Raw genomic sequence first — 62,311 nt, forward strand, 5'->3', positions numbered from 1 at the left:
CATTTACAACTGTAGTTCAACAAGCATGGCTTGAAAATGTATATTTGCTACCTGCCATTAATAATTTTACTACTACAGTACAAGAGTGGAATAAATCTGCTTTTGGTAATTTATGTCACCGTAAAAAGAATTTAATGGCTTGTTTGAACGGTATTCAATCCTCTATACATTACCCAACTAGTATTTTTCTTCATAATCTGGAATATACTTTAAATATGGAATTTAATAAAATCCTTAGACTTGAGGAGGATTTTTGGAAATTAAAATTACGTATTGATTGGTTAAATGATGGAGACGCAAATACAAAGTTTTTTCACCTTAGTACTTTAAATCGTAAAAGACATAATCGTATTACTGCCCTTCAAGACCAAGGGGGAAATTGGATTACAAATCCTTATTATATTAGGGATCATATTACTTATTATTATCAACATCTTTTTACTACACAACAAATTAGTTTTACCACTAGTAATCATTTACAACCTTGCAATATTTTAACAATCACTAATCAAGCAGCTTTAACTAATCCTTTGCAAGACTGTGAAATTATCAATGCTATTAAGTTCTTTAAACCTCTAAAAGCACCAGGATCAGATGGACTTCATCCACTATTTTATCAAAAATATTGGCACATAATTGGTAACTCTGTTAAACACTTTTGTCACAAAGTTTTTTACGAATACAAGATTGATCCTGCTATCAACACAACCTTCATTTGTCTAATACCTAAGCATAAAACAGCATCTATAATATCACATTTCCGGCCTATTAGCCTTTGTAATACGATCTATAAAATTATTACAAAGATTATTGTAAACAAACTAAAACTTATTTTGGAGAATATTATTCATCCAACTCAATCTAGTTTCCAGAAAAATAAAAGAGCAGCTGATAATGCTATCATTGTACAAGAATTGATTACCAATTTTAAAAAGAAGAAGGGTAATAATCTAAACATGCTCTTGAAACTGGACCTGGAAAAAGCTTCTGATAAATTAGAGTGGTCGTTTATTTATAATACCTTACTCACCCTTAATTTCCCACCCTCTGTTATCCAACTCATTATGTCTTGTATAACAACTAGTACAAACTCTATTTTACTAAATGGCAACCCTACTGAATACTTCACACAAACGAGAGATATCCGATAAGGAGTTCCTTTATCACCTTACTTATTTATTCTATGCTTGGAAATGCTCTCAAGAAAAATAAATGCATCAGTGGATTATCATAATTGCATTCCAATCTCAATGGGGAATAAGGGGCCTCAGTTATCTCATTTATTCTTTGTCGATGATATTATTTTCACTTCTAAAATAACTGATAAGTCATGTCAATCCATTGTTAATACTATTGCTCACTTTACATACCACTTAGGACAAACTATAAATTTTGAAAAATCTAAAATTTCTTCTCCAATAATTGTTCTCCTAATATAAGAGATATTGTTCTACAACTTTTCAAGATGAATGAAGGGAAAAGCTTTGGAAAATACTTAGGCTTTCCCATTTTTACTAAGAAGCCTACTAAGCAAGATTATCAATTTCTTCTTGATAATTTTAAGAATAAATTAGCAGGACGGAAAACCAGTTTCTTATCAAAAGCAGACAGGACTACTCTAATTCGTTCCACTTTAAACCATCTTCCTAATCATCTTATGTAATACATTAAAATTCATTCGTACATAATTTCTTATCTCAACCGTTATCAACGTAATTTCCTTTGGGGAACAACTCCACAAAAGAAAAAACTCCATTTAATAAAGTGGGCTACCATTACACAACCTCTAGCTCAAGGAGGACTAGGCATACAGAACTCTCTATCAAAAATCAGGCTTTACATGCAAGCCTTGCTTGACGGCTATTTCAGAACCCTAATCAACTATGGGCACAGGTTTTACTGCATAACTACATAAGACCTTCCCATTCCATTAAAAAAAAGTTTCAATGACTTGGCGTAATATTCTACGAGGCTGGTCATACTGTGGTTTAGGATATAAATGGAACCTAACCTCGGGACATCATGTCAAATTCTGGAATGATCCTTGGAATAGTCAGAATACTTTAATTCGTAATTGCATATATGAACCCCTTCCACAATATGAGGATACCAAAACAGTATCACATTACTATTACAATCATGAATGGCATTTCAATATGTTACCTATTTGTTTACCTCCTCACTTACAAAATGTCACCACTGATATTTATATGCCATTTGCCTCTATAGCCTGTGATCAAATATTTTGGGCTCTCACACATAATGGCATATTTTCAGTCAAATCAATGTATAATGCTATCATCAATAATAAAACTCCTACAACTACTAATCCTACTTATGATTTTAAATGGATCTGGCACGTGCATGTTCCTCCAAATATTTCTTTCTTTTTATGGTTACTTTGTCATGATCGCCTTCCAACAAATGCATATCTCACACGACTAGGTATTCTTAATTCCTCCATTTGTTCACAGTGCCATATGGCTCCTGAAACATTACAGCATCTCTTCCTAGAATGCCCTGTTGTTGTACAACTGTGGGCTAAGCTTAAGAGCTCAACCATTAATGCAAACTCGCTTCTATTTCACAATGCTACTATAACTTGGTTACATCATTTTATACATCAGCAATCAACATACAAACATCATACACTCCCCAACATCACCATTATACCTTTTGCTTTATGGGAGCTTTGGCTTATTCGTAATAAAAATACATTAGATCATAAGAAAACTCTTTTAAATACAGCTATTATTCTAAAAAAAATGCTGCGGATTTTTATTACCTCACAAACCCAACATCAAAAACTCACACTCTAATACCTCTTTATATCAAATGGCACCCCCCAAACAAATCCTTTTACAAGCTTAACATTGATGGTTCTTGCTCATTCCAACAGAATACCTATGGTATTGGTGGTATTTTCCATAATCACCTAGGAGATTGGATCGTAGGATTTGCAGGGAAAGCAATACATGGGACACCTATCCAGACAGAACTTCTTGCTTTGCTCATGGGCTTGAAAATTATTGTGCAAAAGAAACTCACACCACTCGTCATTGAGACAGATGCACAAGCCTTACTAGGTATGTTTACTAGCACTACAATACAATACACTAATATCCCTAATGATTGCAGGTTATTACTCCTACAGCTGGATAGCCCCCCTCTCCACAATATCTACAGGGAGCAAAATAGTGTGGCAGACTGTTTGGCCAACTATGGAGCTCTACATGCAAAGGAGATCTGTCTCGTTTTTGAAAGTCTACCACCTTTTGCTTCAACTTTACATGAACAAGATCAAGCAGGGATACTTAGACGAAGGATAATTCAACGTCAGTCAGTTTTGTGTAATATTAACTCTTCTACTAGTACTGTACTAGGTAACTATAGTAATGTATGCCCTGGTTCTAGTTTAGCTTCTAGTATTGGTTCCTATACAGGGACCTTAGTACCAACTACTATTAATGTAAATATGATGTCTTTGATGCATCTTGTAAATGGCTCTCTTCTATGAGGTCAGCTATAATATATATAACTATCTTTTTCACCCAAAAAAAAAAAATATGTAGGTGCGGTTTGATATTTCACATAAAGATAAGTAGCAGTTGAAATTATAACTACCAGTTTATCCTCGAAGAGCTCCTGAGCTTGCGACTTTTGTTAGTTTTGAGGTCCGAATGCGTTTGACAATGTCCTCCTCAGCTCTTCCTCTTCCTCTTCCTTTCTCTTCCTCAACTTTCTCCCAATCTCCAGCTTCTTTAACCTTGACCCATCACCCAAATTTCTCTTCTCTACTCCACAGCAACACTCTCACCGACGAACAACAATGCACTGTGAAAAACGAGTCCAAACCCAGAACAATTCGTTACCGTTTAGGCGAACTGTGCAGACAAGGCCTACCCCATCTCGCACGCCAACTGTTCGACACAATTCCTCAACCGAGTACTGTCCTGTGGAACACAATTATCATTGGTTTTATCTGTAACAACTTGTCCCATGAAGCCATTTCATTCTATTCCCGATTGAAACATGTGGGTTCATCGACATGTGATCAGTATACTTATTCTTCTGTTCTCAAAGCTTGCGCTGAGACGAAACGGATTCTTGTAGGTAAAGCCGTGCACTGCCACATTCTTCGCTCGGGTATTCACCCTAGTAGGATTGTGTGTAATTCTTTGTTGAATATGTACTCCACTTGTCTCGAATTCGAAAATGGTTCTCGTTGTGATTTAGTTGAAAGAGTGTTTAGAACTATGCGTAAAAGAAATGCTGTTGCTTGGAATACCATATTTTCGTGGTATGTTAAAAGGAAGAGGTTTTCGGAAGCAGTTAGGTGTTTTGTCATGATGATGAGAATAGGCATTAAGCCGACTGTTGTGAGTTTTGTTAATATCTTTCCTGCTGTCTCTGAAATAGGGGATGTTAGAGTCGCTGATGTTCTTTATGGTTCGCTTGTGAAATTGGGTAATGAATATGTAAATGACTTGTTTGTTGTTAGTGCTGCGATTGTTATGTATGCTGATCTTGGTTGCATTGATTTGGCGAGCAGAATATTTGAGAATAGTTGTGAAAGAAATACAGAGATTTGGAACTCTATGATTAGTGGGTACATTCAGAACAATTTTCCTTTTAAAGCACTTGATCTCTTTCTTGGAGCTGTAGAAGCAGAGGACGGTGTTCCTATTGATGATGTGACATTTGTATCCGCTCTTACGGCAACTTCACAGTTGCAGCATTTGGAGTTTGCTCAACAGCTACATGCATGTCTGATAAAGAAAAGCATGGATTCACAGGTTATTTTGCTAAATGCTATGGTTGCCACATATTCTAGGTGTAACCGTGTTGGTGATTCCTTTAAAGTTTTTAGTGGAATGGAGGAAAGAGATATAGTGTCGTGGAACACCATGGTGTCTGCTTTGGTACAAAATGGACTTGATGATGAGGCTTTGATGCTAGTACATGAGATGCAAAAGCTGGGGGTTGTAATCGATGCTATAACAATTACTATTCTGCTTTCTGCGGCATCAAATCTCAGGGACAGGAAAATCGGTAAACAGACCCATGCTTATCTTCTGAGGCACAATATTCAATTTGAAGGGATGGAGAGTTACTTGATAGACATGTATGCCAAATCTAGCATGATTAGAGAAGCACAAGCAATATTTCAGTCAAACTGCACAAATGATAAAGATCAGGCGACATGGAATTCTATGATTGCTGGAAACACTCAAAATGGATTAATTGAACAATCCTTTGTTGTCTTCAAGGAGATGCTGGAGCAGAATGTGAAACCGAATGCTGTTACCTTAGCATCACTTCTCCCAGCATGCAGTCAGTCAGGAAGTATAGCAATAGGCAAGCAGCTACATTGTTTTGCAATTCGCAATTTGTTTGAGAACAATGTTTATGTTGTCTCGGCTTTGGTAGACATGTATTCAAAATCTGGCAGCATTCATTACGCTGAAAGCATTTTTCTAAAATCCCCTGAGAAAAACTCTGTGACATACACAAATATGATTTTGGGATATGGCCAGCATGGGATGGGTAAAAAAGCTCTTGCGCTGTTCTACTCTTTGCGGGAGAATGGTTTAAAACCAGATGCTGTTACCTTTGTAGCAATCTTGTCTGCTTGCAGCTACACTGGATTGGTTGATGAAGGTCTTCAAATATTTGAGCTGATGGACGAAGAATACGGGATTCAGCCCTCAGCAGAGCACTATGCTTGTGTGGTTGACATGTTAGGAAGAGTTGGACGGTTGGATGAAGCTCATAATTTTGCTAAACAGTTGGGCGAAGAGGGTAATGTCTTGGGAATATGGGGATCACTCCTTGCTGCCTGCAGAGTCCATAGAAATTTTGAATTGGGGAAAATTGTTTCCAGTAAGCTGATTGAATTAGAGGGGAGTGACAGAATATCCGGTTATCATGTTCTGCTTTCAAATATATATGCAGAGGAAGGAAACTGGCAGTCTGTTGATAACGTAAGAAGAGGAATGCGCAAAATGGGATTGTCAAAGGAGGTCGGATGTAGTTGGATTGGTACTTCTGGGTATCCAAGCTGTTTTGTGTCTAGAGATAGGAAGCATCCTCAGAGCGACATGATATATGATATGTTGGGTCATTTAACCATCAATATGAAGGATGTTGGTTATAAGCCTAACCTTGAACCAATAGAAGAGTGGATGTATGGGCTACAAGAATAAAAAGGTATTTTGGTTCATCCACTATGTACCTCTGTATTGATGACCTTTGTGGACAGGATACTGTAGTTTATCAGCGACCAGCTTGGCCTTTGAGATTTGAGGTAATGAATTTTTCTTTAGTTCTTTGTTTAGTTTTTTCTTTTGAATGATGGCTTTTACATTACTGTACAAATTGTCAAAACTGGGAAATTCAGTTAGTGAAACGTATATATGTTGCTTTATTAAGACAGATCAGTCAAGAAAATCCAATTACCATTTTGGTAGCAAAGAAGGAGTCCGTAATAGCAAAGAAAGGATCCAATCCAAGATTACAACTTCTTTCAAGCTATCAATTTGACTGAAGCACATTTAAATTAGGTGCCCGGTTACTTTCTTTTGCATAACCTATGCTTGTTTTGCAGTTGTGCTTTAGAATATTGTTAAGGTGGATAGTTTTTGATATAGAATGCTCTGAGTAGTGGATTAAAGGATCAAAAAAGAGTTGTAATGTTGGAATCTGATCATCTTTGCAAGTTCATGGGTGTTATTACTACGGATCCAAATGGCTGTAATAACCGCTTGATAAGGTTGGTCCAGATAACGATACTTAGTGAATATCAATGGAGTTGGCATAAATGGAGCTTTTCATTTGTGAAGCTGCAATAAACTCTATAGATAAGATAAATCTCTGAAAATATCTTTATTTGACGGTTGACTTAAGACATTGGCAGACAAAAGATTTCTATATTAGGTCCAGTTCTAGAATTAGTAAGGGGTTTTGTTGACCAAATATGCTTATAGACTATCTCAATCAATGAGGTTACGAGTCCATATTATTTTTATTTGCCTTATTAGGTTCAACATCGTTGCCTACGAGCTGCTTGTGGCAACTTAAAGTTAATTATTCTTCTTCAGTTGCCAGAAGTGACAAAGGGCATCATCTCTTGAAGTCTTCTCCTTCCACAAAAGATAAATTATGTGGAGATCAGTTGTACAGCAATGTGATTCACTAAAGCAAATGCATGAGTTTGTTCTGCATATGTTGATCTTACCTGCTCATTTACAAGTTGAGGAAGGTCTTACTAACTTCATTTTTGCTGCATGTCTGATTAGATATTGTTAATCAGACTAGCTAAATAGGATACAATGGAAGTAAAAGATCCATATAGGTGATATCTACTAGTTGGGAATAGGTTTTGGACTTGCTAGAGATCTTCAACTATTATTGTTATTATTAATACTGTTTTATACACAAACACACACACACACACACATTTATATATATATAACTTATTTTTCTCTTTTATTTTATTTGGTATGATGATGACATGAGTTGAGCTTAAATGGAGAAGTGATGATTCATATAGCCGACCCCAACTTGTTTGGTACTGAGGCGTAGTTGTTGTTGTCTAATCATTTTTTTTTAAATCTAGGGTGCTCTTGAGAGTTTGCTGGAAGATAATACAGATGCTCGACTTGCAGATTGATCAACTGTTCCTTTGATGTGCTTTTCAGTTTAATTGTTGAGACATTCGAAGATGAGTTCTAATGGCATGCTGTGCTTAAGCTTCACATTATAAGATGATTGGAAGTGCTTTCAGGGTACCATGTTGAGTCTTATCCTGCGCATACGAAGATTGTTGATCCATCTTGCTACTGTGCATCTGACGCTAATCTGGTGATGTAGGTATGTTGGTTTATGGATGGTATGTTTGATGTTTCCAGTTATAGGGACACTGGCGATTCATCAAGAGGAAAATTTTCATTTCTTACTAGATTTTCAGAAGAATGAAATGACGGGATCGTCCTGGTGAGGAATCTCGCTAGGCAATTAATGACTGAAGAAGAGCCGATCAAATTGGTGGTTATAATTTTAAGCAGTAAATTTATTGTAAGGCCATTTGCTGGCATATTCAGTTATTTTCTGATGAATAAGCTTGGAAGAAGAAATTTACAGAAAAAGAATTCTTTGTAGAATCCTATGCACAACAATTTGAAATATTGTCAAAACCTAGAGGCAATGTCTTCTCTTGAGCTGACGCCAGGCGCAAACAAGGGATTGTCAGCTGATGATAGAAGTTGTTCCCGTAAAGGGCAGCTGTCAATGATATATTTGCTCTGTAACTTGCTGACGGTGGAGTAGCCATGATATTACTAGGACTGAGAAGGTGTCATACAAACCTTTTCCTCAATATTCTTTTATGTCAACCATTGAGTTGTTGCAAGCATGAGTCCTACAATTGGACCTTTCACCTCCTGTTTGCTATGGTACCAATAAGGTTTATTCATATTTTTCAAGTCCATGAATTTATTCTTTTGCTGATCAAGGGATCTTTTATTTAGGTTGCAAGAGAACATGACATGTGGATTTGGAAGATGACATGTAGCGGAGTGTTGTTCAATCTATGACAACGTGAACATGAAGGCCTTCGTCGGGTTAGTCTTTTCATGTTGGTAGTATACTTTTCATAGTTTAATGTCTAACTCATGTTTCGTCACTTCTTTTTTTTGTTAGTCTTTGATGAGATTGATGATACTGTAAGCTTATGTGAGCTTGTATCTATCTGCTTACTGCTGGGCAATGCATTCATAGTTTTTACTTTCAAGTCTTTCAGGTTCCTTTTGTATCTCGGGTTTGGTACTTGAATCGCAGCTCAGTGAGGATGATCCTATGGCTGTGGCAGTGGGGTCACTAGCACTGGTCAAGAGCAAGAGTTTGATGCTGTTTGGAGGGGAGAGCCGGTTCACGAATTTTTTGGCGGAAGCAGATCTCCTGATGGACTTTCTGAGGAACAAAAAGATATCTGTTGGCGTACATTCATCTTGGTTCTTTTGAATGCTCGATACCACCTGATCGGTCTAATTGTCACCTTTGATCTTCACCCTTGCATTGTCTTGTTGTGCAATGCAACAACCTGTATTAACAAGAAACCACCAGATATCCCAGAAGTTCACCTTCCAGAAGAGCCAAAGCCTGCCTTGAGATCCCTTCTGCTCTGCGGATTGAATTAACCATGCTCTTACAGTGTTACGTGAAATTGCATCTGGGAGAGATCTGAAGAAGTTCCTCGCCGTCATTGCTGATCTATGGGTCTTCTCAGTTGTGAGCAATTGCTGCAACTTCTTGACACTGTTTTACATATGTCAGTGCAATTTTTCTGTGATTTTATGTTCCTTTTGTATTTGCTATATCTTCTTAACTGATACACTTTTTCATGGTCTTCCTCCCAGTGAAGCCGCATATGTAGTCATTCATACAGTTCCTTTTTCCAGAGGTATGACGATAAAGTGGATCCATTCGCTGAGAAAGCAGTGCAGGAAATCAAGAAAATATATGTTGTCTTTGATGCCAAGGTTTTGAGCAAAATTCCAAAGGACCAGTACAAGATAAGAAGAGGGCGTAGATGTGTTCAGCGGGAGATTTAGGTAGGTGTGTTTTGCGCATGAACCTGTGGTATCTTGTCTGTTTTTGCAACTTTGTTGTCTTTTCAAGGGTCAACTTTGGGTTAGAATTAAAGTTATCAAGATTAGTCTATAGGCCTTGTACCATTGCATTGTTAGCTGAAGTTTCTCAACATATTAAGATAACAGAAGACTCTATCTGCTTATGCTTGCCTGGGATACCAGAATGGTAAGATACCTTTCTGGGTAAATTTTGTTGGTCCACCTGCTAGAGTTCTTGGTTTTAACTCTGCATATATCAGTATAATGCAGAGCAGTAATGCCCTCATAAACTCTGTAGCTTTCTTCTGCTTCACGGTCCCTGTTGACCGTTATTTATTTGCAGCCCAAGCTTCATTTTTGCCGTTTCATTGGGTGGAACTTCTCAGTCTACTCATTTCTATTTTTGTTTTTTCTTTTCCTTCTTTCTAAGCTTTTGTTTGTTCTGAAAGTGATGTGCAGTGTCTACTGATATAAGTACTTTATTTGACAAAAAAGTTCGTCAGTACAATGCTATACGATTTTGCTTGCTTATGGTTCTCCTCCATTACATAGGTTGTTTGCGACAAACAACTTGAAGTGATAGATTCATCTACAAACAACTTGGAGTAGAGGGGCACCGGTGGCTTTCCTGGTGCTGAATATTAGGATTAGAGATTAATTAGTCTCTAATCATTTTACATAGTTCATGGTTAAGTAGTACTTTTTCCCATTATTTAACACCTCTAACTAACCAAATGCTGCATTAGTTATGCGATTATCTTTTTCTTATATGATCAATGTGGATGATGATAGCTGTAGCAGGATGAATGCAATAATAAAGAACACTGAAGAAATAATAGACACAATGTATAAAAGGAGATATAAAATGGTGATTGAGAGCCTTTAAGTGAGAAGAAAGTTTGATTTTCAGAAGTTGGATGCTGCTGAAGATGGTCTTGATTCCCTTTTATAGTGGTCAGAAGTAGTTGGAGAAGAGGGTACAACCCCTAATATACCAAATATATTGAGGCCGTGATGTGTCATAGTTGTTGGGGTTTGATTTAGCCTAGCTAGATGATGCATAAGCCATTACTATTGACGAGTCGAGCTACGTTTGCAAGCTGGCTTAGTTGGAATTTATGGGTCATGTCGTGCTAGCTAATTAGACTTGCTCAGTTGGAATCTAGCGCACAAAGATAATGGATGTAGTTGTTTGACTCAAAAGATATTGAAACTTTTTTGAACAAATCAATCAAAGATGAAGGGGGTAAATCATAGTCAGACATAATAAATTCCAGATCAAAGAGCTAGCAGTATGGATCATATGTACGATGAAGAAAATGTAAATGATCTTATTGAGATTCACTATTGTGTCTCCCATCAATCGATGAGGAGACAGCTTTACATATTTTTCTAGAGATTAATTCCTCTCTATCAAGAATATTAAGAGAGAGCTTTTTAGCTTTAGAGATGGGCCCCCTTCATTGAAAGCTTTCCCTTGCTATATATAGTCGTGGCACCATTGCCCTTTGCTTGGCCCGACGTCCTCTTGCCTCCAATGTGTCTTAGTTGTGCTTTTAGGCGCCGCTCTTTCCGACTCGTCGGATGTCGGGAAAGGGGTATGGAGCGGGCTATACTATCTTTCGTTGTCCGGTCACTTAGGCGGGACGTTGGTCAGCTCGGTCGTGATGGTCAGATTTTGACCAATACAGTAGCCTAAGCGAAATTTGGCTACTACAACCATCTAAATGTGGCATTAGTTATACATAGGGGTGTACAAACCGAATACGAACCTCGCACCAAGCCGAAAAGTCAAACCAAATCGATTAAAAAATCTGACTAAGTTTGGTTTAATTTGGTTTGGTATTGAGTAAAAAAACCCAAACCAAACCGACATATAAATATATAATTTTTATATATACTTTTAAGATTTTATATAGAACTTTCTTTAAAAAATATCTAGAAATATTTGAAATTCTCTTGCGGGATATAATATTTAATAGAATAAGTGCTCCATGTTTATTAACCTTAAATAGTGGGTTGTATGACTGCTTTCTTATCAAGTGTTACGTCAAGCTCTTTGTTCTTCCATATTCATATCATATGTTGAGATCTATTAAATTCTTATATCTTTTTCGAATGCGAAGTAATTATTATTATTTAGGTATCATATTGATTTTTATGTTTAATTAGTAAATTCGGTTAACCTTGAACGTGCACCTCAATGAAAAATTATTGCCAGGCAACAAAAAAAGAATTATTATGTGTTATTAAGAAAATTCTCTCATAATTAAATGATAATATGTTTGTCAATTTTTTATATTTTTACTAAACATATATTTACTTGCAAAAAAATTAACAAAGTAAGATTGAAATAATATTTAAATAACAAAAAATCTGAATAACCCGATAAAATCGAACTAATCCAAATTATATAGTGGATTTGGTTTGATTTTGATAAAAATTAAATCAACTCGATCCATATACACCCTTAATTATATAAGATACTCCCTCCGGCATGAGCGAATCCTTTAAGAACTGGTTAAGAATGGGCGGCACTATTCTTATTCTGTCTAATCAAACTCTCTGGCACTTTATGCTGAATCTAAAGAAGAATTATTTTTCCTAAATTCTCCTACAGAGATCAGACCGACAAGCTGCACTATGTAAGAATATTGCTTGCAATGCTTGTGTTTTATTCCCCACGTTTCACGTTCAATATCTAATATGACTTCATGCGAAAATTAAAAGCAGATTTGATATTTTATTGTCCATTAACATTGGTGGATTACATGTGAATGTTATAAATATATTATAGTATGGATGTTCATTTAATACTCTGTTGTAAATAAGCTTCCTGAAGAAGCTTATTCATATGGGACTCCACCGTAAATATGTTTATTTATTTAGTACTCTATTGGAAATAAGCTTCCTGAAGAAGCTTATCACTTCGGTACCCGGTTATGGATAAATATTACCCCCGGTAGAAGATTATCCATACCGGGTATAATAAACTTATCCTTTCAGTACCCAGTTATGGATAAACATTATCCCCGGTAGAAGATTATCCATACCGGGTATAATAAGTTTATCCTTTCAATACCCAGTTATGGATAAACATTACCCCCGGTAGAAGATTATCCTTATCGGGTATAATAAGCTTATCCTTTCAGTACTCCGTTATGAATAAACATTGCTCTCAGTAGAAGATTATCCATATCTGGTAGCAGCTTACACAGCAGCTTCCTTTCTTCTATAAATAGAAGAGATTTCAGTTCATTATGTACATCAGTTTGAATTCGAATAATATAACAGTTTCTCTCTATACTTGTCTTTACTTTACAGTCTTTATTTTATAACACGTTATCAGCACGAGACTCTGACATCTCGAGCAAATACTTTGAAAGTATTAGAGGTAAGAACTTTCTTTTCCTAAATAATGTCAAATCTTTCTAAACTTGAATTTGTAGCCCTGGATATATCGGGCAAAAGCTACATGTCTTGGGTGCTTGATGCTGAAATTCATCTTGATGCGATGGGTCTGGCAGACACCATCAAGGATAAAAATCAGGCATCAAACCAAGACCGTGCCAAAGCAATGATATTCCTACGCCATCACCTTGATGAGGGCCTGAAAATGGAATATCTCACTATTAAAGATCCAGTCATACTGTGGAATAATTTGAAAGATAGATATGACCACCTGAAGATGGTCGTTCTTCCACAGGCACGTTATGATTGGACTCATCTAAGGCTACAAGATTTTAAATCTATCAGTGAGTATAATTCTGCTATGTTCAGAATTATTTCCCAATTAAAATTATGTGGTGATAATATTATTGATCATGATATGTTGGAGAAAACTTTCACCACTTTTCATGTCTCGAATATGCTCCTGCAGCAGTGTCATGACCCAAATCCCAAACCCGATCGTGATGGCACCTCTCGTGAAGACAAGGCCAGCCAACAAAAAAAACGCTTCTTTTTAACAGTTATTTAACATTTATAAAGCTAAAACATGATTAGCATAATCAAAAGCGCGGAAAACAACGATAACAACTGGGAACCATCCCGTCACAGCCCGACATCGGGGTGTCACTAGTCATGAGCTACTACAGAATTCACTAAAGAACTACAAGTCCGGAAATGGGAAACAAAGTCTGAAATTAATATGAACAACATAAAATAAGGGAGAAGATCCGGTGTCGCGGATGCTAGCGGTCACCTGGCTCAGCTACGATAACAAATCTTCAATCCGCTAATAAGCCGCTACCGGGCAAACAATACCTGCAACTGCACGCGAGGTACAGGGAGTAAAGTGAGTACTTCCAACTCAGTGGTAATAAGAGTAAATAATAACTGAAGGCAAGAAATCCCGTAAGAGCACTCCACCATGCAATATGGGGCAACACAACCATTTGAGAAAAACAGTAGGTCCGGGAAACTTCCTTAGAAAATATCTGCCTCAGTTTAAAATCACATTCGAAAATATCATTTTTCCAACAATTTAAGCCAGTAAATGCAGGACAGGTAGTGCAAGTTAGCACAAAAGTCAGCCTCTCGGGCACAAGCAAGTATGTCTAATTGAACTCACAACTCGCCCTTCAGGCAATATTCTTACCGCTGGTCAGCCACTGTTACCTGACCCCTATACATTATACAGTGTCACTGTTACCACTGTCTCAAATTTATCCACTTTGAAAGTGATCAGACAATCTCAGAACAACAAATAAATATCTCAAGAAATGACATAAACAACAAATAGTGCACAAATGTATGAATGTAATGCAATGCATATGACGGTACACTCTGGTACCCACTGCGGCGTGCAGTCCGATCCATTTAACGTCGACGGCGCTCACTGGGGGTGCGTACAGACTCCGAAGGGGCTCCTACAGCCCAAGCGCAATGTTACTGCGGCGTGCAGTCCGATCCAATATATATACACTGCTGCGGCGCGCAGCCCGATCCATGCTCATCTCAGTATAAATACTGCTGCGGCGTGCAGCCCGATCCATGCACAGTTCAAAAATCATTATGAGCCCCATGGGCATTTATAAAACAGTAGTCCTCAGCCCGAAATAACACTTAAAATATCATTTGAGTTTTCAAAACTTAGAAATATGGCCGAGTTTGCAAAACAGTATTCAAAACCTTGGTTTGAGACCGTATAATATTCAAATTATGCTAAAACAGTAATATCAATCCCCGAAGGATTCTACAAGTTGGCACAAAGCCCCAAACATGGTAATCAGCTCAAATTATGATGATAACAAGTAATTTCAGTCAAATACGCAGTAAAATCAACTACCGGGACGGACCAAGTCACAATCTCCAACGGTGCTCTACCCTACGCTCATATCCGGCGTGCAAGTCACCTCAATACAGCACTATGATGTACAAATCCGGGGTTTCAAACCCTCAGGATATCATTTACAAGTATTACTCACCTCGAACCGGTGAGATCTCTAGCCCGCGACGCCTTTGCCCCTCAACCCGGCCTCCACACGCGTCGTATCTAACCAAAAATAGAGCGAATATATCACAATATGCTAAGGGAACAAAGCCCAAACGAAAACAATCAAATTCGGGCACAAATTCTGAAATTACCAAAATCCGAGCCCCGGGCCCACTTCTCGAAATTTAGAAATTTTTACATATTTAGATTCCTCATCTTTCCACGAGTTCATACATACCAAGAATGTAAAAATCAGAGTTCAAATGACCCCTCAAATCCTCAATTTAGAATCTCAAAACTCAAGCCCTAGTTCTTCCCAAATTCCATCTCAAATCACTTATTAAATGATGAATTCAATGGTATATTCATGTACTCTAACCAAATATGAGTTAGAATCACTTACCACGATGAATTTCTTGAAAAACCTTCGAAAAATCGCCAAAATCCGAGTTCTATAGGTCAAAATAACAAATAAAACCCAAAATCTCGTATTTATAGAGTGCCCCTCGGATTCCGACAGTGCTGACCGCACAAAAATGACCGCGGTCCGCGCCCAGGGAGTGCTGACCGCACAAAAATGGTCGCGACCGCGCAGCAATTTGACTGCAGTGACAGGCTTCACTATTTAGGGCCGTAACTTTCTCTACAAATATCCAAATGCCTATTATAATATGTTTCTGAAAACTAGATTCAAAACTCTACAACTTTCGTTTTTGAATCACCTCAAAATTCCTTGTAGATCAAAAGATATGAACCTCCGAAGTAGGACCAGTGACCTGCAGATTCTTCCCCCTGCGCGGCCGCGCGCCCAGCGCGAGAAGGAGCGCGGTCCGCGCCGCCACTGCTGCCCTCTCCATTTTTCTAAGTTCCGGGGTGTCCGTACTCGCTCAAAACTCACCCGAAACACACCCGAGGCCCTCGGGACCTCAACCAAAAGCACCAACAAGTCTGAAAACACATCACGGACTTAGTCGAGGCCTCAAATCACATCACATATCATCAAAATCACCAATTATGCATGGATTCAAGACTAAGAACTTATTTAATTTTAAAATTTCACAACCGATGCCGAAACACATGAAAACTAGTCCGAATGACCTCAAATTTTGCAGACAAGTCCAAAATGACATAACGAAGCTACAGAAACTCTCAGAATTCCATTCCGACCCTCGGATCAAAATCTCACATACCAAAGCAATGATATTCCTACGCCATCACCTTGATGAGGGCCTGAAAATGGAATATCTCACTATTAAAGATCCAGTCATACTGTGGAATAATTTGAAAGATAGATATGACCACCTGAAGATGGTCGTTCTTCCACAGGCACGTTATGATTGGACTCATCTAAGGCTACAAGATTTTAAATCTATCAGTGAGTATAATTCTGCTATGTTCAGAATTATTTCCCAATTAAAATTATGTGGTGATAATATTACTGATCATGATATGTTGGAGAAAACTTTCACCACTTTTCATGCCTCGAATATGCTCCTGCAGCAGCAATATCGAGAGATGGGATTTAAAAAGTATTCTGAACTTATCTCACATCTTCTTATAGCAGAGCAACATAATGGGCTATTAATGAAAAATCATGAAAGCCGACCTATTGGTTCTTGTCCATTCCCTGAAGTGAATGAGACGAACTTCCACCAAGCTAAACGTGGAAGAGGTCGTGGCCCCAGTCGTGGTCATGGCCGTGGTCGGGGAAGAAACCCCAATCATGGTAATAATAATGCACCAAAGAAGCCTCCTCACCACCAGCAGTGGAAAAGGAAGGAACAAAAGCATGAAGCGGTGCAAGCGCCAAATGCAGAAAATGCATGCTATAGATGTGGAGGAAAAGGGCACTGGTCACGTACTTGTCGTACGCCAAAGCACCTGGTTGAGCTTTATCAAGCCTCCCTGAAGAAGACAGAGAAAAATGCTGAAGCAAATTTTATTTCTGAAGATAATTTAGACTTCATGCATTTGGATGTAGCTGATTACTTTGCACTCCCAGAAGGAGAAACAAGTCATGTAATCGGTAGTGAATCTGTAGAAATGTAAATATTTTAATTTTTGTTGTTTGTAATAGATAGTATGGTTATGTAATTGTTGTACATAAATAAAAGTTATGCTTTGATAATGATGTTTACTATAATATATTTTATTTATGTTATTTTGAAGAATATGGATAACCCTCAAATTATGTTTGGATCAAAGACAAATCATGAAGATATTTGTGTTATTGATAGTGGAACAACTCATGCCATATTCAACGATCAGAAATACTTTTCTTATTTGCATAAGGAAAAAGCAAATGTTTCAACAATTTCTGGTAATATAAGTTTGATTGAAGGCTCCGGAAGAGCCATAATATTTCTGTCTAAGGGAACAAAACTTATTATAGACAATGCATTGTTCTCCTCCAAGTCCCGAAGAAACTTGTTGAGTTTTATAGATATCCGCCGAAATGGGTATCATGTAGAGACAATAGATGAAATGAACAGGGAATATCTTTGTATTACAAAGAATATTTCTGGCCAGAAATGCATTGTAGAAAAGTTACCAACTTTATCTTCTGGCTTATACTATTCAAAAATTAGTACAATTGAAGCACACTCTATCGTAAACCAGAAGTTTACGGATTCAAATACTTTTGTGCTTTGGCATGGCCGTTTGGGCCATCCCGGATCAATAATGATGAGACGAATTACTGAAAATTCGAGTGGGCATCCATTAAAGAACTTGAAGATTCTTACAAATGACGAATTTTCTTGTGATGCTTGTTATCAAGGAAAAATGATCACTAGACCATCACCAATGAAGGTTGGTATTGAATCCCCTGCCTTTTTAGAGCGTATACATGGGGATATATGTGGACCTATTCACCCACCAAGTGGGTTGTTTAGATATTTTATGGTCCTAATAGATGCATCTTCAAGATGGTCTCATGTGTGCCTACTATCATCTCGCAACCTGGCGTTTGCAAAGCTATTAGCCCAAATAATTCGATTAAGGGCACAATTCCCAGATTATCCTACAAAGGTTATTCGCCTTGATAATGCTGGAGAATTCTCATCTCAAGCTTTTGATGATTATTGTCTATCCGTTGGGATAAAAGTAGCTTATGTTCATACTCAAAATGGCCTTGCAGAGTCATTTATTAAACGCCTGCAATTGATAGCAAGACCACTACTTATGAAAACAAAATTGCCCACTACTGCTTGGGGCCATGCTATCTTGCATGCAGCATCACTTATCCGTCTCAGACCGACACATTATAATAAATATTCTCCGTCACAATTAGTTTTTGGTCATGAACCAAATATTGCCCATCTACAAATTTTTGGATGTGTTGTATATGTGCCAGTAGCACCACCACAACGTAGTAAGATGGGACCACAAAGAAGGATAGGAATATATGTTGGGTTTGAATCACCCTCTATTATTCGCTATCTCGAACCATTGACAGGAGTTTTTTTTACTGCTCTATTTGCAAATTGTCGGTTTGATGAAACAAATTTTCCACAATTAGGGGGAGAGAAAAAGGAAATCAAAAGAGAAATTGTGTGGAAAATTTCATCATTATCTCACTTTGATCCCCGTACCCCTATATGTAATCAGGAGGTCCAGAAGATCATCCATTTACAGAATATAGCAAATCAAATGCCAGACGCATTTACTGATTTGAAAAGGATAACTAAGTCACATATCCCAGCAGAGAATGTGCCTATCCGAATTGATGTCCCAGTAGGACCATCTACTAGCATGAGAGCTAGTGAACCTAAAGCACGCCTGAAGCGTGGTAGGCCTTTGGGTTCTAAGGATCGAAATCCTCGAAAAAGAAAATCGACAAATGATCAAAACGATACTATGAAGGGATCTCCTGAAGAGACCCAAAATCTGATTAGTTCTGAGATTCCTGAAGAAATCAATGAACCCGAAGCTCATGTGAGTGAGGAACTTTTAATAAGTTCGATCGGTGATGGGATTAATTTAAATCGATCTGAAATAGTGGTGGATAATATTTTTGCATATAATGTTGCACTTAATATTATGCAAGATAGTGAGGATCTTGAACCTCGATCTGTCGAAGAATGTCGACAAAGATCTGATTGGCCAAAATGGCAAGAGGCAATTCAATCGGAATTGAAGTCACTTGCTAAAAGAGAGGTCTTTGGACCAGTAGTCCAAACACCTGCTGGTATAAAACCAGTTGGTCATAAATGGGTTTTTGTGCGAAAAAGGAATGATAAAAATGAAGTTGAAAGATACAAAGCTCGCCTTGTTGCACAAGGATTCTCACAACGACCTGGAGTCGATTTTGATGAAACATATTCACCTGTTATGGATGCCATAACATTTCGATATCTCATCAGTTTAGCACTACATGAAAAGCTTGAAATACATCTAATGGATGTAGTTACAGCTTATCTGTACGGTTCACTTGATAATGAAATTTATATGAAAATCCCTGAAGGATTTAAAATGCCTGAAGCAAAATCTCAGGAAATGTATTCAATCAGATTACAAAGATCTTTGTACGGTTTAAAGCAATCTGGGCGCATGTGGTATAATCGCCTTAGTGAATATTTGCTGAAAGAAGGTTACATAAATGATGTTATTTGTCCATGTATTTTTATAAAGAAAATGGCATCAGAATTTGTTATACTTGTTGTTTATGTTGATGACATAAATCTTGTTGGAACTCCAGAAGAGCTCCAAAAGGCAATTGAATATCTTAAGAAAGAATTTGAGATGAAAGATCTTGGAAAGACAAAACTTTGTCTTGGTCTGCAAATTGAACATTTAGCAGACGAGATCTTTATCCATCAATCTGCCTATACAGAAAGGGTCTTAAAACGCTTTTACATGGACAAAGCGCACCCATTGAGTACACCAATGGTTGTTCGATCACTTGAAGTGAATAAGGATTTGTTCCGACCTCCAGAAGAGGACGAGGAACTCCTTGGTCCCGAAGTACCCTATCTCAGTGCAATTGGTGCACTAATGTATCTTGCTAATGCTACAAGGCCTGACATAGCATTTTCTGTTAATTTACTAGCAAGATATAGTTCTTCTCCTACACGGAGACATTGGAACGGGATTAAGCATATATTGCGATATTTAAAGGGAACTCTTGATATGGGTTTGTTTTATGCTAACAAAGATAGTGCAGACCTTGTTGGTTATGCAGATGCAGGTTATTTATCTGATCCCCATAAAGCTCGATCTCAAACCGGCTACGTATTTACATATGGAGGTACTATCATATCATGGCGCTCCACAAAGCAATCTATTGTTGCTACTTCTTCAAATCACGCTGAGATAATAGCTATTCATGAAGCAAGTAGGGAATGCGTATGGTTGAGATCAATAATTCATTTTATTCGAGAAAAATGTGGTTTGGAATGTGAGAAAAGACCCACAATTTTATACGAAGACAATGCTGCATGCATAGCCCAATTGAAGGGAGGATTTATAAAAGGAGATAGAACGAAGCACATTTCACCAAAATTATTCTAAGATTTTTTCCCATGGGGTTTTCCTTATAAGGTTTTTAATGAGGCACCTAGCAATGCGTCTTACTAAATATGTGTACTCTTTGTCACACCTCCTTTTTCCGGCACCGCGAGGGGCGCAGAGGGAGTTTTTCCAATTAAAGGACAATCGAAACGGAATTTGTTTATTTATTTCAGAGTCGCCACTTGGGAGATTTAGGGTGTCCCAAGTCACCATTTTAATCCCGAATCGAGGAAAAGAATGACTCTGTATTACAGTACGCGAACTAGAAATCCGGATAAGGAATTTTGTTAACCCGGGAGAAGGTGTTAGGCATTCCCGAGTTCCGTGGTTCTAGCACGGTCGCTCAACTGTTATATTCGGCTTGATTATCTGATATAATACATATTATAGACTTATGTGCAAATTTTATCCTTTAGCCGCTTTTATTATTTTTATTTATTGTTATTATTTTACAGAGAATTGCAACATTGTGAAAACGTATTTCAAACCACGTCACAATCAATGCACCCGTAGTTATTGGCACATTTCAACTCTGTTGAGATTTGGATTTGGTTCACATAAATGTGCACCCGAGTTTTAAGAAAATTGAATTATTAAAAGGCGCGCCTAAAGCGGCTAGCGTATCATTTACTTTGGGTAGGGCCGTGAAATTTTGCTAAACGGTCCATCCCGAAGTCTAAGCAATTTTATAGCAAATATTTACCGAGGGCCCCGCAATTTTGTATTTTTATTCGGCGAGGCTCATCTCATTCTTATTTTTAAAAGGAATTTGCAATGTCATGGACATGCATCTCGGACCACGTCACAATCAATGTACCCGTGATTAGAGACTCATTTCGACTCCGTTGAGATTTGGATTTGGGTCACATAAATGTGCACCCGAGTTTAAGAATGTAATTTAATTAAATCGCGTCTAAAGAGTCTAACGCATTATTATCTTTGGGGAAGGTAGTGAAATTCACTAAACAGTCCATCCCAAATTCTAAGTATTTATTATGACCAATTATTGAGGGCCCCGCAATTTGCATTTTTATTTGGCGAGGCTCGTCTCATTATTTTTTTTAAAAAAAGGATAATCTTAGAACGACTACATTTTTTATTTTTCGTTTTTCTCTAAAATAAATGAAGAAAAGATCCTACTTTATTTACATACTTCGAGTTATTATAGTTAAGTTTCGAAAGTGGGTCGTTTAAAGAGTTTACATGGGCAGCGCATAGAATATTCTACATACAGACAGTAAAAGAAAGAAAAGACTACACTAAAATACAACTTCAAATCTTTCACATTTTTGCATTCATGCTTCGAGTGGCTTACAAGATGAACCAGTGTATCAGTTTGTGTACCTGGTATTTGAAAAGCAAGGAAAGAAGATGAAGATCAGTAGAAGCAGCAGTAGTGTAAATACACAGCAACCCCAGCAGCAATTCGACCCAGGTTTAAGGCCCAGAAAACTTTGAAGAAAACCGAACAACTCAATAGAACAAAACCAAAAGTATTTAAACAAACTAAACAACAACAACTCACGCGTGTATTAAACCCGAAACTTCTCACTTTGTTTTTGTTCTCTTTTTAAACTCTACCACACTCTCTTCGGATTTTCAGAATGTATTCATCTCTCCCAAAATTCTCCCAAAAACCCTCTTTCTAAAAATTCTCCTCCTAAAATCTCTTAAAATTCCTCCCAAAATTCCCCTACTTCTAAAAATTCTTCTCCCCCTCCCCTAATTCAATCCCCTCACCCCCCTTATATACAAAGCAAGACCCACTTTTACCTCTTTCCCCTTTAACTTTTATTATTACTCACACTTTTACTTTAGTAAAAGTAGTCAACGTGGCCCCCCGTGTTCCCTCTTTTGAAAAGTAGTCAAAGTGGGCCCCCGTGTTCCCTCTTTTTGAAAAGAAGACAATATTACCCACCTTTTCCTTTTTGCTTTTATCATTATGTCTTGTCCCCACCATAATTAAATAATCTGCAATTTGTTAATTCCCGTATTACCCCTAAAACTACTGTTACTGCCCTGATTCAAAATCTGTTATAATTTCAAAAATCTGTCCAAATAACAATTATCGCACATTTAAATTGCAATTAACTATAAAAATCATACAATTTAGACGTTAAATGCTAAAAATGCAACGTACATTATTTTTATGATTTTGTAAAACAAACTTAAATAAATACTAAATGCAAATGCGACATATTTTTGTAATTTTTTTATTAATTTAACCAATAAACACGCACAGACAGAAATACAAATAATTATCAAAAATGCCACAAAAATTTTAAAATTGCACACAAAGGAAAATTATTTTATTTTGGATTTTTTGGGAGTAATTCTCTCATAGGGCAAAAATCACGTGCTTACAGCTGCCCCTCTTTGCCCGAAGACACGAAGGGTTTTCGTGCAAAGATAAAGTGAGCGATTTTTGCCCATCCGAATACTCCGTGTGAAGCATTTTTTTTTTTGAAAAAGGTTTAACCGAACCTTTGCTTCAAAGGTTTCCTACATATCCCTGGCTAAAGGGGAATCAGGTTAATGTAGTTCGGGAAGTTTTGGTAGCTGGGACTACCATGGGACTGCAATGTTACTGTTGTTGCATGCTATTACCACTGCTTACCGATCTCTTTGTTACACCGTGCTTAAAAGAAAACAAGAAGCTAGGCTAGACTGCAATTGGTTCTTGTTGCCTTGCTTTCTTGTCTGCTCGCATTTCTTACGGTGCTTTTCTTCCGATGTTTTTCCACCTTTTGACACATGCACTTGAGTTTGTGCTGGGACCTCTTGTTGCAACCTTCTGCTTCCCGATGCCGGGGAGTTTTATTGTTTCTTGCTGGGGATTCCTATTGCAACCCTCTGTTTTATTGTCCTCTGACTTGATCTTGAAATGTATGCCTCTGTTGTATGGGCGGGCTCCCAACTTCAATACTTGAAAATTAATGCTGAATGTATTCCTCTGTTATATGGGCGGGCTCCCAACTTCAATACTTGAAAATTAATGCTGAATGTATGCCTCTGTTCTATGGGCGGGCTCCCAACTTCAACACTTGAAATGAAAAGACTGAAATGTATGCCTCTGTTCTATGGGCGGGCTCCCAACTTCAACAACTGAAAATGAAAAGACTGAAATGTATGCCTCTGTTCTATGGGCGGGCTCCCAACTTCAACACTTGAAATGAAAAGACTGAAATGTATGCCTCTGTTCTATGGGCGGGCTCCCAACATCAACAACTGAAAATGAAAAGACTGAAATGTATGCCTCTGTTCTATGGGCGGGCTCCCAACTTCAACAACTGAAAATGAAAAGACTGAAATGTATGCCTCTGTTCTATGGGCGGGCTCCCAACTTCAACAACTGAAAATGAAAAGACTGAAATGTATGCCTCTGTTCTATGGGCGGGCTCCCAACTTCAACAACTGAAAATGAAAAAGACTGAAATGTATGCCTCTGTTCTATGGGCGGGCTCCCAACTTCAATAACTGAAAATGAAAAGACTGAAATGTATGCCTCTGTTCTATGGGCGGGCTCCCAACTTCAACACTTGAAATGAAAAGACTGAGTGTATGCCTCTGTTCTATGGGCGGGCTCCCAATTTCAACGCTTGAAATGAAAAGACTGAATGTATTCCTCTGTTCTATGGGCGGGCTCCCAACTTCAACACTTGAAATGAAAAGATTGAATGTATTCCTTTGTTCTATGGGCGGGCTCCCAACTTCAACGCTTGAAATGTAAAGACTGAAATGTATGCCTCTGTTCTATGGGCGGGCTCCCAATTTCAACACTTGAAAATAAAATGTCATTCCTTTTAGGTTGGCGAGATTTAAACAACTTTAAAATAAAACGCATTTCCTCTCTTCAGGTGGGCTCCTGATTTCAACAAACAACTTTGAATATAAAACGCCTTTCCTCTCTTCAGGCGGGCTCCTGATTTCAACAATCAACTTAGGAGGAAATGTCTCTCCTATGGGTAAAAACAAACTTAGGAGAAAATGCATCTCCTATGGGTGAAACTAAACTTAAGAGGAAATGCCTCTCCTATTGGTTAAACAACAACTTAGGAGGAAATGTCTCTCCTAGGGGTAAGACTAAACTTAGGAGGAAATGCATCTCCTATGAGGTAAAAGTAAACTTAGGAGGAAATGCTCCTATGGGTGAAACTAAACTCAGGAGGAAATGCCTCTCTTATGGGTGAAACTAAACTTAGGAGGAAATGCCTCTCTTATGGGTAAAAACAATCTTAGGAGGAAATGCATCTCCTATGGGTGAAACTAAACTTAGGAGGAAATGCCTCTCCTATGGGTAAAAACAAACTTAGGAGGAAATGCATCTCCTATGGGTGAAAACAAACTTAGGAGGAAATGCATCTCCTATGGGTAAAAACAAACTTAGGAGGAAATGCATCTCCTATGGGTGAAAACAAACTTAGGAGGAAATGCATCTCCTATGGGTAAAAACAAAACTTAGGAGGAAATGTCTCTCCTATGGGTGAAAACAAACTTAGGAGGAAATGCATCTCCTATGGGTAAAAACAAAACTTAGGAGGAAATGCCTCTCTTATGGGTGAAAACAAACTTAAGAGGAAATGCATCTCCTATGGGTAAAAACAAAACTTAGGAGGAAATGCCTCTCCTATGGGTAAAAATAAACTTAGGAGGAAATACATCTCTTATGGGTAAAAACAAACTTAGGAGGAAATGCATCTCCTATGGGTAAAACAAACTTAGGAGGAAATGCATCTCCTATGGGTAAAAATAAACTTAGGACGAAATACATCTCTTATGGGTAAAAACAAACCTTAGGTGGAAAGGCATCTCCTATGGGTAAAAATAGACTTTAGGAGGAAATGCATCTCTTATGGGTAAAAACAAACTTAGGAGGAAATGCATCTCCTATGGGTAAAACAAACTTAGGAGAAAATGTCTCTCCTATGGGTAAAAATAAACTTAGGAGGAAATACATCTCTTATGGGTAAAAACAAACCTTAGGAGGAAAGGCATCTCCTATGGGTAAAAATAGACTTTAGGAGGAAATGCATCTCCTATGGGAGAAAATAAACTTAGGAGGAAATGCGTCTCCTATGGTTAAAAAAAACAAACTTAGGAGGAAATGTGTCTCCTATCGGTAATAACAAACTTAGGAGGAAATGCCTCTCCTATGGGTAAAAAACAAACTTAGGAGGAAATGCCTCTCCTATGGGTAAAAAAAATAAACTTAGGAGTAAATGCCTCTCTTATGGGTGAAACAACAACTTAGGAGGAAATGCCTCTCCTATGGGTAAAAACAAACTTAGGAGGAAATGAATCTCCTATGGGCGAAACTAAACTTAGGAGGAAATGCCTCTCTTATTGATTCAACAACAACTTAGGAGGAAATGCCTCTCCTATGGGTAAAAACAAACTTAGGAGGAAATGCATCTCCTATGGGTGAAACTAAACTTAGGATGAAATGCCTCTCCTATTGGTTCAACAACAACTTAGGAGGAAATGCCTCTCCTATGGGTAAAAAAACAAACATAGGAGGAAATGCATCTCCTATGGGTGAAAGTAAAACAAACTTAGGAGGAAATGCATCTCCTATGGGTAAAACTAAACTTAGGAGGAAATGCGTCTCCTATGGGTAAAAGTAAACTTAGGAGGAAATGCATCTCCTATGGGAGAAACTAAACAAACTTAGGAGGAAATGCATCTCCTATGGGTAAAACTTTAATGATTTCAAACTAGGAAGTGCGTCTCCTATTAATGAAATCTTCACTTAGGAAGTGCGTCTCCTATGCGTGAACCATTTCCTTCTTCCTGAATTAATTACTTACCTGTGTTGTCTTCCCTCGAAACTGCTGGGGATTATTTTGATGGGGATGACTTTTCCCCTTTCTTCTTTACCCACTCTGGGTTGCTCGAAACTCTGTCGAGGATGCTTCTACATCTCGATGATCCGTTGGGGATAACACTGCTGAGGATAGCTCTGCTGAGTAAATATGTTATCTTACTCCTTCCAAAATTACTTCCTTTTAAGTAGGATGTTTCATTCATCTGCAAACTGCTTCCCTTTTTTTTTTTTTTGCATAGCTTCTTCCATCAAAGACTACCTCCCTTAAGACTCGTTTTGCCTTTCCCCGAAAGGAACCGCTGAGGATACCGATTTTCACCAAACTTGTGTTGGACTCCTCGAAACTGCTAGGGATAACACTGTTGGGGAATTGTTTACTTACCTGTTGGGGGATAAAATGTTATCAGCTGTGGATAACGCTGTCGAGGATAACACTGCTGGGGGATTCTGATTCTTTCAAAACTAGTGCTTCACTCTTCGAAAGACTGTTGGGAATGATACTGGCCTTTTGCTTTTCTGAGCACAAGTGTCATCCCTTTGTTCTGTCTGCTGGGGAACAACTTCCTCCATTGAAACTTATTATATTGGGGCAACACTAGTTCAAAGACCACTTCCCTTGAGACTGGTGTTATCTTTATTCTTTTTCGAATGGGTACCTTATTTCCAGAAAATTTTCCAAATGAAAGGAAAATTTTCTACCCCAGTTTGACAGTCTCCCTTATGGCATGCATTTCTGTCATCAATGCCATTTCCTTTACCTGTTTCAAATTAAACAAAATTTGTTAGTTTAAAACACGGTGGTTGGTTGTGATACTCCTACTGGGGATGACTTTCCCTTTCTCCTTCCTTGCTCTGCGTTCCACAACTTGTTGGGGATGATATTATTTGCTGGGAATGATCCCTTTCTGCTGGGGATATCCCTCTTCTTTTGTGGCACAGTTCGGAAACTGGCATTTCCCTGACCTTTTAGTCTCGCATGAATTTCCCAAATCATGCTCATTACTCTCCCTGATTTGTCCACGGGCCTTGGCCTTGAGGTTTAATAACCTTTGATTTCGGCAAGGATATCCCTCTTGACACTCGTCGATCCTTTTGTCAATTCCCTTTTGCTGGGGATATCTTTCTTGACACTGGCCTCGCGCTTGTTCCTTGCTGACTATACCACTTGGATGTACTAGTCAGATCTCGTCTTGTATAATTGGAAAGCTGATGGCCTATTTTGAAGTCATTTCCCACTTGTTCTGACCAGACAGACTCTACTGGGGAATTTTTCTATGGAAGGAAAAGATAAAAGGGAACAGAATAAAAGACAAAGGAAAAAGATGACTCTTTAACAAAAGATACTATAAATAAAAACCTATCAAACGCAGATACCGACTCTAATGGTCATGACATGCACATGTGGCCTATCCTCCGCCGTCAATCGTATTTCAAGACCTTCAATTGACAATTCCCTATCTGATTCTCAATCTTATTCGACTTGTAGTTCCCAAAAGGTTTTCACCATCAAGTCTCTCTCATTTTGGTTTTTTTCTCTCAGCTTTCATAGCCTTATGGTGTCCGTGAAGATTTTCACCGATAAGACTCTCTCATTTGTATCATTTTCCAGCTGGGGATTTGGAGTGTTGTCGGTATGACTCTCCCTGCTGGAGATTAGAGTTCTTTCTGCTGTGGAACAGAATGTTATGTTCGCCGGTAAGACTCTCATTTGTCTGACTTGACATCTTTTGCAGACTGGTCAGAAGGTCTTTTTTTGGACCATAATGTGGGTTTTTGGACAGGCTAAAAGAAAGGGTATTAAAGGCTCAAAAACAAAATAAATTTGGGGTTTAAAATTACAACCTTCGGAACCAATTTTGTTTACAACAAGCGCAACCCTTGCCCCAGTTTTTTTTTGTTTGGGGATTATTTATTTTTTATTTTTTATTTTTTTAATTTTTATTACACCATGCACACTGTGACCATTGTGGCCATTATGCACCCTATGACCGAGCCGTGAAGTGCCTACGTATCCTCTTTGAGGAATCAGGTCAAACGTAGTTCCCAATTCTTCTGTTTTCATTTGACTTTCTTTTGTTTTTTTTTGTTATCATTTTTCTCTTCTTCTTTTTTTCGTTTTTTTTTTGATTTTTTTTCTTTACCTTCGAGGCTCGTATTTCCTAGTCGTTGCTATTGATTCCGAACGAGGGGTATGAAAGAAAATAAATAAGCCTCAAAAGGGGGGTAACGAAGGATAAAGTGTTTAGATAGCAGAACAAAATGCTTTCGTCATTCCAGTCTTCAAAACATGCCAAGTGCAAACAACACAATTGATCATAGATTTATAGTCTCTTCCGAAGGTGTTGGACTTGACAATTATGTTAAACACTTGCTTTTTCATTTGTCATTTCTAAAGCACCGTGGGGCAACACTCTCACTCTCATAAACGACCCTCATGCCAATTCGGCGAATCTTGCATTTAACGATTTTCTTTATGTTTTACTTGCCCCAGTTCCACATGACTCGGGCTTTAAATAATTTCAAACCGTCCTTATTTCCTTTAAATGTTCTGATCACCTCTCCAGGGTTTTATGATTAACTTTAAAGACTAAACCCAAACTCTGTGCGCATGTCATGTCACGAGAATCGGCGCTGAACAAAATGATAAAAGGACTAAACAAAAAGATGACTGGAAACAATAAAAGACCGGCTTTTGTATTAGACTACCGGCGAAATGGTTTGAATAATAAAACAAACAAAACAACCAGAATAAAATCCTAACACAGCCTCGACAAAACTTAAACAAACTGATATGACAAACTGGAAAGATAAGAAGGTTTGACACAAGACAATATTCGGATTACAACCCTAAGAATAATCCGGACAACAGAAATGACAACAAAATAAGCCACCACAAGCTTCTCTCTTGCTAACCAAGGAACGGAGCGTCCTCCCACTTTATCAAAATTGGCATCTTAGCCATTGAGCGTTCGCATCAATACTGCCAAGACCATTATTAGCTTTAATATCATCAACCTCCGTCAACAAGTCTCCAATAGGATTCGAGTGCTTCTATTATCAGGCCCGATCCCCGCAGAGTGTGTATCATGAGATGCAAGTAAAGGATTCTGGGTGTCATTGTCCGGCTTACCACAAATCAACCACATTAACTTTCTTTGCAAAACAAACAGGTTAGAATGGACTCAGTCAGTCCTCATTATTAACAACATCTTTTCTTTTCTTTTCTTTTTTTTGATTTTTTTTCATTTTTCCCTTTTTTCATTTCATTTTTTTTCATTTTTTTTTCTTTTTCTTTTTCATTCTTTTTTTTTCTTTTTCATTCTCTTTCTTTTTTTGCTTTTTTTTGTTGTGGTCGAATCTTATGGAGATTGCTTTTGTATCATGACCCCGCATGAATCAGACCTTGCGTAGTTCGGACCAATGAAAGGTAACAACAATGAAACATTTTTTTTTTGGAATTATCAATTTTCATAATAAAACAAACTGGGTTTTAAAAGGTTGAAAGATGACCAACAAACTCAAAAATCAAACAAACTACATATTCTAGTCAAAAGATTTATAACCTCAAAACAAAAGGGCCAGCTTCCTTTCCCCGTTTGACAAATGCAACCAAACGGCTATTTTTGCAAATGTGGCCCCTTCCAAATCTCACATGAATTTTGAGGTCGGGGAGGATTATTTTGACACTTTACAAACTTGTCCATTCTTTTACGAAAATAGCCTTTCGACAACTGAAAGATACTCTAAGGCTATTTCGGCAAGAACGGTTTAAGACGCGGCCGAAGCTGGCTCGACTTATTTTGACCAAAAATCCAAACGGTATTCACCTGACCGCTGACTCTTTGTTTTTTTTTTCAAATTACAATAAAAATCTGGTGTTGCAAACACAGCCCTTCAGCGCCTCAGGGACGAAGATTTTTTAAGGCTGTGTGGGTCAACTGTACCAAAATCCTAAACATGACCCAAAAAGGTGGTTGTTTATGCAAAGTCAGCCTTCCGGCATCCCTTTCGGGAACATTCGGCTATTTTTGACAAAATCAGCATCACCCTGACTTATTTATGACTCTTTTTATCATTTTTCAAATTAGAAAACTCAATATTGCAAACACGGTTTTTCAACGTCTCGGGGACGAAGATTTTTAAGGCTGTGTGGGTCAACTGGACCAAATCTTAAATATGACCCAAAAGTGACTGTTTATGCAAAGTCAGCCTTCCGGCGTCCCCTTCGGGAACATTCGGCTATGTCTTGATAAAACAGCGTCACTCGACTTCTTAGAAATTTGACATATATATTTTTGCTATATTTTTTTTGTAAAAGGGGAAGTTGGACATCACCCGACTTATTTATGACAAAATTAAAAATCTTGACATGTTTTTTTTGTTTTTTTTTGGCTTTTTAGCAAAAGGGGGGTTGGACCCGATGAGGGTTGCCTACGTATCTCACATCCGGTGAGAATCAAACCCGCGTAGTTCGGGTAGATCATGAATAAGTAAATGAACTAACATTTTTTTTAATTGGAATTTGTGAAAGAACTGCTTCAAAAGAAGAAAGGAAGTATTTTTTTTTGATTGATTTTCTTTTTGAAAGAGAGACTTGTAAGAATTCCATTTCTTTTGATTTGAACTTTGAGAATTGCAAAAGTAAAAGGAAGATATTTTTTTGCCTGAATTTTCATTTGTTTTCTTTTATTCTAAAGAAGAAAGAAAATATATATATATATATATATATATATATATATATATATATATATATATATTTTTTTTTTTGGAATTTTACCTTTAATAAAAGAAATACTTCTAAAAAAAAATATTTTTTGAACTTTGGATTTTCTTTTCAATTTTGAAAGAAGAATCAAAATATTTTCGGATTTTTTTTTTAAACGAAAATATTTTTATTTTTATTTTTATATTTTTTTAAAAAAAAATAAAATCTACTTTTTGCAATAATGGAAAATAAAGATATATATATATATCTACTTTTTTCAAGACATATCTTTTTGGAATTTTACTTTGAATTTTCTTGGCAAGACAAATACTCTTTGCAACAAATAAAGATATATATATATATATATATATTTTGGAAGTAAAGAAAAATACTTTTGAATATATTTTGGGACAAATAATAAAACCACGTTCAATGCACGACTCTTTTTATTTTTATTTTTGGCATTTTCATAGACAAACAAATAAAAAAAACTATTTTTCATTTTCATTTTCATGGCAAGACAAACTATATATATATATATATATATTTTGAAAAACAAAACAGAACAAAGACTTTTTTCTTCTTTTTTTTTATTTTTATTTTTCTTTTGCTTTTAATAAAACAAACTATTAAGACATTTTTTCTTATTTTCTCAAAATTTCAGCAGAGTTTGACAGTATTTGGGCATTGGGGTTTTTCAGAAATAAACAATCAATTCCCTAACCGCTATTTCTTTTTTTTTTTAATTTCAAAATATTATTCCTGATATTCACAAGTCAGTCAACACACAAGTCCGAATACAATAAATGCGCAAGTAGTCGCAAGTAAGATGCATCAGAATGGTCTTTTCATTTTAGGTTACTAGTCCTAGACGGTCCCAACCCCTGTGTTGAATCCCCTAAGTCAAATGCAACGCGATGCAAATAAGCGTTCCTACTAGGGATCCGGCATGAGGTTTGGTTATACTAGGTTTATAACCTGGGTATATATTCTAGACTGTGTACCCGAGCGGACAACTCGAATCGAGGAGGGGCAACTTACCGGGAACCAAAAGGTCATTCGACTTCGTAACTTATCCGTCCTCTTTCTTATTTCAGGCATTGACACTAACAGAATAGGGAGTCTCGTCCAGCGAGCTTCTCCCCGGAGGTAAGAAGAGAAAGGTTTCGGCACAGTTTATATGTACAGTTCAAATAATATCAAAACGGTAAAAGCAGCATTTAGCACATTAGGCTCAAATATGTAAAAATCAGATAAAACCAAATATAACAATTTATCTAAGCTCGAATTCTAACCCTGAACCAGTGGTTCTGGATATATCCCCAGTAGAGTCGCCAGAGCTGTCACACATCCTTTTTCCGGCACCGCGAGGGGCGCAGAGGGAGTTTTTCCAATTAAAGGATAATCGAAACGGGATTTTTTTATTTATTTCAGAGTCGCCACTTGGGAGATTTAGGGTGTCCCAAGTCACCATTTTAATCCTGAATCGAGGAAAAGAATGACTCTGTATTACAGTCCGCGAACCAGAAATCCGGATAAGGAATTCTGTTAACCCGGGAGAAGGTGTTAGGCATTCCCGAGTTCCGTGGTTCTAGCACGGTCGCTCAACTGTTATATTCGGCTTGATTATCTGATATAATACATATTATAGACTTATGTGCAAATTTTATCCTTTAGCCGCTTTTATTATTTTTATTTATTGTTATTATTTTACAGAGAATTGCAACATTGTGAAAACGTATTTCAAACCACGTCACAATCAATGCACCCGTAGTTATTGGCACATTTCAACTCTGTTGAGATTTGGATTTGGGTCACATAAATGTGCACCCGAGTTTTAAGAAAAATGAATTATTAAAAGGCGCGCCTAAAGCGACTAGCGTATCATTTACTTTGGGTAGGGCCGTGAAATTTTGCTAAACGGTCCATCCCGAAGTCTAAGCAATTTTATAGAAAATATTTACCGAGGGCCCCGCAATTTTGTATTTTTATTCGGCGAGACTCATCTCATTCTTATTTTTAAAAGGAATTTGCAACATCATGGACATGCATCTCGGACCACGTCACAATCAATGTACCCGTGATTAGAGACTCATTTCGACTCCGTTGAGATTTGGATTTGGGTCACATAAATGTGCACCCGAGTTTAAGAATGTAATTTAATTAAATCGCGTCTAAAGAGTCTAACGCATTATTATCTTTGGGGAAGGTAGTGAAATTCACTAAACAGTCCATCCCAAATTCTAAGTATTTATTATGACCAATTATTGAGGGCTCCGCAATTTGCATTTTTATTTGGCGAGGCTCGCCTCATTATTTTTTTAAAAAAAGGATAATCTTAGAACGACTACTTTTTTTATTTTTCGTTTTTCTCTAAAATAAATGAAGAAAAGATCCTACTTTATTTACATACTTCGAGTTATTATAGTTAAGTTTGGAAAGTGGGTCGTTTAAAGAGTTTACATGGGCAGCACATAGAATATTCTACATACAGACAATAAAAGAAAGAAAAAACTACATTAAACTACAACTTCAAATCTTTCACATTTTTGCATTCATGCTTCGAGTGGCTTACAAGATGAACCAGTGTATCAGTTTGTGTACCTGGTATTTGAAAAGCAAGGAAAGAAGATGAAGATCAGTAGAAGAAGCAGTAGTGTAAATACACAGCAACCCCAGCAGCAATTCGACCCAGGTTCAAGGCCCAGAAAACTTTGAAGAAAACCGAACAACTCAATAGAACAAAACCAAAAGTATGTAAACAAACTAAACAACAACAACCCACGCGTGTATTAAACCCGAAACTTCTCACTTTGTTTTTGTTCTCTTTTTAAACTCTACCACACTCTCTTCGGATTTTCAGAATGTATTCCTCTCTCCCAAAATTCTCCCAAAAACCCTCTTTCTAAAAATTCTCCTCCTAAAATCTCTTAAAATTCCTCCCAAAATTCCCCTACTTCTAAAAATTCTTCTCCCCCTCACCCCCCTTATATACAAAGCAAGACCCACTTTTACCTCTTTCCCCTTTAACTTTTATTATTACTCACACTTTTACTTTAGTAAAAGTAGTCAACGTGGCCCCCCGTGTTCCCTCTTTTGAAAAGTAGTCAAAGTGGGCCCCCATGTTCCCTCTTTTTGAAAAGAAGACATTATTACCCACCTTTTCCTTTTTGCTTTTATCATTATGTCTTGTCCCCACCATAATTAAATAATCTGCAATTTGTTAATTCCCGTATTACCCCTAAAACTACTGTTACTGCCCTGATTCAAAATCTGTTATAATTTCAAAAATCTGTCCAAATAACAATTATCGCACATTTAAATTGCAATTAACTATAAAAATCACACAATTTAGACGTTAAATGCTAAAAATGCAACGTACATTATTTTTATGATTTTGTAAAACAAACTTAAATAAATACTAAATGCAAATGGGACATATTTTTGTAATTTTTTTATTAATTTAACCAATAAACACGCACAGACAGAAATACAAATAATTATCAAAAATGCCACAAAAATTTTAAAATTGCACACAAAGGAAAATTGTTTTATTTTGGATTTTTTGGGAGTAATTCTCTCATAGGGCAAAAATCACGTGCTTACACTCTTTCCTTCAATGGGATTTTTCCCACATGGTTTTTTCTAGTAAGGTTTTAATGAGGCACATTATTTTTTAATGAACATCCAAGGGGAGTGTTATAAATATATTATATTATGGATGTTCATTTAGTACTCCGTTATAAATAAGCTTCCTGAAGAAGCTTATCCATATGGGACTCCACCGTAAATATGTTTATCTATTTAGTACTCTATTGGAAATAAGCTTCCTGAATAAGCTTATCACTTCGGTACCCGGTTATGGATAAATATTACTCCCGGTAGAAGATTATCCATACCGGGTATAATAAGTTTATCCTTTCAGTACCCAGTTATGGATAAACATTACTCCCGGTAGAAGATTATCTATACCGGGTATAATAAGTTTATCCTTTCAGTACCCAGTTATGGATAAACATTAATAGAAGATTATCCATATCGGGTATAATAAGCTTATCCTTTCAGTATTCCGTTATGGATAAACATTGCTCTCAGTAGAAGATTATCCATATCTGGTATAGTAGCAGCTTACACAGTAGCTTCCTTTCTTCTACAAATAGAAGAGATTTCAGTTCATTATGTACATCAGTTTGAATTCGAATAATATAACAGTTTCTCTCTATACTTGTCTTTACTTTACAGTCTTTATTTTATAAAAGTTGAACATCCTGTAGCTTATGTTCATACTCAAAATAAAGACTGTAAAGTAAAGACAAGTATAGAGAGAAACTGTTATATTATTCGAATTAAAACTGATGTACATAATGAACTGTAATCTCTTCTATTTATAGAAGAAAGGAAGCTGCTGTGTAAGCTGCTACTATACTAGATATGGATAATCTTCTACTGAGAGCGATGTTTATCCATAACGGAGTACTAAAAGGATAAGCTTATTATACCCGATATGGATAATCTTCTACTGGAGGTAATGTTTATCCATAACTGGGTACTGAAAGGATAAACTTATTATACCCGGTATGGATAATCTTCTACCGGGAGTAATGTTTATCCATAACTGGGTACTAAAAGGATAAGCTTATTATACCCGGTATGGATAATCTTCTACCGGGGGTAATATTTATCCATAACCGGGTACCGAAGTGATAAGCTTCTTCAGGAAGCTTATTTTCAATAGAGTACTAAATAGATAAACATATTTACGGTGGAGTCCCATATGGAAAAGCTTCTTCAAGAAGCTTATTTACAACGGAGTACTAAATGAACATCCATAATATAATATATTTATAACAAACACATAATTTAAGAATAGAAATATTTAAAATATATATATATATATATATATATATATATATATATATATATATATATGGTCTTAAACGTGTCATAACATATATTCGGTTATGAAACATTTAAAACATGTGACCATAAATATGATATTTTTATATTTGTGTGGTTGTAAATTTTTTTCATAAGATAAAATGAGAAGTGTAAAATTAATTGTTTCTAAATATAAAAATATATTCTTTTTTAAAAAAAAAAGAAGAATAATCAAATAAAAAATTAATTGATTGTTTGAATTTTTCTTTTAGTATAACTATTTCGTATATATCCCGAACCTACTTATGGGTTAGTTTTGATTCGTTCGAGGTAAGTATGACTTATTTTATTTGTTTATTGAAGTTGCTTTGTCGCTCAATCTTTTGCAATAATTACTTAAAAGTTAAAATTGCCTTCAACTACTTATAATGCATTCTATTCTGTTCTACACTCCTATAATATAATGTGTTCAATAAAGTTAATTTCTAGTCGTTCCATTAATAAACTTTCTAGCCTCTCAACTCTCATCTATTGTTCACCAAAAGAAACACTTGAGCCTAAAACATGCATTGAGCTTCTAAAGACATGCAAATCCATTACAAAACTCAAACAAATCCATGCCCAAGTCATCATCCTCAATTTCCACAAACACATTGGCATTTTACACAAGCTTTTAGCTTTTACAACCGATACATTCCAAGGAGGAGACTTTAATTACGCCAAGAAAATCTTTAGTTGTTGTGAGAATCGAACATTGTTCATTTACAATGTAATGATTAAAGGATACGTGAAAAAGGGCCAATTTAAAGAACCCCTTTTCTTGTTTGATGAATTGAGAATAGGTGGCTTGTCTCCTGATAATTTCACGTACCCATTTGTGTTTAAAGCTGTTGGGGAGTTGAAAATGGTGAAGGGAGGTGAAAAGCTTCATGGGTATGTGTTGAAATCTGGTGTTTGGTTTGATAACTATGTTGGTAATTCTGTTATGGATATGTATGGTCTGTTTGGTTGTGTGACGAGTTTGAACAAAGTGTTTGATGAAATGCCTCACAGAGATTCGGTCGCATGGAATATATTGATTGCTGGATTTGTGAGATGTGATAGGTATCAGGATGCTGTTGGGGCTTACATGAAGATGCGGGAGGAAAGTGGTGTTAAGCCTGACGAAGCGACAGTTGTGAGTACTTTGTCAGCTTGCACTGCGTTGAAAAGCTTGGAACTTGGTAAAGAAATTCATCGATACGTTGTTGAAGAGCTTGGGTTTAGCGTTATTATTGGGAATACATTAGTGGACATGTATTCTAAGTGTGGATTCTTGATGGTGGCTAGGCAGATTTTTGATGATATGCCGACGAAAAATGTTATATGTTGGACTAGTATGGTTTCTGGGTATGTTAATCGCGGTCAATTGGATGAAGCTAGAAAACTTTTTGAGAGGAGTCCGGTAAGGGATCTAGTTCTGTGGACAACTATGATTAATGGGTATGTGCAATTCAACCGTGTTGATGATGCAATGGATTTGTTTCGTTCGATGCAAATGCAAAGAATTAAACCTGATAAATACACATTGGTTGCCCTTCTCACTGGTTGTGCTCAGATAGGAGCCTTGGAACAAGGGGAATGGATTCGTGATTACATGAAAGAAAACAAAATAGCCATTACTGCAGTTGTTGGTACGGCCCTTATAGAGATGTATGCAAAGTGTGGTTGCATAGAAAAATCGATGGAAATATTTGATGGATTAAAAGAGAAAGATACTGCATCATGGACTTCAATTATTTGTGCGTTAGCCATGAGCGGTAACACGAGGAAAGCACTAGAACTGTTCTCACAAATGGAACAAGCTGGATTTTGCCCCGATGATATCACTTTTATCGGAGTGTTGAGTGCATGCAGCCATGGGGGCTTGGTAGAGGAAGGCCGCAGGTATTTCCACTCAATGAGTAGGATTTATGGGATTCAGCCAAAGTTAGAACATTATGGTTGTCTGATTGACCTACTTGGTCGTGCTGGGCTCTTAAGAGAAGCTGAAGAAATGATATCTATGATACCAAAAAAAGACAATGAGATTATAATTCCAATATATGGGGCTTTGCTCAGTGCCTGCAGAATTTACGGCAGTATTGATGTCGGTGAACGTGTGGCTAAACTGCTTATGGAGATTGAGTCGTATGATTCTAGCACTCATACGCTTCTGGCAAACACCTATGCATCTGCTGGCAGATGGGAAGATGTATCAAAGGTCAGAGGAACTATGCGAGATTTAGGTGTTAAGAAGTCACCTGGGTGCAGTTCAGTTGACGTCAATGCCAATGTGTATGAGTTCGTTGGGCATTAAGACCACCAAAGGCTTTGTGGCACTAGTGTTCCACAGAAGTGATGGGTGATCATTGATCCTACGCTTCGGGCGAAACCAATTTCCAGGGTGTGACGGGCAGTGTGTGCAGGGCCCAGGTATATATCCACCGCGGCATACTGATCCTTGATTACTGTCGATTCCAACTAGATGAATTAGAAGCAGTTTTAAAGGTACTGTACTGAGGCTCATCCTGCTATAAGAAACTTCAAGATCAATCTCGCTAGTCCTAGATAAAAAGACGACATACCTTTGGTAGTAGTGGTTGGTATAAGGGTGAATACATCTGCATTTCAAATATAATGACATCAAGATAAACAACTGTACGGATGCCAAAGGAGATGGATAGAAGTCGCAACGAGCTAAGATGGTTTCATGATGCACTGGCTCCACAACCTTGGTGTGGGTGTGTTATCGAGAACCATGATGGAAAAAATCGCAAGCCGGAGGATGGGTTGAGGGCTAAAGGGAACAAGCTTCAGAGGCAAAACCATTTTGCCTTTTCTTGGCAATTTGAAATGAGAGAAATAGAAGATTGTTTCATAGATTCTTGATTAAAAAAAGATATGTTTCATAGATTAAAGAATGATATCGGATATGAGTACTAAAATTCTTTTTTGTTTCATTTGAACCTTTAGTGTAAAGAGAAATGTAAACCTTTCCAGCTACTCGGTGAATTTGTACATATAACATTATTGTGTATACCTCTTCCAGCTGCTTGGTGACCAGTTTGAATCACTTTGCTGTGTTATTTAACTGAACTGGTTTTCATGTTGAGTGTTCACCCAACTTATGACGTTTTTTCTTCTTTTGAAATATTCTTTCAAGTCAATGATGATTTGTTCTTCATCCATCAAGGAATAACAAGTTCGGGGTGCAAAAAGGAGCATAAGATATGGTTTTGGTGAATGAGATTTTATTGGCAAGCTTCCCGAAAGACTTGATCCAACAGAAGTCCAGTTTAGCTGATATCGGCTATGGTTAGTCGGTCATATCATTCCATAAACGAATTCTATTTCTATAGAGAGATCCTCTACATTTATAGATAGAATAGATACTCATGGATAGAGGGATATTTCGTTGATTCTTACTTTTTAGCTGGTTTCTGAAGCTGTAGAGTGTCATTTAGTCTTATAATTAAATGAGGATTGATCAATGTTTTACCAATGTTCTTTGTTGTTTCTGTTAGGACCGAAAAAATCAGGTGTCATGCGGAAGCTAGTAAAGCAAACCCTCAACGACAATAAATCAAATAACAAAAGAAAAATATATCAAAAGAGACACAAACATTTAATGTGGTTCGGTCAACTGACCTATGTCCATGGCGGAGATAAGTAATCCACTATAATAAAAAGGGAGTACAAAATATCGAGAGAACAACCTCACGAAGAGGCAAACACAAGTGACACATTAACACTTGTCCCGTAAAGTTCTCCCCCTAAACAGGACTCTCAAGCCCCCTATGGCTACATTATGGATGCTACTGAATGAGAAGGACGGATCTTCAATTTATAGAACTCCAAACCTTTTCCTACAAGAAAAGGGACTACCCAAATATGGATGACTTATATTTTTCATCTAGGAAAAGAAAAACCCAATTATGGTAAATACGTTGCCCTTTCCTTCATGATATCGGAAAACCAAATATGGTAAGAAAATCAGCACAACACCTAACAATTCTCCCTCTTGGCTTGAATTTTCTGACAAAATAAACTTGATCCACCTTCTTGACATAGCCTTCAATAGGTTTTATCTCCAAATCTCCACCACAAAATTTGCCTCAACAGGCGTAGCACGCCGGTCAAATTTCACAGACAAAAATCACGATTATCGTTAAATATGTTGCGAGTATAAGTGAACCCGCCAAGATGAACCTGTCTTGAACCTCGTTGATACCACTTGTTAGGACCGAAAAAAGTCAGGTGTCATGCGGAAGGTAGTAAAGCAAACCTTCAATGACAATAAATCAGACAACAAAAGAGAAATATACCAAAAGAGACACAAACATTTAACGTGGTTCGGTCAACTGACATACGTTCACAACGGATATGAGCAATCCACTATAATAAAAAGAGAGCAAAATATCGAGAGAACAACCTCACGAAAAGGCAAACACAAGTGACACACTAACATTTGTCCCGTAAAGTTCTCCCCTTAAACACGACTCTCAAACCCCATATGGCTACATCATGGATGCTACTGAATAAGGAGGAATGATCATTAATTTATAGAAGTCCAAACTTTTTCCTATAAGAAAAGGAGTCAGCCGAATATGAGAGATTTATAATTTCCTTCTACAAGAAAGAAAACCCAATTATGGTAAATATTTTACCCTTTCCTTCAAGAGATAGGAAAACCAAATATGGTAAGAAAATAAGGACAACACCTAACAATACCTAACAATTGTTAGGTGTTGTTCTGATTTTCTTACCATATTTGGTTTTGCTATTTCATGAAGGAAATGACAACATATTTACCATAATTGGGTTTTTTCTTTTCCTAGACGAAAAATATAAGTCTTCCATATTTCGCTAGTCCCTTTTCTTGTAGGAAAAGGCTTGGAGTTCTATAAATTGAAGATTTGTCCTTCTCATTCAGTAACATCCATAATGTAGCCATATGAGATTTGAGAGTCTTGTTTAGGGGGGGGAGGGGGAACTTTACGGGACAAGTATTAGTGTGTCACTTGTGTTTGCCTCTTCGTGAGGTTGTTCTCTCGATATTTTGTATTCTCTTTTTATTATAGTGGATTGCCCATCTCCGCCATGGACGTAGGTCATTTGACCGAACCACGTTAATATTTGTGTCTCTTTTGGTATATTTCTCTTTTGTTATTTGATTTGTCGTCATTGAGGGTTTGCTTTTCTAGCTTCCGCATGACACCTGATTTTTTCGGTCCCAACAAGTGGCATCAGAGCGAGGTTCAAGACAGGTTCATCCTTGCGGGTTCAGTTCTAGCCGTAACATATTTGACAATAATCGTGACTTTTGTCTGAGAAATTTTACCGGAGTGCTATGCACGTTGAGACGAACTTTGTGGCGGAGATTTGGAGATGCGACTTATTGAAAATTATGAGAAGAAGGTGGATCAAGTTAATTTCGTCAGAAAATTTAGGCCAAGGGGGAGAATTGTTAGGTGTTGTCCTAATTTTCTTACCATATTTGATTTTCCTATCTCTTGAAGGAAAGGGCAACATATTTACCATAATTGGGTTTTTCTTTTCCTAGATGAAAAATATAAGTCATCCATATTTGGGTAGTCCTTTTTCTTGTAGGAAAATGTTTGGAGTTCTATAAATTGAAGATCTGTCTTTCTCATTCAGTAGCATCCATAATGTAGCCATAGGGGGCTTGAGAGTCTTGTTTAGGGGAGAACTTTACGGGACAAGTGTTAACGTGTCACTTGTGTTTGCCTCTTCGTGAGGTTGTTCTCTCGATATTTTGTACTCCATTTTTATTATAGTGGATTGCTCATCTCCGCTGTGGACGTAGGTCAGTTGACCGAACCACGTTAAATGTTTGTGTCTCTTTTAATATATTTCTCTTTTGTTGTCTGATTTATCGTCGTTGAAGGTTTGCTTTACTAGCTTCCGCATGACACCTGACTTTTTTTGGTCCTAACAGTTTCTTCGTGCAGGTATCTGATGCAATCCCTGTATCCTCTTTACTACCTTGTGCATATGATAGAGTACTGTAACAGTAAGGTGAAAACTACGGAAACAACCTTGTCTAACTAAACTATTATTCCCTCCGTTCATTTTTACTTGTCCACTATTGACTTTGCACACCCCTTAAGCAGAGGCGGATTTATGCGGAGTGGATGGGGTACATGCACCTATGCTCCCCTCCCTAGGTCATGTATAAACAGTACCAATTTTAAAATTATCTATAATAAAATGTTTGTGGTCACCGTAGTTGGTGCCTTGTTGTCCCCCAAGTCAAGGGTTCGATTTCTAGTCTCTGTATATTTTTTTAATTAAGTTTTTTTTTTTCCAAATTTTTAAATGTAACTTCTCTCTCCTTGAAGTCTTGAATTTTGATAGTTTATTAAATTTGTGCACATATTGTGTTTGAGAAAATGCTTGACTGAATCAAAGATTGAAATCCATGGAAAAAAGCATGGAAGGAATTTTGGCTTCTGTTACTTTGGGACCTTTGTCCAAGTTTCAATTTTGTTTTTTAGTTGTACTTATCATTTTGAGTTGGTAAATAAAATTTGTTTTAGTTAGCAAAAAACAAATTGAACAAGGAACTGCAAATACTATCTTAAAAGATAATGGTGCACCCATGTTCTCAAAACATTGGATACGCCTCTGTCCTTAAAAAATAATAAATAAAGTATAAAATTTACTATGATACCCATATTAATTGGTGTATAGTCTTAATGAATTTGAAAAATAATTTGAAATGAGTAAAAAATGAAATTTTATTTTTAGAACAAGAGAAAAAATAAATTATTTTTGATATGTGAAAAATGACAAGTAAAAATAAAAATTATTTTTAGAATACTTGACAATTAAAGGTGAACGGAGGGAGTAGGTAATTTTCCAGTTTAACCCTTTCCAGCGCCCCTTGCTTTAGTCTCATTCTATGAAAACTTGTATTAGAACCTGATACATATATCCTCTCTAAGCCTAAAAGAGGACATAAACAAATATTATAAAATTAAACATATGAAATTTTGTAAAAAGAAATATCTGGGAGACAAGTACATTTATATACAACAAAAACACCTAAGCCTCAATCTCAAGCTAGTAAAGGTCAACTATGTGAATTGTCACCATCTATTTAGCTCATTTAGACTCATCTTCTTACGTTAATAAATAAGTTAGGTTCGCAAAACCTAGAAGTTATCTACATTTTCTATCGATATACAGAACCCCGTAAATATTGAAAAGACTCATAGCAAATGTTGGACTTATGTGAGAGTACCAACAAGTGCAAGGCATAAATTCAGCTAGATGGTATCGTCTAATTGTCTACCGGTAGGTTAGAGTAGACAAAAAACTTACTTAGACCACAAACGCCGGAAGTTAGAGATTATAGTTGGAACGTTTGTGTTACTCCTAACAATAAAATTGTGTCTCCTCCGTTGAGCTGATTAGTTATGATGCTTATGACATTCTTTGAGTTTGATTTAGCATATGAATTATTTTATGTGAGGTTATACGATGAGAATATTAAGCAAACTCGCTAGCCCCTAGTTAGGGTGTGATAAACTTGGTATCAGAATACTGAATGAATACGGTGAGTGCCATATCTATAGCCAGTGACTATGTGGAAGGATATTAGGCTTTCTAATATACGTCATTTTAGGATTCTTTTGATGTCTATAAGTGTCTAGAGCCAAATAAGCGTATTAATTAAAGATTGTGCTTATGCCATACGACGAGGACCAGATCCGTGAGCAGAGGATCCAAGATTGAGACTTTCGTTGTGTCATATGCAGCATCAGATAGACCAGGGGCCGTAGTAGATGTCGAACATTGTTACAATATCTGTGATTAAATACCAAACTGCTGGCCCAAGGTTAGCAATGTCTCTAGTAATTCTTTGGCATCAGGTCTTTCACTTGAGGAGACACTTAAGCATTGCAGAGCAATTTCAAGCACTAAAAGCATTTGTTGGTGAACTTGAATAGATTTTCCACTCACTCTGCTGTCAAGAACTTCACCCAAATCTTCATGCTGGATTGACTTGCTTAATACCCACTTAGCCAACTCCATTCCTTCACTAATGGCTGGTTTTCCAGTTAGCAGCTCAAGCATTATCACCCCAAAATTATACATATTACCAGCCTCAGTTACTCTCATCACATATGCATATTCTGCAAATACAAAAATTATGGTTTAAAACAGGACTTTGTAAAAAAAACACTGAGGTAATGTTGGAACTGGATTTTACGGAATCATGTTAGATCATTGGAATTAGACATGAAATTTGTGTTATTTCTTGTGTAGTTCTATTTAAAAACAAAAGGAAAGCAATATACAGAGTTGCTCATTGGTGGACCTGGTGTCTTACATTTTAAAGGAGTAAGATTCAATGAGCTGGTCTCTTACAAAGAATTATAACTAAAGGAACTATAAATGAAGTCCCTAAAGTAATAAACACTAAGAAAGTGAAAGTTGGTTCGTTATGCTTTATTGACAAGATGATGTCTTTGTTGTGGTTGTCGTCCTACCCAAGTAGATATAGTTGTTGGCTTCATACTCTCAAGATGCAACGAACCATTAAATTTCTTGATTTACAGGAATTCTTGAATCCTTAAAAGTCTCTCTATTGCCTTCTCAAATATAGGAGAAATAGTATGTTGGGTGAAGTGAGTGATTTTTATGTAGATAAGTATAAGATTTTATGAAAACACAGCAATAAAGAGCATTCATTTAAGTGATAAATTTCTAATTTAACAAATGAATCAAGTCGCTATCTTAAAAACCACGTAAGGATCAGTTTACCTGGAGGAACATATCCAACTGCTACAGCAAATTCTGAAGGATTAATTGCCCTCCCAAGCTCAACATCTCCAATTAAGGGCTGGTGCAAATGTTTCATAAAGATGCTGGTTGTTGAAACATAGAGGAGGATGATGGGATCGCTGAAGAGAGAGCCTCCATGTAAGATAGCTAAACCTCTACAAACGCCAACTGCTATGGTGAAGCGACTTTTCCAGTCTAAAATACTGTCATCACATCTTCCATGAAGCAGGTCAAAGAGGGTTCCATGTTGAGGATATTCATAAATGATATATGCCGTATCAGATTCAACAACATAAGCAAGGGGGGCCATGGTGTAATTGCTAAGGTGGCCTATATTGACAAGCCCTTTTTTGAATCTTTCAAAGCTATGCAAGTTAAATGACTTGCTCTGCCTCTCAATCTTCTTGAAGCAATAGTATATACCACAAGGCATCGTAACCTTGTAGTATGTGTAGAATTCATTGCTTTGCATAAAGTTAATTGGCCCTACAAATTGCAGCCATTGTCTTGGACAATTTAATTTGAGACTTGTGGAGGTCATCATCAGTGATCCAATAAAACTCACTTCTGTGCAACCTCTTTAAAAACAACGTACCAGATACAAATTGTTGCAAACATACCAAAAACAAAGCCACCTAAAACAAAGAGGAGGACTATGGTCGATGAAAATGTCGTGCCCTTTTCCTCATTGTTTTCTGAAATTGGGGAAGGATTGATCAGATCCCTATTTCCATTTGTCTCAACAATGACAAAGCTTCCAAACTCTGGACGAACTCCAGAGAGTTGATTGTTTGAAAGCACCAACCTAGTCAAGCCTCCCATTTTAGTCAGAAAGTCGGGAATCTGACCTGAGAACCTGTTGTAAGAGAGATCCAAAACATCCAATGAAGTCAACCTAGATAGAGTAATTGGTATAGGTCCTTCAAAGAGATTGTGACTGAGATTCAAAGCAATCTGCAAACTTAGCGGCATTGCTGGAATCACCCCACCAAGTTGGTTCCCTCCAAGTTGGAGTTCTAACAATAAATTTAAGTTACTAATGTTAGGCGGAATTTGACCACTTAGCTTATTCCCCTGCAAATTCAAGTTTGTGAGGTTTTTCAAGCTGGCTATTGAACTTGGTATGGAGCCATTCAATGAATTCCAGCTCATATTGAGCTTCTGCAATCTATTCAACTGCGAAATGTTACTCGGAATATCCCCAACTAGGTTATTGGACTGAAGACTCAGTACCTGATGATTAGAAATATCACCCAGCTCTACTGGAATAACACCACTCAGCTTATTCTGGGCTAAGTTCAAAAGCGCCAAGTTTTGGCACTTCCCCAATTCAGAAGGAATTGGTCCACTTAGCTGGTTTTGGTCCAGCTCCAAGTAGGTCAAACTCTGAAGGCTTCCAAAAGAAACAGATGTAATCGACCCATTCAAAGCATTGTCCCCTAATCTCAACCGAATCAAATTTATCGACAAGTTTGTAGGAACAGGTCCCTCCAACTTATTGGAAGTCAGATCAAGAAACTGCAAGTTCATTGGGGATAACAGGTCCTGAGGTATTATACCAGTTAAACTGTTAAAGCTGAGGTCTAAATTCCTCAGGTTCTTGGTTAAGCCAAGGGGTATATTGATGATGTTCATCTCATTGAAGAAGTATTAGGCATGTACCTAATAACAGTTTTCTTTGGTTTGGTAGCCAACCTTGTTGACTTGGTTTGGTTGGTAGTCAACCTTGTTGAATTAGTTTGGTTTGGTAGCCAACCTTGTTGAATTTCTTTGGTTTGGTAGCCAACTTTGTTGAATTGTGAAAAATGTGTGTAAATTGTCAAATATTGTAGGCTTTAGAGGGTGAAACTTTGGCTATAAAAGGAGAGCTTCAACTCTCATTTCTTCACACCAACAAAGAGAGAAAGAAAGAGTGAGGTTTCACAGACAAGGTATAAGAAAATAGTCTGTGAGGAAAATAGAGAGTGAGCGATATTGTAGTGAGGTGAGAATATCAAAAGAGGGTTATTTCTTTTGAGTGTTGTAGTGGTCTTTGGAGTATTTACCTCCGACCTACAAAGTGTAAAATTCCTTACTATAGTGATATCAGTTGCTCCTCTCGGGGTCGTGGTTTTTTCCCTTATTCAGAAGGGTTTTCCACGTAAAAATTTTGGTGTCATTGTTACTCTTTTATTCTTGTTAATTACCGTATCTCGGTGCTACATTATTATTCCGCTTTATTACCGTGAATATTATTTTGGTAAGGGGTTTATTCCCAACAACTGGTATCAGAGCACAGGTTCTGCTCGTTCACTGAAATACTATTCACTGTCGGTAGTACTATACTTGGTGAAAAATAAAAATGTCCGGAGTAAAGTACGAGGTAGCAAAATTCAACGGAGATAACGGTTTCTCAACATGGCAAAGAAGGATGAGAGATCTGCTCATCCAACAAGGATTACACAAGGTTCTAGATGTTGATTCCAAAAAGCCTGATACCATGAAAGCTGAGGATTGGGCTGACTTAGCTGACTTAGATGAAAGAGCTGCTAGTGCAATTAGGTTGCACTTATCAGATGATGTGGTAAATAACATCATTGATGAAGACACTGCACGTGGAATTTGGACAAGGTTGGAAAGCCTATACATGTCCAAAACGCTGACAAATAAATTGTACCTGAAGAAGCAGTTATACGCCCTACACATGAGTGAAGGTACGAATTTTTTGTCACATTTAAATGTGTTTAACGGACTAATCACACAGCTTGCCAACCTCGGAGTGAAAATCGAGGAAGAAGATAAAGCCATCTTGCTATTGAACTCGTTGCCATCTTCGTACGATAATTTGGCAACAACCATCCTGCACGGTAAGACTACTATTGAGTTGAAAGATGTCACATCGGCTCTTCTACTCAATGAGAAGATGAGAAAGAAGCCTGAAAATCAAGGACAGACTCTCATCACAGAAGGTAGAGGCAGGAGTTATCAAAGGAGTTCGAACAACTATGGTAGATCCGGAGCTCGTGGGAAGTCAAAGAACCGATCCAAATCAAGAGTCAGAAATTGCTACAACTGTAATCAACCAGGTCACTTCAAAAGAGATTGCCCAAATCCAAGGAAGGGCAAAGGTGAAACCAGTGGCCAGAAGAATGACGACAACACAGCCGCCATGGTGCAAAATAATGATAATGTTGTCCTCTTTATAAATGAGGAAGAGGAATGCATGCACCTGTCAGGTCCAGAGTCGGAATGGGTGGTTGACACAGCGGCATCTCACCATGCCACACCGGTAAGAGATCTTTTTTGCAGATATGTAGCAGGTGATTTCGGCACAGTGAAAATGGGTAACACAAGTTACTCAAAGATTGCGGGGATTGGTGACATTTGTATCAAGACAAATGTCGGATGCACATTGGTTCTAAAGGATGTGCGGCATGTACCTGATTTGCGGATGAACTTGATCTCGGGAATTGCTTTAGACCGAGATGGATACGAGAGTTATTTTGCAAATCAAAAGTGGAGACTCACTAAGGGATCATTGGTGATTGCAAAGGGAGTTGCTCGTGGCACGTTGTACAGGACAAATGCAGAAATATGCCAAGGTGAATTGAACGCGGCACAAGATGAGATTTCTGTAGATTTATGGCACAAAAGAATGGGTCATATGAGCGAGAAGGGATTGCAGATTCTTGCCAAGAAATCACTCATTTCTTATGCCAAAGGTACAACTGTAAAACCTTGTGACTACTGTTTATTTGGTAAGCAGCATAGAGTCTCATTTCAGACATCGTCTGAAAGAAAATTGAATATACTTGATTTAGTATATTCTGATGTTTGCGGCCCAATGGAAATTGAATCAATGGGCGGTAACAAATATTTTGTTACTTTTATTGATGATGCTTCACGAAAATTATGGGTTTATATTTTGAAAACCAAAGATCAGGTGTTTCAAGTTTTCCAGAAATTTCATGCTCTAGTAGAAAGGGAGACGGGTCGAAAGCTAAAGCGCCTCCGAAGTGACAATGGAGGTGAGTACACTTCAAGGGAATTTGAAGAGTATTGTTCAAGTCATGGGATCAGACATGAAAAGACAGTTCCTGGAACCCCACAGCACAATGGCGTAGCCGAGAGGATGAACCGCACCATTGTGGAGAAGGTGAGAAGCATGCTCAGAATGGCTAAACTGCCTAAGTCATTCTGGGGTGAAGCAGTTCAGACAGCCTGTTACCTGATCAATAGGAGTCCATCAGTTCCGTTGGCGTTTGAAATCCCAGAGAGAGTTTGGACCAACAAGGAGGTGTCCTACTCGCATCTGAAGGTGTTCGGTTGCAGAGCTTTTGCACATGTACCAAAAGAGCAGAGAACAAAGCTGGATGATAAATCTGTTCCCTGCATATTTATCGGATATGGAGATGAAGAGTTCGGGTACAGACTGTGGGATCCTGTAAAGAAGAAGGTCATCAGAAGTGTCACACCTCCTTTTTCCGACCCCGCGAAGGGCGTAGGGAGTTTTTTCCAATTAAAGGACAGTCGAAACGGGATTTATTTCTTTATTTCAGAGTCGCCACTTGGGAGATTTAGGGTGTCCCAAGTCACCTATTTTAATCCCGAACCGAGGAAAAATGACTCTGTATTACAGTCCGCGAACCAGAAATCCGGATAAGGAATTCTGTTAACCCGGGAGAAGGTGTTAGGCATTCCCGAGTTCCGTGGTTCTAGCACGGTCGCTCAACTGTTATATTTGGCTTGATTATCTGATTTTATACAAATATGGACTCATGTGCAAGTTTTATCTTTTTACCGCTTTCATTATTATATTTTTTAAAGAATGTGAACATCGTTTAAAAAAACATGTCTTTGGATTGGGTCACATAAAATGCATCCACGATCCGGAACGTATTTTTATTCAATGTTTTGGGATTTGGATTTGGGTCGCATAAATGCATACCCGTGTTTAAGAATGTATTATTATTATATCGCGCCTAAAGCAATTAGCGATTTATTACTTTGGGGTAGGGCCGTGAAATTTGCTAAAACGACTCCTCCTTAATTCTAAGCAATTAAATGTACATTTATTGAGGGCCCCGCAATCTATACATTTTATTAAGCGAGGCTCATCTCATTTATTTTCCTAAATGGATAAATCTTAAAGCGACTACATTTTGCTATTTAAAATTAGTCTCTAAAATGAATAAAGAAAATCCTAATTAATTACGTTTTTTTTATTATTATTATTTAAGAAAACATGACACGCTAATTGCTTGATTCATACAAATATTGATGAAAAAGGGATTTTATTCTTAATTTCGAAAATTATAAATTAAATAAAAATTCAACAACTAATATTCAAAATAAACAAATATAGCTAGATTAAAACTTAGCATTGTTATTTTTTTAAAAAAATATTATTGAGATTAATTATTCACAATCATTTGAAACTAAATTTAACCATAATTACTAAAGCTTATTAGAAAGTTTATTAGACTTAAACGTTCTTCTAATCTTGCTTAAGCTCAAGTCATGCCTTAATGCCTAATTTACGATGTTTAATTTAAATTCGTGTCTTAGCTAAATTTAGCTACTTGTTCATGATCAACCTATAATCTTGAAGCCTTCATAACTAGTGAATTAACTTATTTTGCCGAACCGATTTATTACAGACTAACTTATGATATTATTTTCTTATTCCAATTATTATTTAGTAATTCATGAAATAGCTTAAATACAATCAACAAAAGGAACAAAGAAAAAAAAACGAAATTAAAACTTCAAATTTTCATTCTTCATATGTATTCACGCTTCATATTTCGGATTACAATAACCAGCTTTTCAGTTGTGTACCTGATATTGGAAGCAAAAGAAAATGAATATGAGAATCAGCAGCAGCAGTAAAATCAGTACAACACAGCAACAATAGCCCAGCAACAGTAACAACCCAGTAACGGACCGGTGGAGTAGTAATCCAAAAAAACAAAAGCTTCCAGCTTTGATGAAACAACAATTAATTCTGATTTCAAACAACAAAAGAAAGCAGAATATTTTTTTAGTTTTTTATTTGAAAGCTTAAATATTTTTCGGAATTTTCTATCTCTTAAATGTTCAGCCTTTTTCTCTCTCTTATTTTCAGATTTGTTTCTCTCTCTCGTATCTGTGTATTTTTCTCTATCTCCCCTTTTTTATTCTGATTTCAAGACTTCTTATAACCCCTCTCATAAAATCTTTCCATTAATTAAAATCAACCCATTTTCTCTACCAAACCCATTATATTCCCACTCATTCCCATTACATTAAATAACATATCACACCACCCCATTTCATTTTGTCCTCCATGCTTTATTTAAAATAATGCAAGATTCCCCTTTAAATTAAATCTTGTCCCCCCTTTATATTAAATAATCATATCACAACCCACCCCATTTCATTTTGTCCCCCATGCTTCAAATAAACAATTACAAAATGTACAATTCCTAAACTACCCCTTCTGACCTTACTGAAATTACCAAACTACCCCTGAACGTATTACAAATTTACCAAACTACCCATCAGCTATAACACATCAATTAATCAAACTTAACCAAAATATAGACAATATGATCAATTTCTAACAATGTTCAAACAACAATATGAACACGGATGAACATCATAACAACAATATCACATGAACATGATTTTAACAACATTTCAACAATAAATCACATGAACACAAATTGAACAACCAAGAACAACTAAAATTTGATTGAACAATATTATAGCAACAAACAATCCTATTTTCGGATTCAACAACAACAACAAACAAAGTATGAAGATTTCTAAATTCAATCATATTGAACTTAAAATCAACTCTAACAACATTACAACAAACAATTCTTATATTAAACTTTAAACAAGATTATGAGAACAATTCAAGCAATAATCATAAATGGTAAACAAGAAATCAAACTATACAAAATTCGGATTCAAGATCATCCAAACAAAGTATGAACATGAATGAATCTATTTTAAGACAACAAACATGACGGATTAAACGATTAAAACAATATATTCCTTTAATACAACTAAATTCTTTAAACAAATAACAAGATCGACGAAGAAACAATTATGAACTTAAACTTGAACTTAACAATATTAACAATTTCTAACAATACATAAACACATGAAACAAATTGAAGAAATAGTTGATTAAATTTCAATTTGAATCTAACAAACAACAAACTAACAAATACTTACTTAAACAATAATACAAACATGAAATAAACATGAAAACAACTAATTAAACTTCTATTTGGAAATCTGAAAATTAATTTAACGAAACATATGAACAAACTAAAATTATTTCAACTACGGACAAACAAAACAAAAATTGAATTCTTTAACGATTTTGGATCCAGAAAATATCAAACAAAAATATGGACAAAAATAAAACTAAAAAAAAAACACTAACCGGATCGAAATAATGACGAACTTGAACGGAAACAAATCTGCCCGGAAACAAATATCGCATCAAAACTACCAACGCCCTAACAAATCTTGCCTTCAACGATAAACTCACCTTTCTTTGACGAACTCAAAACATCACACAACAACTTCGACGGATTAAACTTGATGGAGAAGCAACAACGTCGAGCAGCAGCGAAGATGTAGTAGTCAACGCAGGCAGCAGCTGGCAGCAGTAGGCAGCAACAGCAGCGGCGGAACGGCAGCAGCAACAGCGACGGAACGACAGCACCAGCAGCGGCGGAACGGCAGCAGCAGCGGCGCAGCAACGTCATGGACATGGCAGTCAAAACTGAGGCAGCAGCAACGCAGCTGAAGCAGTGGTGAAGCAGCAGCATGTCGGGCTGGTCGGAGAAGAGAACGGAGCAGCAGCGCGAGCTGAAAAGCAACCATGGTCGTTTGGGACGATGGTGATGGCAACTATGGTTGTTTGTACGTTGGGCTTCAATGGCGGAAGGGGAAGGTCGTTGGTGGTTGAAGCTAGGGTGGTGACGACATGAGGAGGTGTTCGTGGGGATGAGGGTGAGGCATAGGGGGAAAGGGTAGCTGCCATGGGTGCTTGCTTGAAGCTTGAGGAAGAAGAAGAAGATAGGAAAGGGGGGTGGCGGATTAGTTAGGAATTTTTAGGGTTTTTTCTCCTTTTTTTCTTTTGTTTTGTGTTGTTTGTAAGATAATAGGGGTGTTGGGTTATGGACTGGGTCGACCCAGTTCGAAATGGACTGGGTCGTAGGGAAGATTGGGCCATTTTTTGGGCCTATGGCTTGAAATTGAAGAAGAGGCCCAATTCCGACTTTCTTTATATTTTCGCTCTTTTTTCTTCTTTTATTTCTCTAAAACTAAATTATAAAAATACTTAAACTATTATTAAGAATTAAATTAAGTTATAAAAGCGCAAATTAACTCCCAATAACAATTAACGCACAATTAAGTATTAATTAAGCGTAAAATTGTATATTTGGACATTAAATGCTAAAAATGCAAACGATGCCTATTTTTGTAATTTTTTAATTTTTATAAAACAAATTTAATTACTAACAACTATAGAATTAAATCCTACATGCAAAATGCGACATATTTTTGTATTTTTTATTAATTTATCAAATAAACACGCACAGACAAATACAAATAATTATTCAAAATATCACAAAATTGCACACCAAAGAAAAATCATTTTATTTTTGAATTTTTTTGGGAGTAATTCTCATATAGGGCAAAAATCACGTGCTTACAGCTGCCCCTCTTTGCCCGGATACATGAAGGGTTTCCGTGCAAAGATAAAGCGAGCGATTTTTGCCCATCCGAGTACTCCGTGTGAAGCATTTTTTGAAAAAGATTTGACCGAACCTTTGCTTCAAAGGTTTCCTACGTATCCTGGGCTAAACAGGAATCAGGTCAATGTAGTTCGGGAAGTTTTTGGTAGCTGGGACTACCGTGGGACTGCGATATTACTGTTGTTGCATGCTGTTATCACTGCTTGCCGATCTCCTTGTTACACCGTGCTTAAAAGAAAACAAGAAGCTAGGCTAGACCAAAATTTGTTCTTGTTGCCTTGCTTTCTTGTCAGCTTGTGTTTCCTCCGGTGCTTTTCTTCCGATGTTTTTCTTCCTTTTGACACATGCACTTGAGTGTATGCTGGGACCTCTTGTTGCAACCTTCTGCTTCCCGGTGCTGGGGATTTTATTGTTTACTGCTGGGGATTCCTGTTGTAACCTTCCGCCTTCTGGTGGGGTTACTGATTCCAAAATCTGTAATACAAGACTAAAAAGTTGCTTCAATGCAAAATTATGAAATGTATGCCCGCATTATACTGGTGGGCGACCTAGAGCTGAAAGTATTCCCGCATTTTACTGGTGGGCGACCTAGAACATGAATGTATTCCCGCATTTTACTGGTGGGCGACCTAGAACTGAAATGTATTCCCGCATTTTACTGGTGGGCGACCTAGAACAGAAAGTATTCCCGCATTTTACTGGTGGGCGACCTAGAACTTAAAAGTATTCCCGCATTTTACTGGTGGGCGACCTAGAACTGAAATGTATTCCCGCATTTTACTGGTGGGCGACCTAGAACAGAAAGTATTCCCGACATTATACTGGTGGGCGACCTAGAACTGAAATGTATTCCCGCATTTTACTGGTGGGCGACCTAGAACAGAAAGTATTCCCGACATTATACTGGTGGGCGACCTAGAACTTAAAAGTATTCCCGCATTCTACTGGTGGGTGACCTAGAACTGAAATATATTCCCGCATTTTACTGGTGGGCGACCTAGAACTGAAATGTATTCCCGCATTTTACTGGTGGGCGACCTAGAACTAAAATGTATTCCCGCATTTTACTGGTGGACGACCTAGAACTGAAATGTATTCCCGCATTTTACTGGTGGGCGACCTAGAACTGAAATGTATTCCCGCATTTTACTGGTGGGCGACCTAGAACAGAAAGTATTCCCGCATTTTACTGGTGGGCGACCTAGAACTTAAAAGTATTCCCGCATTTTACTGGTGGGCGACCTAGAACTGAAATGTATTCCCGCATTTTACTGGTGGGCGACCTAGAACAGAAAGTATTCCCGACATTATACTGGTGGGCGACCTAGAACTTAAAAGTATTCCCGCATTCTACTGGTGGGTGACCTAGAACTGAAATGTATTCCCGCATTTTACTGGTGGGCGACCTAGAACTGAAATGTATTCCCGCATTTTACTGGTGGGCGACCTAGAACTGAAATGTATTCCCGCATTCTACTGGTGGGCGACCTAGAACTGAAATGTATTCCCGCATTTTACTGGTGGGCGACCTAGAACTGAAAATGTATTCCCGCATTTTACTGGTGGGCGACCTAGAACAGAAAGTATTCCCGCATTTTACTGGTGGGCGACCTAGAACTTAAAAGTATTCCCGCATTTTACTGGTGGGCGACCTAGAACTGAAATGTATTCCCGCATTTTACTGGTGGGCGACCTAGAACAGAAAGTATTCCCGCATTATACTGGTGGGCGACCTAGAACTTAAAAGTATTCCCGCATTCTACTGGTGGGCGACCTAGAACTGAAATGTATTCCCGCATTTTACTGGTGGGCGACCTAGAACAGAAAGTATTCCCGCATTTTACTGGTGGGCGACCTAGAACTGAAATGTATTCCCGCATTTTACTGGTGGGCGACCTAGAACAGAAAGTATTCCCGCATTTTACTGGTGGGCGACCTAGAACTGAAATGTATTCCCGCATTTTACTGGTGGGCGACCTAGAACAGAAAGTATTCCCGCATTTTACTGGTGGGCGACCTAGAACTGAAATGTATTCCCGCATTTTACTGGTGGGCGACCTAGAACAGAAAGTATTCCCGCATTTTACTGGTGGGCGACCTAGAACTGAAATGTATTCCCGCATTTTACTGGTGGGCGACCTAGAACTGAAATGTATTCCCGCATTCTACTGGTGGGCGACCTAGAACTGAAATGTATTCCCGCATTTTACTGGTGGGCGACCTAGAACTGAAATGTATTCCCGCATTTTACTGGTGGGCGACCTAGAACTGAAATGTATTCCCGCATTCTACTGGTGGGCGACCTAGAACTGAAATGTATTCCCGCATTTTACTGGTGGGCGACCTAGAACTGAAATGTATTCCCGCATTTTACTGGTGGGCGACCTAGAACTGAAATGTATTCCCGCATTTTACTGGTGGGCGACCTAGAAACTGAAATGTATTCCCGCATTCTACTGGTGGGCGACCTAGAACTGAAATGTATTCCCGCATTTTACTGGTGGGCGACCTAGAACTGAAAGTAAAAGGACAGAAATGTATGCCTCTATTATATGGGCGGGCTCCCAACTTCAATGCTAACTTAGGAGGAAATGCGTCTCCTATGGGTAAACTAAACTTAGGAGGAAATGCGTCTCCTATGGGTAAACTAAACTTAGGAGGAAATGCGTCTCCTATGGGTAAACTAAACTTAGGAGGAAATGCGTCTCCTATGGGTAAAACTAAACTTAGGAGGAAATGCGTCTCCTATGGGTGAAACTAACTTAGGAAGTGCGTCTCCTATTGGCAGAACTAGACTTAGGAAGTGCGTCTCCTATTGGCAAAGGCGTGGAATGTATTCCCTTGTTATACAGGTGGGCGCCTAAAATATGCAATGGACAGACAAGAAAAGTATTCCTTTCGTTATTCAGGTGGGCGTCTGGCTTCAACAACAACTTTGAAAATAAAATCCTATTCGAGGGCGGATGAACCCAAAATATCCTATTCGAGGGCGGATGAACCCAAAATATCCTATTCGAGGGCGGATGAACCCAAAATATCCTATTCGAGGGCGGATGAACCCAAAATATCCTATTCGAGGGCGGATGAACCCAAAATATCCTATTCGAGGGCGGATGAACCCAAAATATCCTATTCGAGGGCGGATGAACCCAAAATATCCTATTCGAGGGCGGATGAACCCAAAATATCCTATTCGAGGGCGGATGAACCCAAAATATCCTATTCGAGGGCGGATGAACCCAAAATATCCTATTCGAGGGCGGATGAACCCACAATATCCTATTCGAGGGCGGATGAACCCACAATATCCTATTCGAGGGCGGATGAACCCAAAATATCCTATTCGAGGGCGGATGAACCCAAAATATCCTATTCGAGGGCGGATGAACCCAAAATATCCTGTTCGAGGGCGGATGAACCCAAAATATCCTATTTGAGGGCGGATGAACCCAAAATATCCTTAAGACTTGAAAATGTCTTACCTCGAATACTTGCTGGGGATAACACTGTTGGGGAATTATTTACTTACCTGTTGGGGGGTAAAATGTTATCAGCTGGGGATAACGCTGTCGAGGCTAACACTGTTGGGGGATTCTGATTCTTTCAGAACTAGTGCTTCACTGAGCTCAAGTTTCATCCCTTTGCTGGGGAACAACTTCCTCCATAGAACTTATTATGTTGGGGGCAACACTAGTTCTAAGACCACTTCCCTTGAGACTGGCGTTATCTTTATTCTTTCCCGCATGGGTACCTGACTTCCAGAAAATTTTCTAAGCGGAAGGAAAATTTTCTGCCCCAGTTTGATAATATCCCTTGCGGCATGCATTTCTGGCATCAATGCCATTTCCTTTACCTGTTTCAAATCAAACAAAATTTGTTAGTTTAAAACATGGTGGTTGGTTGTGATACCCCTACTGGGATGGCTTTTCCCTTTCTCCTTCCTTGCTCTGCGTTCCACAGCTTGTTGGGGATGATATTATGTGCTGGGGATAATCCCTTCCTGCTGGGGATATCCGTCTTCTTTTGTGACATAACTCGGAAGCTGGCATTTCCCCGACCTTTTAGTCCTAGTATGAATTTCCCAAATCATGCTCATTGCTCTCCTTGATTTGCCCACTGGCTTTGGCCTTGAGGTTTATAACTTTGGTTTTGGCAAGGATATCCCTTTTGACACTCGTCAATCCTTTTGTCAATTCCCTTTTGCTGGGGATATTTTCTTGACACTGGCCTCGCGCTTGTTCCTCGCTGACTACACCATTTGGATGCACTAGTCAGATCTCATTTTGTATAATTGGGAAGCTGATGACATATTTTGAAGTCATTTCATACTTGTTCTGACCGGACAGACTCTATTGGGGAAAATTTTTTATGAAAGGAGAAAGATAAAAGATACAAAACAAAAGACAAAGGAAATGATGACTCTTTTACAAAAGAAACTATAAATAAAAACCTATCAAACGCAGATACCGACTCTAATGGCCATGACATGCGTATGTGGCCTATCCTCTACCGTCAATCATCTTTCAAGATCTTCAATTGGCGATTCCCCATTGGATTCTTAATCTTATTCGACTTGTAGTGCCCAAAGGGTTTTCACTATCAAGTCTCTCTCATTTTTTGTTCTTCTCTCAGCTTTCATCGCCTTATGGTGCCTGTGAAGGTTTTCACCGATATGACTCTCTCATTTGTATCACTTTCCAGCTGGGGATTTGGAGTGTTGCCGGTATGACTCTCTCTGCTGGAGATTAGAGTCCTTTCTGCTGTGGAACAGAATGTTATGTTCGCCGGTAAGACTCTCATTTGTCTGACTTGGCATCTTTTGAAGACTGGTCAGAAGGTCTTTCTTTGGACCGTAATGTGGGTTTTGGATAGGGCTAGAAAAAAAAGGGTATTAAAGGCTCAAAAATGCATTAATTCTGGGTTATTAGTTACAACTTTCGGAACTAAATTTATTTACCACAAACGCAACTTTTGCCCCAGTTTCTTGCTTGGGGATATTTTCCTTGATTGATTTATATTTTTTCAAAACTATGACCGAGCCGTGAAGCGCCTATGTATCCTCTTTGAGGAATCAGGTCAAACGTAGTTCCCAATTCCTCTTTTTTCATTTGACTTTCTTTTGTTTTTGTTTTTGTTTTTTTTTTGTTACCATTTTTCTTTTCTTTTCTTTTTCTTTTTGTTGTTTTCTTTTCTTTTCTTTTTTTTCATGTTTTCATGTCATGCTCGCGTTTTCTAGTCGTTTTTACTGATTCCGAATGAGGGGTATGAAAGAAAAATAAGTAAGGCTCAAAAAGGGGTAACGAAGGATAAAGTGTTTAGGTAGCAGAACAAAATGCCTTCGTCATTCCAGTCTTCAAAACATGCCAAATGCAAACAACACAACAAACAATAGATTTATAGTCTCTTCCGACGGTGCTGGGCTTGACAATTATGTTAAACATATGTTTGTTCATTTGTCACTTCTAAAGCACCGTTGGGCGACACTCTCATTCTCTTTTATTATGAACGACCCTCATGCCAATTTAGGCGAATCTTTATTTAACGGTTTTCTTTGTGTTTGCCCCAGTTCCACATGACTCGGGCTCCAAATAATCTCAAACCGTTCTTATTTCCTTTAAATGCTTTGATCACCTTCTCAGGGTTTTATGATTAACTTTTAAGACTAGGCCCAAACTGGGTGCGCATGTCATGTCCCTAGAATCGGCATTGAACAAAAATGATAAAAGGACTAAACAAAAAGATGACTGGAAATAATAAAAGACCGGATTTTGTATTAGACTACCGGTGAAATGGTTTAAATAACAAAACAAACAAAACAATCCAGAACAAAATCCTAAAACAAACTGGACAAGACAACATCCGACTTATAACCCTAATAATCCGAACAACAGAAATGACAACAAAATGAGCCACCACAAGCTTCTCTCTTGCTGACCAAGGAACAAAACGTCCTCCCACTTTATCAAAATTGGCATTTTAGCCACTGAGCTTTGCATCAATACTGCCGAGACCATTACCAGCTTCAATCTCATCAACCTCCGTCGGCAAGTTCTCGAGGGGGTTCGAGTGCTCCATGTCACTGTTATTAATCACAACCCGCCCTTCTCGGATCATTTTCTCTACTTCCCTTCTCCAACTATGACAGCTCTCAATGTTGTGCCCTATGACATTGGAGTGGTAGGCGCATCGCGCTGCCGGATCAAAGCTCCTTGCAAGTGGATTTGGAGTACATGCGGGGAGTGGTTCAATCGAGCCAGCATGCCTTAGCCTTTCAAACAGACTGGCATAAGATACCCCGATAGGGGTGAGAGCCTTTTCTCGTTTCAGCAACCTCTTCATTCTTGCATGTTGACAGGGCCGGAAACCTGATCCAGATGGCTTTTGGTAGGCTTGTATGGGTGGGTAAGCATTTCGTGGAGTCGGGTACCTGGGAAGTGAGGTATGGCTTTTGAGGTCACGGGGAAAGAAGTGGTGTTGGGGAGCGGAGAAACATTGAAGAGTGATGGAGCTACTCGGATAGCTGGGAAAGCTGCCATAAATGGGTTGGGATGGAGAGTATGGAGAATCTTCCATTATGGTGTTGGGTGCTTGGGAAATGACCGAGTTCAAGAGGCTTGGCGGTGGAGGGGGTGGTGCTTTTCCCGTTATCCATGCCTGATACATGTCTGCCACATGCTGTCTCAGCATTTTCACTTCTTCTACCAACCTGTTGTTCTGTTCAACCAATTGTTGTCGGTCATCAGTACCGATCCACTCGGTTCTGCGGTTCTGAGCCATTGTCCTTTGATTTTGCTTTGCAGGGAGGAGTTAACCACAACCAACCACTTTCTATATATGGACACATCAAAGGGAAGCCATCACGTTAGTGTTAGGGCATTGGACAGACAATCATGTATCAGAGATACAATGTACCTAAGCAGTTAGACAATTGTGCCCCCTGAAAATCTTCCACACTCTCTTTTATTTATTTATTATTATATTTTTTTATATTTTTTTTATTTTGGTGGTGGTCGAATCTTATGGAGATTGCCTACGTATCATGACCCCGCATGAATCAGACCGAGCGTAGTTCGGACCCAATAAAAGATAAACAATGCTAAACATTTTTTTTTCAATTTTCATGTTAAAACAAACTGAGTTTCAAAGGTTTGAAGATGACCTACAAGCTGGAAAATCAAACAACCCACATATTCTAATTAAAAGATTTACAAATGGCCAATTTCTTTCCCCGTTTGACAAATGCAACCAAACGGTTATTTTTGCAAATGTGGCCCCTTCCAACTTTCACATGAATTTGAGGCCGGGGAGGATTATTTTATGACACTTTACACACTTGTCCATTCTTTTACGAAAATAACCTTTCGACAACTGACAGATACTCTAAGGTTATTTCGGCAAGAACGGTTCAAGACGCGGCCGAAGTTGGCTCGGGTTATTTTGACTAAAAAAAAATCCAAACGGTATTCACCTGACCGCTGACTCTTTTTTTTTTCTTTTCAAATTATACTAAAAACCTGATGTTGCAAACACGGCCCTTCAGCGCCTCGGGGACGAAGATTTATAGGGCTGTGTGGGTCAACTAGACCAAAATCCTAAACAGGACCCAAAAAAAGTGGTTGTTTATGCAAAGTCAGCCTTCCGGCGTCACTCTCGGGAACATTCGGCTATTTTTGACAAAACAGCATCACCCGACTTATTTATGACTCTTTTTATCATTTTTCGAATTAGAAAAGTCAATATTGCAAACACGACCTTTCAACGCCTCGGGGACGAAGATTTTTAAGGCTGTGTGGGTCAACTGGTCAAAATCTTAAAAATGACCCAAAGGTGGCTGTTTATGCAAAGTTAGCCTCCCGGCGTCCCTTTCGGGAACATTCGGCTATGTCTTCATAAAACAGCGTCACCCGACTTCTCTATGACAAAATTAAAATTTTGACATGTTTTTTTTTTTTGGCTATTTTAGCAAAAGGGAAGGTTGGACACCACTAGACTTATTTATGACAAAATAAAAAATTTTGACACGTTTTTTATTTATTTTTTTGGTTTTTGACTATTTTAGCAAAAAAGGGGGTTGGACCCGATGAGGGTTGCCTACGTATCTCACATCCGGTGAGAATCAAACCCGCGTAGTTCGGGCCTCGCGAATAAGTAAATGAACTAATATATTTTTTTTTTAATTGGAACTGTGAAAGAACTGCTTCAAAAGAAGAAAGGAAGTATATATATATTTTTTTTTTGATTGATTTCTTTTTGAAAGAAAGACTTGTAAAAATTCCTTTTCTTTTGATTTGAACTTTGAGAATTTCAAAAGTAAAAGGAAGTTTTTTTTTTTTTTGAATTTCCATTTGTTTTTTTTTCTTATTCTAAAGAAAAAAAAATATTTTTGGAATTTTACTTTTGATAAAAGAAATGCTTCTAAAAAATATTTTTTGAATTTTGAATTTTCTTTTCAATTTTGAAAGAAGTATCAAAATATTTTCGGATTTTTTTTTTTTAAAAAAACATTTTTATTATTTTTGTTTTATCAACAATGGAAAATAAAGATATTTATATTATTTTTTGCAAGACATATCTTTTTTGGAATTTTACTTTGAATTTTCTTGGCAAGACAAATACTCTTTGCAACAAATAAAGATATATATATTTTTTGGAAATAAAAAAAACTTTTCAGATTTATATATATATTTGCGACAAATAATGAAAGACTTTTTTTTTTTTTTTTTTTGCATTTTCATAAGCAAATAATTA

General features: G+C 37.6%; 4 protein-coding genes across 11 annotated transcripts; 2 read left to right on the plus strand and 2 right to left on the minus strand.

Moving 5' to 3' along the window:
• Positions 1-3,506: 3,506 nt before the first annotated feature.
• Positions 3,507-10,079, plus strand: LOC104212349 (pentatricopeptide repeat-containing protein At3g22150, chloroplastic). Of its 8 annotated transcripts, none has more exons than XM_009761567.2 (6): positions 3,507-6,307; positions 6,433-6,563; positions 7,619-8,453; positions 8,529-8,621; positions 8,801-9,328; positions 9,417-10,079. In XM_009761567.2, exon 1 carries the CDS (start codon positions 3,681-3,683, stop codon positions 6,204-6,206), a length of 2,526 nt encoding a protein of 841 aa, XP_009759869.1. In that variant the 5' UTR covers positions 3,507-3,680; the 3' UTR covers positions 6,207-6,307; positions 6,433-6,563; positions 7,619-8,453; positions 8,529-8,621; positions 8,801-9,328; positions 9,417-10,079. The 8 variants fall into 8 exon arrangements, with proteins under 8 accessions (XP_009759869.1, XP_009759873.1, XP_070028247.1 ...); XM_009761571.2 differs by having other exon boundaries at positions 7,701-8,453; XM_070172146.1 differs by lacking the exon at positions 6,433-6,563 and having other exon boundaries at positions 7,619-8,076; positions 8,161-8,453; positions 9,417-10,078.
• Positions 10,080-36,438: 26,359 nt separating this feature from the next.
• Positions 36,439-39,111, plus strand: LOC104218063 (pentatricopeptide repeat-containing protein At1g31430). The gene has a single exon (XM_009768461.2). It carries the CDS (start codon positions 36,448-36,450, stop codon positions 38,320-38,322), a length of 1,875 nt encoding a protein of 624 aa, XP_009766763.1. The 5' UTR covers positions 36,439-36,447; the 3' UTR covers positions 38,323-39,111.
• Positions 39,112-43,572: 4,461 nt separating this feature from the next.
• On the minus strand, positions 43,573-45,418 carry LOC104218064 (leucine-rich repeat receptor-like tyrosine-protein kinase PXC3). Its single transcript, XM_070171608.1, has 2 exons — positions 44,799-45,418; positions 43,573-44,167 (listed from the first exon to the last, which is right to left on the minus strand). Exons 1-2 carry the CDS (start codon positions 45,361-45,363, stop codon positions 43,845-43,847), a joined length of 888 nt encoding a protein of 295 aa, XP_070027709.1. The 5' UTR covers positions 45,364-45,418; the 3' UTR covers positions 43,573-43,844.
• On the minus strand, positions 45,381-46,454 carry LOC138889932 (leucine-rich repeat receptor-like tyrosine-protein kinase PXC3). The gene has a single exon (XM_070173279.1). It carries the CDS (start codon positions 46,452-46,454, stop codon positions 45,381-45,383), a length of 1,074 nt encoding a protein of 357 aa, XP_070029380.1.
• Between the last annotated feature and the right edge of the window lie 15,857 nt (positions 46,455-62,311).

Source organism: Nicotiana sylvestris, chromosome 4, assembly GCF_000393655.2.
Source record: "Nicotiana sylvestris chromosome 4, ASM39365v2, whole genome shotgun sequence".
Taxonomy (NCBI): domain Eukaryota; kingdom Viridiplantae; phylum Streptophyta; class Magnoliopsida; order Solanales; family Solanaceae; genus Nicotiana; species Nicotiana sylvestris.

Coding starts and splice junctions, on each gene's coding strand:
- LOC104218063 (XM_009768461.2), top strand. CDS start 36,448: ATGTGTTCAATAAAGTTAATTTCTAGTCGTTCCATTAATAAACTTTCT.
- LOC138889932 (XM_070173279.1), bottom strand. CDS start 46,454: ATGAACATCATCAATATACCCCTTGGCTTAACCAAGAACCTGAGGAAT.
- LOC104212349 (XM_009761567.2), top strand. CDS start 3,681: ATGCGTTTGACAATGTCCTCCTCAGCTCTTCCTCTTCCTCTTCCTTTC.
- LOC104218064 (XM_070171608.1), bottom strand. CDS start 45,363: ATGATGACCTCCACAAGTCTCAAATTAAATTGTCCAAGACAATGGCTG. Junction 44,168..44,798: donor AGTTGGATATGTTCCTCCAG/GTAAACTGATCC, acceptor TTGTATTTGCAG/AATATGCATATGTGATGAGA.